Here is a 72,089-nt window from a genome sequence, read left to right on the forward strand (position 1 = left end):
CATTAATATTATCACTAGGTTCATGTTCATTACCAGATTGTGTTTCAACATCAGAGAGAAATATCATTGGGATTCTCAGGTGTGTCTATAACAGGTTCACTAGAATCATGCAAAGTCCTATCATTTTTCTTTTTCTTCCTCTTAGAAGGACTAGGTGCATCAACATTAGTTCTCTCAGAATCTTGCTCAATTCTCTTAGGGTGGCCTTCAGGATACAAAAGTTGCTGAGTCCTTCTACCCGTTCTAGTAGCAACTCTAACAGCATAGTCATTATTCTTATTATTTAATTCATTGAGCAAATCATTCTGAGCTTTAAGTACTTGTTCTACTTGAGTGCTGACCATAGAAGCATGTTTACTAATGAGTTTAAGTTCACCTTTAACTCTAGACATATAATCACTCAAGTGTTCAATCATATAAGCATTGCGTTTTAATTGCCTACCAAAATAAGCATTGAAATCATCTTGCTTAACCATAAAATTATCAAACTCATCTAAGCATTGGCTAGCAAACTTAGTAGGAGGGATTTCAGCTTTATCATATCTATAGAGAGAATTTACCTTTACTACCTGTGTCGGGTTATCAAGACCATGTATTTCTTCAGCAGGCGGCACATTAAGACCATGTATTTCTTTAATAGGAGGTAAATTCTTAACATCTTCAGCTTTAATACCTTTTTCTTTCATAGATTTCTTTGCCTCTTGCATATCTTCAGGGCTGAGAAATAGAACTCCCCTTTTCTTCAGAGTTGGCTTACGAATAGGCTCAGGAATTGGCTCAGGAGTTGACTCAGGAAGTGTCCAATTATTTTCATTAGTCAACATATTATTCAATAGAATTTCAGCTTCATCAGCTGTTCTTTCCCTGAAAACACAACCAGCACAACTATCCAAGGGGTCCTTGGAAGCATCGGTTAGTCCATTATAAAAGATATCAAGTATTTAATTTTTCTTGGGAGGATGATCAGGCAAAGCATTAAGTAATTGGAGAAGCCTCCCCAAGCTTGTGGGAGACTCTCTTCTTCAATTTGCACAAAATTATATATTTCCCTTAAGGTAGCTTGTTTCTTATGAGCGGGGAAATATTTAGCAGAGAAGTAGTAAATCATATCCTGGGGACTACGCACACAAGCAGGATCAAGAGAATTAAACCATATCTTAGCATCACCCTTTAATGAGAACGGAAATAATTTAAGGATATAAAAGTAGCGAGTTCTCTCATCATTAGTGAATAGGGTGGCTATATCATTTAGTTTAGTAAGATGTGCCACAACAGTTTCAGATTCATAGCCATAGAAAGGATCAGATTTAACCAAAGTAATTATATCATGATCGACAGGGAATTCATAATCCTTATCAGTAACAAAGATAGGTGAAGTAGCATAAGCAGGATCATATTTCATTCTAGCATTCAGAGATTTTTGTTTCAGCTTAACTAATAATTTCTTAAGATCACTTCTATCATTGCAAGCAAGAAAATCTCTAGCAGTTTCTTCATCCATAACATAACCTTCAGGAACAACAGACAATTCATATTTAGGGGGAGAACCTTCATCATCACTTTCATCAATATTATGAGTTTCAATAATTTCATTCTCTCTAGCCCTAGCAAGTTGTTCATCAAGAAATTCACCTAGCGGCACAGTATTATCAAGCATAGAAGTAGTTTCATCACAAGTATCATGCATAGCAGAAGTGGCATCATCAATAACATGCGACATGTCAGAATTAATAGCAGAAGCAGTTTTAGGTGTCGCAAGCTTACTCAAAACAGAAGGTGAATCAAGTGCAGAGCTAGATGGCAGTTCCTTAACTTCCCTCATAGTTGAGGGATAAATCTTGGTTTTCTCGTCTTTCAAGTTCTTCATAGTGACCAGCAGATATAAATCCCAAGTGACTCAAAGAATAGAGCTATGCTCCCCGGCAACGGCGCCAGAAAATAGTCTTGATAACCCACAAGTCGTAACATCCCAAATTTTCAATTTGGAATGTTATACATTAGATCATCATTTGCATAGCATATTTATTGCATTTTGGCAAATCCTCGAAAATCCTAAGCAACACAAGGACCCTCGGAGAGAGTTGGGGATTTTTTTCCGATTTTCATATTTGATTTTTATCAAATAATAAAACGAGGATTTTTGGTTTTAGTTATTTCTCTCTCTGAAAAATATTTCGTATTAAAATAAATGAGAGGAGAAAATATGACTTCTCCAAAATAATTGAAATATTAGAGGAAAAATATTAAAATCAAATATTTGATTTTATTCAGATTTTTATTTGCAATTTTTATTGCATTAGAAAAATTTCACGATTTCAAAACTACAAATTTTGGGCCAAGAAAATGTTCACGTCGTCCTAATTATTTTAATTAGACGGCGAAAATTTGTTTTGGCATTTTTGGATTTTTATTTATTTTTCTATGATTTTTTTAGTTCGGCGGAATATTTAAAAAAAATCCCCGCGCCCGACTGGGCCGAGGCCCAGCCGAGCCAGGCCGGCCCATCCCGCGTCGCCGTCTCCCTCCTGGAGACCGGGACGAGCACGCCGCCGCCGCCCGAGTCCGGGACGGCCACGCCTCCCCGGCGCCCCCTTCCCCAAGCCGGAGTAGCCCCCCCCACCTATATATATACCCCGCCCCGCCGCCGCCTCCCTCACCTCGCCCGCCGCCGAACCCCGCCGACGCCGAAGCCTGAGCCCGAAGCCGCCGCCGCCGCCGCCACGAGGAGCTCGCCCCGACGCCGTTCCGCCGCCGCCCGCCGACCCCGTCGCCACCCGCCGCCTCCCCGCACCCCGAAGCCCGCCGGAGTAGCCTCCCCGGAGGTAACCGAAGCCGCCGCCGCCGAGTCCGGTTTTTTTAAACCGATTCGGTTTATTTATTTTTCGGAACCCTAGTTTTTTTAGATCGGTTTATGTTTTTTGGTTTTATTAATTAGTGAACGTTCACCGACCTGTTCGTTTTAACGAACGTGTTCGTCGGATTGTCGCTGTTAACGAACGTCCGTTCGTTTAACTGTTCGTCAGTTTTCCTTTTTCGTCGGATTTTTCCGCGGTTATTCTAGATCGCGATTTCCGATCAGATTTTCGTTTTCGTTTATCTTTTCGCTCGTTTATAGAGTTTCGTCTCAAAATTCTCTTTCCGTTTAACCCACTCAAACAAGTTTTTGCTACTGTAAAATTTGACCTAGATCCAGATTAGTAAACGAAGCTTGTTTCTTTCGCCGCTTGATTTTCGTTGCTTTGTTCGATTTGATTCTTTTTGCAAACCGGAGTTCTTAAGTTGAACTTTCTGGTTAGATCATTATTTGAGTTTTACCTGTGCATTTGATGAGTGCTTATTGTATGCTTGTTTGTTTGCGATAGAGTACCCGGAGTGCGCCGCTTGCTACTTCAAATCTCTAAGTTTCACGGATCATCAGCAAGGCAAGTAACACTTTGATCATATCTTTTACTACCCCGTTTCATTGCATTAGACCAACCCTCAAACATTGCATGGTTAGGATCTAATTAAATTGTGGGTATTGGAAAGTAGTTGAGGTAGTACCTATTGCTCTGTTTATTGTCGAACCCTTGGGAGTTACTTCTACGTTAGCTTATATCGCTATGCTATACTAGTAGACGTGGATTGGGTTTGAGAGGTATTCACGACAGATGTGAGATTGTTAATTAATGGTTTACTTAAGGTGGCAACTAAAACTCACATCTGGGTGGATTGAGGCACCTGGAGAACCCAGTGCTGCCTGTATTTTTGGATATCCCGGAGTACCCGTGTGATCATCCTATGGACCGCCACCCAGGCTCAAAGGGATCATGAGATTATTCATGCTAGAAACTTCCGTGTGCAGCCACAAGCTATTATGGGCTCTAGCATAGTTGATTAAGTTGTGTGAGCTCTTGAAGAGGTAGACTAGCAGATGTAGGGGATGTAGGTGGTACTGTCTACCCGGAGTAGAGAGTTAACGCTTCTGAAAGACTATGTCTCGGTCATCCGTTTCTCAAACACCATGAAGTGCGAGAATCCCAACGGCGGAGATCGAGTCTTGTGGGGAAAAGTGCACAAATCTCTGCAGAGTGTATAAACTAATCATGGTTAGCCGTGTCCCCGGTTATGGACATCTTGAGTATCTAGTACTTGGATTATCATGTGAATCTCACCACCATGTTACTTTAATTAATATTGTTGGGTTAATGATGATACTTAATTGGGATTGAGATGCTGTCAACCATCTCAATGTTTCACAACCACCATGATAGTTAAATAAAATTTATTCCTTTGCAGTAGGGAAAAATTGGCTTTTCGCAAAACTGTAACCATAGAGCCTTCTACCAGCCATATATGCATGTAGTATAGCATTATTATGTTCATTACTCTCTATGTGTTACATTGCCAGCATATTCCATGTGCTGACCCGTTTCGGGCTGCAACGTTTTATGTTGCAGACTTTTCAGACGACGAGTAAGGTGCCTTAGGTCGTGGTCTTATACTCAGTGATGCCGTTGGAGTTGATGGACTCACTTATCTTCCAAGTCTTCCGCTGTTATCGTATTTAGATGGCCTTAAGCCGTATTTATCATACTTATTTCTCTTTTGAGATACTCGATGTAATAAGTGTGTGATTGCTACTCTGTTATAAATCCTCCATGTGTACTGTGCGTGTCAGCATTACTGATCCAGGGATGACACTAAAGCACAGAGCACAGACTGTTTGAGGTCTGGTCGCTACACAAGTATATGGGATCGCAACAGTTTTCGAGGGTAGAGTATTCAACCCAAATTTATTGATTCGACACAAGGGGAGCCAAAGAATATTCTCAAGTATTAGCAGCTGAGTTGTCAATTCAACCACACCTGGAAACTTAATATCTGCAGCAAAGTGTTTAGTAGCAAAGTAATATGATAGTAGTGGTAACGGTAGCAAAAGTAATATTTTTGGGTTTTGTAGTGATTGTAACAGTAGCAACGGTAAAGTAAATAAGCAAACAACAGTATGTGAAAAGCTCGTAGGCATTGGATTGGTGATGGATAATTATGTCGGATGCGGTTCATCATGTAACAGTCATAACATAGGGTGACACAGAACTAGCTCCAATTCATCAACGTAATGTAGGCATGTATTCCGAATATAGTCATACGTGCTTATGGAAAAGAACTTGCATGACATCTTTTGTCCTACCCTCCCGTGGCAGCGGGGTCCTATTGGAAACTAAGGGATATTAAGGCCTCCTTTTAATAGAGTACCGGAACAAAGCATTAACACATAGTGAATACATGAACTCCTCAAACTATGATCATCACCGAGAGTGGTCCCGATTATTGTCACTTCGGGGTTGCCGGATCATAACACATAGTAGGTGACTATAGACTTGCAAGATAGGATCAAGAACTCACATATATTCATGAAAACATAATAGGTTCCGATCTGAAATCATGGCACTCGGGCCCTAGTGACAAGCATTAAGCATAGCAAAGTCATAGCAACATCAATCTCAGAACATAGTGGATACTAGGGATCAAACCCTAACAAAACTAACTCGATTACATGATAGATCTCATCCAACCCATCACCGTCCAGCAAGCCTACAATGGAATTACTCACGCACGGCGGTGAGCATCATGAAATTGGTGATGGAGGATGGTTGATGATGACGACGGTGACGAATTCCCCTCTCCGGAGCCCCGAACGGACTCCAGATCAGCCCTCCCGAGAGAGTTTAGGGCTTGGCGGCGGCTCCGTATCGTAAAACGTGATGAATCCTTCTCTCTGATTTTTTTCTCCCCGAACGTGAATATATGGAGTTGGAGTTGAGGTCGGTGGAGCTCCAGGGGGCCACGAGGCAGGGAGGCGCGCCCCCCACCCTCGTGGACAGGGTGTGGGCCCCCTGGTCTTGATTCTTTCGCCTGTATTTTTATATTTTCCAAAAATAATCTCCGTGGAGTTTCAGGTCATTCCGAGAACGTTTGTTTCTGCACAAAAATAACACCATGGCAATTCTGCTGAAAATAGCGTCAGCCCGGGTTAGTTCCATTCAAATCATGCAAGTTAGAGTCCAAAACAAGGGCAAAAGTGTTTGGAAAAGTAGATACAACGGAGACGAATCAGCAACCAACGCGATAAAGGGGTTGTCAATCCCTTCACGGTCACTTACGAGAGTGAGATCTGATAGAGATGATAAGATAATATTTTTGGTATTTTTATGATAAAGATGCAAAGTAAAATAAACGGTAATAGAAATAGCTAAGTGTTGGAAGATTAATATGATGGAAAATAGACCCGGGGGCCATAGGTTTCACTAGTGGCTTCTCTCAAGATAGCATAAGTATTACGGTGGGTGAACAAATTACTGTCGAGCAATTGATAGAAAAGTGCATAGTTATGAGAATATCTAGGCATGATCATGTATATAGGCATCACGTCCGTGACAAGTAGACCGACTCCTTCCTACATCTACTACTATTACTCCACACATCGACCGCTATCCAGCATGCATCTAGAGTATTAAGTTCATAAGAACGGAGTAACGCATTAAGCAAGATGACATGATGTAGAGGGATAAACTCAAGCAATATGATATAAACCCCATCTTTTTATCCTTGATGGCAACAATACAATACGTGTCGTTTCCCCTACTGTCACTGGAATCGAGCACCGCAAGATTGAACCCAAAGCTAAGCACTTCTCCCATTGCAAGAAAGATCAATCTAGTAGGCCAAACCAAACTGATAATTCGAAGAGACTTGCAAAGATAACCAATCATACATAAAACAATTCAGAGGAGATTCAAATATTGTTCATAGATAAACTTGATCATAAACCCACAATTCATCGGATCTCGACAAACACACCGCAAAAGAAGATTACATCGAATAGATCTCCAAGAGAATCGAGGAGAACTTTGTATTGAGATCCAAAGAGAGAGAAGAAGCCATCTAGCTAATAACTATGGACCCGAAGGTCTGAGGTAAACTACTGACACATCATCGGAGAGGCTATGGTGTTGATGTAGAAGCCCTCCAAGATCAATGCCCCCTCCGGGGGAGCGCCGGAAAAGGCCCCAAGATGGGATCTCACTGGTACAGAAGGTTGCGGCGGTGGAAATAGGGTTTCGTGGTGCTCCTGGATGTTTTTGGGGTACCTAGGTATATATAGGAGGAAGAAGTAGGTCGGCGGAGCCACGAGGGGCCCACGAGGGTGGGGGCGCGCCCAGGGGGCAGGCGCGCCTCCCTGCCTCGTGGCCTCCTCGCTTCTTTCTTGACGTCCACTCCAAGTCCTCTGGATCACGTTTGTTCCAAAAATCACGTTCCCGAAGGTTTCATTCCGTTTGGACTCCGTTTGATATTCTTTTTCTGCGAAACACTGAAATAGGCAAAAAAACAGCAATTTGGGCTGGGCCTCCGGTTAATAGGTTAGTCCCAAAAATAATATAGAAGTGTATGATAAAGCCCATTAAACATCCAAAACAGATAATATAATAGCATGGAACAATCAAAAATTATAGATACATCGGAGACGTATCAAGCATCCCCAAGCTTAATTCCTGCTCGTCCTCGAGTAGGTAAATGATAAAAACAGAATTTTTGATGTGGAATGCTACCTAGCATATTTCTCAATGTAATTTCCTTAACTGTGGCATGAATATTCAGAACCGAAAGATTCAAGATAAAAGTTTAATATTGACATAAAAATAATAATACTTCAAGCATACTAACTAAGCAATTATGTCTTCTCAAAATAATATGGCTAAAGAAAGTTATCCCTACAAAATCATATAGTCTGGCTATGCTCTATCTTCATCACACAAAATATTTAAATCATGCACAACCCCGGTTTCAGCCAAGCAATTGTTTCATACTTTAGTATTCTCAAAAAATTTCAATCTTCACGCAATACATGAGCGTGAGCCATGGACATAGCACTATAGGTGGAATAGAATGGTGGTTGTGGAGAAGACAAAAAGGAGAAGATAGTCTCACATCAACTAGGCGTATCAACGGGCTATGGAGATGCCCAGTAATAGATATCAATGTGAGCGAGTAGGGATTGCCAATCAACAGATGCACTAGAGCTATAATGTATGAAAGCTCAAACTGAAAACTAAGTGGGTGTGCATCCAACTTTCTTGGTCACGAAGACCTAAGGCACTTTGAGGAAGCCTATCATTGGAATATAAAGCCAAGTTCTATAATGAAAAATTCCCACTTGTATATGAAAGTGACAAAATAGGAGACTCTCTATCATGAAGATCATAGTGCTACTTTGAAGCACAAGTGTGGTAAAAGGATAGTAACATTGTCCCTTCTCTCTTTTTCTCTCATTTTTTTTCTTTTTTTTCTTGAGCCTTTTTATTTTTTTCTTTGGCCTCTTTTTTTTAGTCCGGAATCTCATCCCGACTTGTGGGGGAATCATAGTCTCCATCATCCTTTCCTCACATGTGACAATGCTCTAATAATGATGATCATCACACTTTTATTACTTACAACTCAAGAATTACAACTCAATACTTAGAACAAAATATGACTCTATGTGAATGCCTCCGGTGGTGTACCGGGATATGCAATGAATCAAGAGTGACATGTATGAAAAATTATGAATGGTGGCTTTGCCAAAAATACGATGTCAACTACATGATCATGCAAAGCAATATGACAATGATGGAGCGTGTCATAATAAACGAAACGGTGGAAAGTTGCATGGCAATATATCTCGGAATGGCTATGGAAATGCCATAATAGGTAGGTATGGTGGCTTTTTTGAGGAAGGTATATGGTGGATGTATGATACCGGCGAAAGGTGCGCGGTATTAAAGAGGCTAGCAATGGTGGAAGGGAGAGAGTGCGCATAATCCATGGACTCAACATTAGTCATAAAGAACTCACATACTTATTGCAAAAATCTACAAGTCATCAAAACAAAGTACTATACGCATGCTCCTAGGGGAAGGGTTGGTAGGAGTTAACCATCGCGTGATCCCGACCTCCACACATAAGGAAAACAATCAATAAATACATCATGCTCCAACTTCATCACATAACGGTTCACCATACGTGCATGCTACGGGAATCACAAACTCTAACACAAGTATTTCTCAAATTCATAATTACTCAACTAGCATGACTCTAATATTACCATCCTCATATCTCAAAACAATCATCAAGCATCAAACTTCTCATAGTATTCAATGCACGTTATATGATAGTTTTTATTATACCTATCTTGGATGCCTATTACTTTAGGACTAATTTCAACCAAAGCAACATACCATGTTGTTCTAAAAGACTCTCAAAATAATATAAGTGAAGCATGAGAGTTCAATAATTTCTATAAAATAAAACCACCACCGTGCTCTAAAAAATATAAGTGAAGCACTAGAGCAAAAACTATATAACTCAAAAGATATAAGTGAAGCACATAGAGTATTCTAATAAATTCTGAATCATGTGTGTCTCTCTCAAAAGGTGTGTACAGCAAGGATGATTGTGGCAAACTAAAAAGCAAAGACTCAAATCATACAAGACGCTCCAAGCAAAACACATAGGGATAATTAGATTTATGCCCCTAGTTGTGTCCCACTCGGCTGTTTTACCCCTAATTTCCAAAAGTCACTACTTCTGTCCAAGTCACTTCGCTCCTCTTATGCTTTTGCCCTTTGACCGTTTGACCGTCAGTTTGAAAACTTCATAACTAATTCATACTAAATCATAAAAATGCAAATAAGATACCAAAATGTTCGGAAAAACATCACCTATATGTCAGTGTCATTTGCATTCATGAAAAAAGTGTTTGAAAGTGCCCATCCGAGTTTTAGCTCTTATGCTACCACCATGAATAGTAAAATCTAAAAAAATTCAAAAAATCCAAAAAAATGGTGGCAAAGAATGAGAAATGTATTAAGTGCTCGCCATGTTTCGTCAGGGAATGACATTCATGGGTGCCCCGGCAGAAAAAACAATCAGCACTCCAAAATAGATTATTTGTTTGCCACGACTTCCACGAATGTCGTCCCCTGATGAAACTTGGCAAGCACTTAGAACATTTGTCGTTCTTTGCCACCATATTTTTTTGATTTTTTTTAGATTTTACTATTCATGGTGGTATCAAAAGAGCTAAAACTAGGATGTGCACTTTCCAACACTTTTTTCATTAATGCAAATGACACTGACATATAGGTGATGTTTTTTTGAACATTTTGGTATCTTATTTGCATTTTTCTGATTCAGTATGAATTAGTTAAGTTTTCAAACTGGCAGTCAAACGGTCAAAGGGCAAAATCATAAGAGGAGAAAAGTGACTTGGACAGAGCCGGTGACTTTTGGAAATTAAGGGTAAAACAGATGAGTGGGACACAACTAGGGGCATAATTCTAATTATCCCTTCAAGTTTTGGGTAAAGATTTGACGGATTATGGAACAAAGAGTGGCAAGAGCCTAAGCTTGGGGATGCCCATGGCACCCCAAGGTAAAATTCAAGGACAAACAAAAGCCTAAGCTTGGGGATGCCCCGGAAGGCATCCCCTCTTTCGTCTTCGTCTATCGGTAACTTTACTTTTGAAAACTTCACAACACAAAACTCAACAGAAAATCTCATAAGCTCCGTTAGCGAAATAAAACAAACCACCACTTTAAGGTACTGTAATGAACTCATTATTTATTTATATTGGTGTTAAACATACTGTATTCCAACTTCTCTATGGTTTATAAGCTCTTTTACTAGTCATAGATTCATCAAAATAAGCAAACAACACACGAAAAACAGAATCTGTCAAAAACAAAACAGTCTGTAGTAATCTGTATCTAACTCAAACTTCTGGAACGTAAAAAATTCTACCAAATTAGGAATTTCTAAATAACTTGATTATTGATCTACTGCAAAAAGAATCAACTGAAAATCACGTTCCTGTGATTTATGAAAACTAATCTCGTGCGCACAAAGTTTCTGTTTTCTGCAGCAAGATCAAATAACTATCACCGTAGGTTATCCTAACGGTTTTACATGGGACAAACACTAATTAAAACACAAAAACGAATCTAACCAGAGGCTAGATCAAAAACTTATTACTAAACAGAACCAAAAAGCAAAAAACTAAAATAAAATTGGGTTGCCTCCCAACAAGCGCTATCGTTTAACGCCCTTAGCTAGGCATAAAAGCAAGGATAGATCTAGGTATTGCCATCTTTGGTAGGCAAACCATAAGTGGCTCTCATAATGGATTCATAAGGTAATTTAATCTTCTTTCTAGGGAAGTGTTCCATGCCTTTCATTAACGGAAATTGGAATCTAATATTCCCTTCCTTCATATCAATAATTGCACCAATCGTTCTAAGGAAAGGTCTACCAAGAATAATAGGACACGAAGGATTGCAATCTATATCAAGAACAATAAAATCTACGGGCACATAATTCCTATTTGTAACAATAAGAACATCATTAATCCTTCCCATAGGTTTCTTGATAGTGGAATCCGCAAGGTGCAAGTTTAAAGAGCAATCATCAGATTGACGGAAACCTAGCAAATGACACAAAGTTTTTGGAATCGTGGAAACACTAGCACCCAAATCACACAAAGCATAGCATTCATGATCTTTAATTTTAATTTTAATTGTAGGTTCCCACTCATCATAAAGTTTTCTAGGAATAGAAACTTCCAACTCAAGTTTTTCTTCGTAAGATTGCATCAAAGCATCAACGATATGTTTAGTAAAGGCTTTATTTTGACTATAAGCGTGAGGAGAAATTAGCACGGATTGCAACAAGGAAATACAATCTATCAAAGAGCAATTATCATAATTAAATTCCTTGAAATCAAAAATAGTGGGTTCATTGATGTCTAAAGTTTTGACCTCTTCAATCCCACTTTTACCAAATTTTGCATCAAGATCTAAAAACTCTGAATTATTGGGACGCCTTTTAACTAAAGTTGACTCATCTCTAGTCCCATCATTATCAAGATTCATATTGTAAAACAAGGATTTAATAGGGGACACATTAATAACTTTTAGATCTTCGTCTTTATTCTCACAAAAACTACAAGAACGCGCTTTTACAAAGCAATCTTTCTTAACACGCATCATAGCGGTTCTTTCTTTGCACTCATCAATGGAAATTCTCATGGCTTTGATAGACTCATTGATATCATGCTTAGGTGGAATAGATCTAACTTTCAAAGAATCAACATCAAGAGAAATTCTATCATGTTCCTAGCCAATTCATCAACTTTAAGCAATTTTTCTTCAAGCAAAGCATTGAAATTCTTTTGAGAAATCATAAACTCTTTAACACTAGTCTCAAATTCAGAGGGCATCTTATTAGAATTTCCATAGGAATTGTTGTAGGAATTACCATAATTACTAGGGGTATTACTAGGGAACGACCTAGGATTAAAGTTTCCTCTATACGCGTTGTTACCAAAATTATTCCTACCAACAAAATTCACATCCATAGATTCATTATTATTCTAAATCAAAGTAGACAAAGGCATATCATTACGATCTGAAGAAACAGTTTTATTAGCAAACAATTTCATAAGTTCATCCATCTTTCCACTCAAAACATTAATTTCTTCAATCGCATGAACCTTTTTACTAGTAGATCTTTCGGTGTGCCATTGAGAATAATTAACCATAATATTATCTAGGAGTTTAGTAGCTTCTCCTAAAGTGATTTCAATAAAAGTGCCTCCCGCGGCCAAATCTAAAAGATTTCTAGAAGCAAAATTCAATCCGGCATAAATTTTTTGTATAATCATCCACAAATTTAAACCATGAGTAGGGCAATTACGTATCATTAATTTCATCCTCTCCCAAGCTTGTGCAACATGTTCATGATCAAGTTGCTTAAAATTCATAATATAGTTTCTAAGAGAGATGATCTTAGCGGGAGGAAAATACTTAGAGATAAAAGCATCTTTGCACTTGTTCCAAGAATCAATACTATTTTTAGGCAAAGACGAAAAACAAGTTTTAGCACGATCTCTAAGAGAAAACGGAAATAGCTTCAATTTAACAATATCATTGTCCACATCTCTCTTCTTTTGCATATCGCACAAGTCAACAAAGCTATTTAGATGGGTAGCGGCATCTTCACTACGAAGGCCGGCGAATCGATCTTTCATGACAAGATTCAACAAAGCAGCATTAATTTCACAAGATTCAGCATTGGTAAGAGGAGCAATCGGAGCGCTAAGAAAATCATTGTTGTTGGTATTAGAGAAGTCACACAATTTAGTATTATCTTGAGCCATAGTGACAAACAAGCAATCCAACACACAAGCACACGAGAAGAAGGCGAAAAAGAGGCGAACGGAAGAGAGGGCGAATAAAACAGCAAGGGTGAAGTGGGGGAGAGGAAAACGAGAGGCAAATGGCAAATAATGTAATGCGAGGGAGATGAGTTTGTGATGGGTACTTGGTATGTCTTGACTTGTGCGTAGACTCCCCGGCAACGGCGCCAGAAATCCTTCTTGCTACCTCTTAAGCACAGCGTTGGTTTTCCCTTGAAGAGGAAAGGGTGATGCAGCAAAGTAGCGTAAGTATTCCCCTCGGTTTTTGAGAACCAAGGTATCAATCCAGTAGGAGGCCACACGCAAGTCCCACGCACCTACACCAACAAATAAGAACCTCGCAACCAACGCGATAAAGGGGTTGTCAATCCCTTCACGGTCACTTACGAGAGTGAGATCTGATAGAGATGATAAGATAATATTTTTGGTATTTTTATGATAAAGATGCAAAGTAAAATAAACGGTAATAGAAATAGCTAAGTGTTACAAAATATGATGGAAAATAGACCCCGGGGCCATAGGTTTCACTAGTGGCTTCTCTCAAGATAGCATAAGTATTACGGTGGGTGAACAAATTACTGTCGAGCAATTGATAGAAAAGTGCATAGTTATGAGAATATCTAGCATGATCATGTATATAGGCATCACGTCCGTGACAAGTAGACCGACTCCTACCTACATCTACTACTATTACTCCACACATCGACCGCTATCTAGCATGCATCTAGAGTATTAAGTTCATAAGAATGGAGTAACGCATTAAGAAGGATGACATAATGTAGAGGGATAAACTCAAGCAATATGATATAAACCCCATCTTTTTATCCTTGATGGCAACAATACAATACGTGTCGTTTCCCCTACTATCACTGGGATCGAGCACCGCAAGATTGAACCCAAAGCTAAGCACTTCTCCCATTGCAAGAAAGATCAATCTAGTAGGCCAAACCAAACTGATAATTCGAAGAGACTTGCAAAGATAACCAATCATACATAAAAGAATTCAGAGGAGGTTCAAACATTGTTCATAGATAAACTTGATCATAAACCCACAATTCATTGGATCTCGACAAACACACCGCAAAAGAAGATTACATCGAATAGATCTCCAAGAGAATCGAGGAGAACTTTGTATTGAGATCCAAAGAGAGAGAAGAAGCCATCTAGCTAATAACTATGGACCCGAAGGTCTGAGGTAAACTACTGACACATCATCGGAGAGGCTATGGTGTTGATGTAGAAGCCCTCCAAGATCAATACCCCCTCCGGCGGAGCGCCGGAAAAGGCCCCAAGATGGGATCTCACGGGTACAGAAGGTTGCGGCGGTGGAAATAGGGTTTCGTGGTGCTCCTGGATGTTTTCGGGGTACGTAGGTATATATAGGAGGAAGAAGTAGGTCGGCGGAGCCACGAGGGGCCCACGAGGGTGGGGGCGCGCCTCCCTGCCTCGTGGCCTCCTCGCTTCTTTCTTGACGTCCACTCCAGGTCATCTGGATCACGTTTGTTCCAAAAATCACGTTCCCGAAGGTTTCATTCCGTTTGGACTCCGTTTGATATTCTTTTTTTGCGAAACACTGAAATAGGCAAAAATAGCAATTTGGGCTGGGCCTCCGGTTAACAGGCTAGTCCCAAATATAATATAAAAGTGTATGATAAAGCCCATTAAACTTCCAAAACAGATAATATAATAGCATGGAACAATAAAAAATTATAGATACGTCAGAGACGTATCATGCCCACCCAGGTGCCCCCCTCCAGTGGATCTTGGCTCCAGAAATTCTCTTTATTGATATAAAAAATCCTCGTAAAGTTTCGTTCCATTCCGAGAACTTTTATTTCTGCACAAAAACAACACCATGGTAGTTCTGCTGAAAACAGCGTTAGTCCAGGTTAGTTTCATTCAAATCATGCAAATTAGAGTCCAAAACAAGAGGAAAACCATTAGGAAAAGTAGATACGTTGGAGACGTATCACAATCCCCCGAATTCGGAAACGGACCTTCGAGCAAAGAGATCAAAATCTGCGGGTTCGTGAGCAAGAACATGAGAGAGAGAGAGAGCAATCGTGATTTTTTTGGAGGTAGGTGGTGATGTGGGATGAAGAGATAAGTGAGGGGGGCCCCGTGGGGACCACAACCCACCAGGGCGCGCCTGGGGGTCCTGGCACGCCCAGGTGGGTTGTGCCCACCTGGTGCACCTCCCTCTGATATCATTTGCACCAGAAATTCTTAAATATTGAGAAAAAATCGTATTAAATATTCAGAGCTTTCCGAAAACTTTTATTTTTGGGTCATTTTTATTGCATGAGAAATTCAGAAAACAGACAAAACATGGCATTTTATTTTATTCGACTAATAAAAACAGAAAACAAAAGGTAGGGATAGAAGGTAGTGCTCACTAAATTCATCAACTTCATACCTCTCAAAAATGATCCATTAATAAGGTTGATCAAGTCTTATTAACAACCACTTTCGATTAGCATGAAACCGAAGAACTTTCGTAAATCACTAAGTTACCTCAACGGGGATATGAATGTCCCCAACAATAAGCATTTCATATTTCTTTCTAACAGTTGGTAGAGGTAGTTGAAAACTTCCAATAGTGATTGTCGGAGATTTTTCAATAACATTAATACCATTCACTTGGAATTGTTTCTTCGGAAAGTGCACCGTATGCTCATTACCATTGATATGAAAAGTGACCTTGCTTTTATTGCAATCAATAACAGCCCCTACAGTATTCAAGAAAGGTCTACCAAGGATAATCGACATGTTGTCGTCCTCAGGCATCTCAAGTATAACAAAGTCAGTCAAAATAGTAACGTTAGCAACAACAACGGGCACATCCTCACAAATACCGATAGGTATGGCAGTTGATTTGTCAGCCATTTGCAAAGATATTTCAGTAGGTGTGAGTTTATTCAAATCAAGTCTTTTATAAAGAGAAAGGCATAACACTAACACCAGCTCCCAAATCACATAAAGCAGTTCTCACATAATTTGTTTTGATGGAGCAAGGTATAGTTGGTATTCCTGGATCTCCAAGTTTTTTAGGTACCCCATCCTTAAAAGTATAATTAGCAAGCATGGTGGAGATTTCAGATTCTGGTATTTTCTCTTATTGGTGATGATGTCTTTCATGTACTTTGCATAAGTAGGCATTTTCAAGATATCAGTCAAGCGAGTACGCAAAAAGACTGGCCTAATCATCTCAACAAAGCGTTCAAATTCTTCATCATCTTTCTTTTTAGTTGACTTAGGTGGAAAGGGCATAGGTTTTTGAGCCCATGGTTCTCTTTCCTTATCGTTTTTTCTAGCAACAAAGTCTCTTTTATCATATATTTTATTCTTAGGATGTGGGTTATCAAGATCAACTACAGGTTCTATCTCAACATCATTGTCTGGTTCTTTATTATTTGTTTGAGTATCTTCACGAACCTCATCATTATCATTTTCATTATCAGAAGGTTAGTGTTCACTACCAGATTGAGTTTAACATCAAAGATAGAAACTTCATTATATTTATCAGGATGTTTTTCTACTTCAGGTTCACTAGAGGCATGCAAAGTCCTATCATTTTTCTTCTTCTTTTTATTTTTAGAAGGACTATGTGCATCAGTGTTAACCCTTTGTGAGTCTTGTTCAATTCTTTTTGGGTGTCCCTCAGGATAAAGTGGTTCCTGAGTCATCCTACCTCCTTTATTCATTACTCTAACAACATGATCATTGATATTATTATTCATTTCATCTAGCAACCCTCTTTGAGATTTAGCAACTTGCTCTAACTGAGTTTGAACCGTAGAAGCATGCTTCCCCACACCTCTAACATCATTTGAGATTCTAAATAACAAGTCACTCAAGCGATCAATCATATCAGAATTGTATTTCAATTGTTTCATAACATTTGCATTGAAGTGATCTTGCTTTCTAATGTAATTTTCAAACTCATAAAGGCATTTGCTAGGGTGCATATTGTGAGGATTATCATTATCATTGAATTTTATTAGAGAATTTACCTCTACCACCTTAGGTGGTGGTGATGTATCAAGCCCATGTATTTCTTCAATAGGAGGTAAATTTTTGACATCCTCAGCTTTAATATCTTTTTCTCTCATAGATTTCTTTGCCTCTTGCATATCTTCAGGACTGAGATTTAAGATACCCCTCTTCTTCGGAGTGGGTTTAAGCGGTGGTTCAGGAAGAGTCCAATCATCATAATTTTTCAATATGTTATTCAATAATTCTTCAGCTTGCCTAATAGTTCATTCCCTGAAAACAAAACCAGCACAACTATCTAGGAAATCCCTAGAAGCATCACTTAGTCCATTATAGAAGATATCAAGTATTTCATTTTTCTTAAGAGGATGATCAGGCAAAGCATTAAGCAATTGGAGAAGCCTCCCCCAAGCTTGTGGGAGACTCTTGCACAAAGTTAAATATTTCCTGTAAGGCAGCTTGTTTCTTATGACCAGGAAAATATTTTTCAGAGAAGTAATAAATCATATCCTGGGGACTACCCACACAACCAGGATCAAGAGTATTGTACCAAGCTTTAGCATCACCCTTTAATGAGAACGGAAATAATTTGAGAATGTAATAATAGCGAATTTTCTCATCATTAGCAAACAATGTGGTTGTGTCATTCAACTTAGTAAGATGTGCCACAACAGTTTCAGATTCATAACCATGGAAAGGATCAGATTCAACCAAAGTAATTAACTCTAGGTCGACAGAGAATTCATAATCATTATCATCAACAAAGATAGGTGAAGTAGAAAACTTAGGATCACATTTCGTTTTAGCATTCAAAGATTTTTCTTTATACTTGCATAATATTTACTCTAGATCATCTCTATCCTTACAAGCAAGAATATGTCTAGTTGTCTCCTCATTCATAACATAACCTTCCGGTACCTTTGGCAATTCATATCTAGGAGGGCTAGTTCTAATAGGTGTTTCCAGATTTTCAGTCTCAAGCTCTTCATCAGTTCAACAATTTCATCAGTTTGAGCATTCTCAAGAGCTTTAGTTCTAGAAAGTTGTTCATCAAGAAATTCACCTAGTGGCACATTATCATCATGCAAGGTACTAGCATCATCATAAATAACATTCATAGCAGAAGTAGCATCATCAATAACTTGCGACATATCAGGATTAATAGCATGTGGTGGTGTTGCAAGTTTACTTATAACAGAAGGTGAATCTAAAGCGGAGCTGTATGGCGGCTCCTTACCTCCCCTCGTCTTAGAGGGAAAATCTTAGTCTTAGCATCCTTCAGATTCTTCATAGTGATAAATTGATAATAATCCCAAGTGACTCAACAAATATAGCTATGCTCCCCAGCAACGGCACCAGAAAAAGGTCTTGATAACCCACAAGTATAGGGGATCGCAACAGTTTTCGAGGGTCGAGTATTCAACCCAAATTTATAGATTCGACACAAGGGGAGCCAAAGAATATTTGTAAGTGTTAGCAGCTGAGTTCTCAATTCAACCACACCTGGAGATTAATTATCCGCAGCAAAGCGATCAGTAGCAAAGTAGTATGATAGTTTTGATAATAGTAGCAACAGCAACAATAACAGTAACAGTGATAGCAGTGATTTTGTAGCAGCAGTAGTAAGTTAGCAAGAACAATATGTAGGAAAATTGTAGGCATTGGATCCGCGATTTTTTGGATGATATTCATCGTGTGACAGTTACAACCTAGGGCGATACGGCACTAACACTAGTTCATAAATATAATGTAGGCATGTATTCCGTAATAGCCATACGTGCTTATGGAAAGAACTTGCATGACATCTTTTGTCCTACCCTCTCGTGGCAGCGGTGTCCTATTGGAAACTATGGGATATTAAGGCCTCCTTTTAATAGAGAACCGGAACAAAGCATTAACACATGGTGAATACATCAACTCCTCAAACTACGGTCATCACCGGGAAGTGTCCCAACTATTGTCACTCCGCGGTTGCCGGATCATAACTCGTAGTAGGTGACTATAACTTGCAAGATCGGATCTAGAACATAGATATAATGGTGATAACATAGATGGTTCAGATCTGAAATCATGGCACCCGGGCCCAAAGTGACAAGCATTAAGCATGGCAAAGTCATTGCAACATTAATCTCAGAACATAGTGGATATTAGGGATCAAACCCTTACAAAACTAACTCAATTACATGATGAATCTCATCCAACCCCTCACCAACCAGTGAGCCTATGAAGGAATTACCCACTCCCGGTGGGGAGCATCATGGAATTGGCGATGGAGAAGGATTGGTGATGACGAAGATCGAAGATCCCCCTCTTTGGAGCCCCAAACGGAATCTAGATCTGGCCTCCCGATGAAGAACAGGAGGCGGCGGCTCCGCCTCATGGAACGCGATAATTCTTTCTCCCTTATTTTTTTGGAAAAATAGGATTTTACCGCGTCGGTTTGAGGGTCTGCGGGGCCACCAGGTGGGGACAACCCACCTGGGCGCGCCTGGAGGGGATGGCGCGCCCTGGTGGGTTGTGCCCACCCAGGTGCCCCCTCCGGTGGTTCTTGCCTCCAGAAATTATGTTTATTCATATAAAAATTCCTCGCAAAGTTTCATCCCAATCCGAGAACTTTTATTTCTGCACAAAAACAACACCATGGTAGTTCTGCTGAAAACAGCGTCAGTCCGGGTTAGTTTCATTCAAATCATGCAAATTAGAGCCCAAAACAAGAGGAAAAGCGTTACGAAAAGTAGATACGACGAAGACGGATCAGCCGCTTCGTCGTCCTCATTGCCTCGGTTCCCGCAGGAATCAATGCCAACGCGGCCGCGCTGCCATGCCGATCAGCCTCCATTGATGCCTCACGGGCGGCGCAGTGAAGGCGCCGCAACGCGCGTCCCGCCCGCTCCCGCCACGCGTCACGCGGCATGCAGGATCTCACCGCCCCGCTTCGGCTATAAAAGCCGACCTCCCGCCAGTGAACGCCACAACTCGCATTCTCTCGCCTTGTCTCGCCACAAAAACAACCCTCCCCCCTCTTCCCCCGCCGACGAGCAATGGCTGAGCGGTACCCGAGCGACTCCGCGGCGGCGAACGGCTTTAGCCTACGCCATCCCCACGAGGACGAGGCGCGCCTCCTCTACGAGGCCGACTACCCGGCGCCCCCAGACATGCGGGTGCCTGGCTCGTGGAAGTTGAGCGCCGGCGGCGTACCGGTGCCCCCGGTGCCCACCGGGGCTGAACGGCGGGCCGAGATCGCCCGCATTCGCTCGTCGCTGTCGGAGGCGCATCGAAACGAGCCGAGGTACGCCATCGACAGCCACATGCTGTGGACGATGTACTTCGAGCGCCGCCGCGAAGACCAAATCGCCTTCGCCAACGGCATCATCCACCGCGGCCGCCTCAACGCCAACGGGCGGCGCGAGGGGTGGGGTGTGCCCGGCCGCACCCTCGAGGCCGTCCTGGACCACATCGAGACCGGCAACACGCCGCGCCTCGAGTACCCGGTGCATCGGTCCTTCTCTCGCCGCCGTGGCAGCTCCTGGAAGCCACGGCGAATGGAGGCGGTGACCTCCTCATCGTCGAGCTCCGGTTCGCTCTCCTCCGGGTCGCCAGCGCTCCGCCCCGTCAAGCCGGAGCCGCAGGAGACGCCGCTTGGGCGCCGCACCCGTAGCGGCGCCCTTGTCATCAACGAGGGCGCCCCGCGTTCCCTTCGCCTGGTCCGGCCGAAGACCGAGCCTGGGCTGCTCCCCGTGAAGCCGGAGCATGCGGAGATGGCCGCCGCTGACGAGACCGCCCTCAAGCCGGCGAAGGCGGACTATGTCTGCGAGAAGGTGGCGCGCCAGCGCCGGGCCTACGAGGAGATCAGGGCCCGGCGCCGCGGACACGAGGAGGGCGGCGTCGTCGTCCTCAACAGCGACCCTGGCGTGTCCGGGCCGTCCAAACCCCCGCGTGTCGGCGACCCTGGTCAGGGGTGCTGTAGGGACGGCGGTGGCTCCGGCGGGACGCAGGGTGGCGACGACGACGGCGACTATACCCAGTTCTACAGGCTCCTCGGCATGTAGAAGGCGGACGGCAGCCGCGGCATAGTAGGTTTAGCGTAGTTCTAGGCGCACTTTGTATGTTTCTCTATGTTTTTGTACAAATTTCAATGAAAAACCACCGAGTTTGTGCCAGATTCGTATTAGATTGCCAAGTTTGAGTGATTTTGGAGGCGACCTGGGGGCGAGACTGGGAAGCAATCGCCCCCACGCTGAAAGCAAGCGCCGGTTTGGCCCCAGACGGCGCTTTTTCGGTGTCCTGGGGGGCGAACGGCTGGGGATGCTCTTAGAGATGGATTGTGCCGAGGCGGTCACGATGTTACAAGCGGATTCAGTGGACCGGTCAAAGTTCATGACCATAGTATAGGAGATCAGAGACCCATTGCAAGATGATAGGGAGATTGTGAATATGCAGATTAGAACTCAGAATAAAGCTAGTCACTTGTTAGCGGCCTTTGAGCGAAGTACCCCTCACAAGGCATTCTGGTTGCAAGGAGGTACGAGTGATGTTCTCAAATTTTGTAAGAACAATGATCCTCTGTAGTAATACAATCTCCCTTTCCCTCCCAAAAAAGCGGAAATGATAAATCTCAAATGTTCGGGATTACATCACGGCAAATCAAATGTTTTTCATGGCAATTTTAGTTGACGTGAGGATGCAAGTTTAGTTGGCAAACATGATAATTTCCTAGCAAAAACTAACAGATGGCGGATTTGCCATGCTTATGCAGTAAACTTGCCATGGTTAACAAATATAAATGGGCCTGTCTAGGAATCAGTCGACTGAGACTTGACTATGTCTCAATAGAATGATGTCATCAATCTATGATCGTTCTGTTCGATTGCTATTCTGGTGGCAAAATTTCGTGTTTTGACCCTTTTTGCTAACAAATTTAGGATCTGACCCTCGTTTGAAAATATTTCAGGATCTGACCCTTTTGCCTACCACCAGGGGGGCTGGCGGTAGGTTTGCACGTCCTACCGCTATCAGCCCTGGCGGTAGGCCCTTTGACAGCAACTAACGGCCGTCGGCGCGTGCTGACGTGGAAAAGGGCCTACCGCCATGGGCCCTGGCGGTAGGGTTCTGAAGCCTACCGCCAGCTCCTCTGGCGGTAGGGTCCTGGTGTGGTGGATAAGGTGGGGAGGGGCTGGTCTGTGGGCCCCACCACCACTCTCACTACAAAAAAAGACACATCCGTGACATTTTGGGTCGAACGAAAAAAAATCCTGTCATACTTATGACACTTCTATGACGATAATTGTGACAAAACCTGGTATCATCATAGATGTGGTGGGCTCCTACTTCTATGACAAAAAATCATGACAGAAAATGGGCTTTTCATCCTGGGCGGGCCGGAGACGCAGCTGCATGACATTCTTTGGGCCGTCCATGACGGAAAAAACCGTGGTAGAAGCGAGGGCGAGGAAAATACAGGGGTGTTCCCGGTTACGGTGGGTGGTCGGGGTGAGCGATGCGTGTTTCTCTCATACACGCACGCGCGTGGGTGCGAGTTGTTGGGCTCTAACTGAACCCGAGCGAGGCGTTGGGATCTAACTGAACCCGAGCGATTGCACTGCAGGCTACGCGTTACTGAACCCGAGCGATCGATCGATGGTTGTTAACTGAACCCGATCGAGCGATTCCTTCGCTACTGCTGCTAATGAAGCCGATCGATGCTGCCTCTGGATGAATAGTGAGTGTTGCTGGGGGGTTTGGATGAACAGTTCCCGGTGGGGGTGGATGAACAGGACCCCGTGGTGTTGCCTCTGGATGAACAGGACCCCGATCGATCGAGCCGGTTGGGGCTGGATGAACAGGACCCCGTGGAGGGCTGGATGAACAGTAGACGGTGGAGGGCTGGATGAACAGTAGCCCGTGGATGGGTGGTTGAACAGGAGCCCGTGGAGAGGGCTGGTTGAACAGTAACTGGTGGAGTAGCGCGCGGTGGAGGCTGGATGAACAGGAGCCCGTGGATGAACAGTCGCAGGTGGAGGCTGGAGGAGTTCGACGGTGGATGAACAGTAGCCCGTGGAGGCTGGAGGGGGTCGACGGTTGAGATGAACAGTATCCTGTGGAGTCCCGTTTTGCGGTACGCCACACCCTTCCCGATGAACAGGACCCCCGTTTCGACCGTAGCGCTCCAACACAAGTTCGTTTCCTCCGTTTTGCGGTACACCACACCCCTCCCGATCAACAGGACCCCGTTTTGACCATACGAGGTCCAACACAAGTCCGTTTCCTCCATTTTGCGGTACGCCAGACCCCTCCCGATGAACAGGATCCCGTTTCGAACGTGGCCAGTCGAACACAAGGTTGTTTCCTCCGTTCTGCGGTACGCCAGGCCTCGTTTCCATCGCCTGTTCCGTCCAAGCCGGTTGGCTCCCACGCGTTCCGTTGCCTCCCGATGAACACGACGCATTTCGTTGCCTCCCCATGAACACGACGACGATGCAGTTTCTCCGTTCTGACCCAGCCATGTACACGAGCCCTGGCCGTACGTATGCGCGAGTAGGCGTTCGAGACCTCGCCCGTATGTACGTACGTGGCCGTATTTTCTTTCATGCACACTGGCCGATGTACGTACGTGTACATGCTACGTGCGCGCCTCTACTACGACACGTGCGCACCTCTACATCGACCAGTATGTACGTACACGTTCGCGACCAGAATGACAATGCTACGTACGCTTTGACCAGGTGGGTCCCGACTGTCAGGCACTTCCTTGCGTGCGAAGATGTAGCTGGTGGGTCCCAGCAGTCAGGGGGCGAATCGTTTTTTTTGCCCGGACGCACTTCCTTGCGTGCGAAGATGTAGCTGGTGGGTCCCAGCAGTCAGGGGGAAATGTTTTTTTTGCGAAATACGGTGGCCCATCCGATGGGTCCCCGCTGTCAGGTGGAGGAATAATTATTTTGTGCGTAATAAGGAGGCACTTCCTTGCTGCGGCCGTGGACCCAGCTATCAGCCTCTCCACGTACAGTCCACGTCTGATGGAAGCCGTTCCTTGACCATGTTGATCATGCCGTGCCGAGAGCACCAGGGCGGTGGACGATGGCGAGGCCTAGAAAGGGGACGACGCGGAGCCGGGGAAGACGCGGCAGTGGATGCCCACGCGTAGAGGAGTATGAGGGTTCACTGGTTCGCTGCGGTGTGAGGCTGCCGTCGCCGCAGAATAACAGGGGGTGTGGGTGAGTAGAGGGATGGCCTGGCCAGCGGTGGGAGTGGTAGGGGGCGGTGAGGCCTCCGCTACATCGCAGCCGACCATGGGAGGCAGGAGCACGAGGCACGACCGGCGCTGGTTTGGGCGGCTGGAGCAAGAAGACCAGAGGTTGAAGAAGCACTACGGCCGTTGGATGGACATCGTACGGTCACTGGAGCTAGAATCCTGCATATTGACTAAGTTGACAAAGCCCTCCGTCCCCGTCAACTTAGTAGGCCCACAAGTCAGCCTGCCACTATACTGGGTCCCAGCTAGCAGGGGGAGTATTCATTTTTGTGTGTAATAAGGAGGCACTTCCTTGCGTGCGAAGATATAGCTGGTGGGTCCGAGCTGTCAGCGGCGGTAACGTTTTTTTTGCGAAATACAGAGGCCCTTTCGGTGGGTCCCAGATGTCAGGTGGAGGAATCATTATTTTGCACGTAATAAGGAGGCATTTCCTTGTGTGCGGCTGTGGACCCAGCTGTCAGCCTCTCCACGTACAGTCCACTTCAGATGCATGTCGGTCATTGACCACGTTGACCAGGCCGCGCCGAGAGCACCAGGGTGGTGGACGACGGCGAGGCCTAGGAAGGGAACGACACGGAGGTAGGGAAGACTCGGCAGTTGTTTCCCACGCGGAGGGGAGTACGACTGTACGAGGGTTTACTGGTTCATCTGCCGTCGCCGGAGAATAACAACAGGTGTGGGTGAGTAGAAGGATGGCTAGGCCAGCGATGGGAGTACGGTGGGGCGATGAGGCCTGCACGGCAGCACAGCCGACCGCGGAGAGGAGGGAGCAGGCAGTCCCGCCGGCGCCTTGTTTGAGCGGCTGGAGCAGGAAGAGCAGAGATTGAAGAAGCACGACAGCCGTTGGATAGACATCCAACAGTCACTGCTTGTGCGTCAACCTTTTTTTTAGGAAAGCCTCAAATCTGTGGAAAACAGCATACAGCCCATCTGCCATTATTTCTAATAATTTACAGCCCATTTGCTAATTCTTAAGGTTTTTTTGGAGCCCATATTCTTTTTGTTAGCATTACAGCCCATATTGTGGCCACGGTTAAAAAATTGTACGAAATTTTGCATATTTCGGTGCGGTCCGAACTGTTTTTAATCCCGAAATTTCAAGTCACATTCAAACTGATTTTAAAAACAAATGTATATCAATATACAATCCAACAAATTGTCCACGCATAAAATCAATGCAATTTAAAATCTCGTAATGAAAAAAAAGAAATTTGAAACTAATTGCCGGTTTGATGTGTTTTAAAAATGTACAGCCCATTTCTCATTACTGATAGGCCATTTTCTCAGCCAGCCGAATGAAGCTCTCCTCGTCTTGAAAGATTTGTAGCCCAACAGGCCTGACAAAGCGACTTACTTGGCAAATCACAAAAAAACAGGGCTATGGCCGTGGACCCAGCTGCGGCCGTGGACCCAGCTGTCAGCCTCTCCACGTACAGTACTCTTCCAATGGAAGTCGGTCGTTGACCACATTGACCACGCCGTGCCGATAGCGCCAAGGCGGTGGACGACGGCGAGGCCTAGGAAGGGGACGACGCGGAGCCGAGGAAGACGCGACAGTGGATGCCCACGCGGAGAGGAGTACGAGGGTTCACTGGTTCGGCTGCGGTGTGAGGCTGCCGTCTCCGTAGAATAACAGGGGGGTGTGGGTGAGTAGAGGGATGCCCTGGCCAGTGGTGGAAATAGTAGGGGGCAGTGAGGCCTCCGCGGCATCACAGCCGGCCGCGGGAGGCAGGAGCACGCGACACGACCGGCGCTGGTTTGGGCGGCTGGAGCAAGAAGACCAGAGGTTGAAGAAGCACTACGGCCGTTGGATGAACATCGTACGGTAACTGGAGCTAGAATCGTTCATATTGACTAAGTTGACAAAGCCCTCCGTCCCCGTCAACTTGGTAGGCCCACAAGTCAGCCTCCCACTATGCTGGGTTCCAGCTGGCAGGGGGAGTATTCATTTTTTTGTGCGTAATAAGGATGCACTTCCTTGCGTGTGAAGATAGCTGGTGGGTCCGACCTGTCAGCGGGGGGCACGTTTTTTCGCGAAATACAGAGGCCCTTCCAGTGGGTCCCAGATGTCAGGAGGAGGAATCAAAGACTTGAGAAGGCGTACAGAACAAGCTAGTGTACCAGTAAAGAGACGTTGCTGAGTTTTAGAAAAAAGAGAGACGTGCTCCTGTAGTTGGTTCGAATCCAAACCTAGACTATGACTATATATGGTGCTATGCTACTCTGCCAGTAATGAAACTGACATATCCAACGTTCGCTTCTCCTCTTCTCTACTTACTCTGCCTAGCATCAGAAGCTCTGGCCGTAGCAACCATGTCCGCTGGCTGCTCGTCCACCTACTCTTCAGCAGGCAACAACCAAATATGCGCCAAGTCGCCACCCGTACCATCGCCTGTGGGTCTCATCACACCCCCGCCGGCACGCGCACCGCAGCCGGTTGCTCATCGCAACCCGCTGCCGTTGGTGTGGTGCCACTGCTGCAAATCACGCAGAGTCATCCGTCGCGTCAAAACCACAATCCTCAACCCTGGCCGAGTCTTCTACAAATGCCCGAATCATGGGGTAATAATATGTTTAAGTGTTGTTCTGCTTCTTTCAGTTGCTGATTTTTTTAATTGGTTGATGATCTTCCAATTTGATTCGTGCAGAAAAGGGAAGATTCGTGCGATTTGTATTTCTAGGAAGTTGCTGATGTGGGGGAGTCCAACTACGCTGATTATTTGGTTAGCCGAGGAATCCCAATACCAGCAGGTTGGGGTGTTGGACAAGTAACTAAAGGAACGGGAGAAGATGAAGATGCAGAGCAGAAGGTTAAAGATGCAGTTCCTCTGGTCATGGCCAAGCAACAGCTGCTGAACGACCTTGACAGCAATGAGGAGATGAAAGAGCTTGTGAAGATAATGGGCAAAATCATTGTGCTCTCTAGGATGATTGTCTCTTTATTTGCAGTGTATGTAGCACTCGTGATGTATTCAGTGGCTATGACATGAGCATTTTGCTGAAACTAGTAATGAATGAAACCTGTGTAGCAGGCTGGGCGTAGTGTTGTGAACATCTAATGATTTTTATTAACGGAAATCAGGGGGTATCCCCTTTTGCTCATAAATAAATAAATAGCAGAGGCCCTTTTGGTAATAAATAAATAAATTAGCAGAGGCCCTGTCGGGTCAGCTTTGTTCTCATTCGAAGACGTCGAGCAAATTGCAGTCCAATAGCAAACTATGTCATCAAATTCAGGTTTCACAGCCAAATATGAGTACAACTAAACAACAATGTCATCATGTTTTAGTCGTCATACAATCACCAAACACAAATCAGCATACATAACAAGTGATGTTCTCACTGGAAAATACTAAACAACTTGTTCATCGGGTTTCAGTTGTCATAGCAAACACAATTTCACATAGTAGATAAAAAACGTCTTCTGACACGCAAATACGACAAAAAAATGTAATCATCATCCGCAGCAGCAGCATCAACATCTTCGCCATGTGTATCAGTCTGAATCGTAATTCCCCACGGTGTCATCTTCTTCTTCATCCTCAACGTCCTCGAACGTTGGCTTCTTCTTGATCAACCCTTGTATGTCCACAGCACGACAGGCAATCTTTTCGCCGGCGTCATTGACGTGATGGTTCTCAAAGATATTAGGAACATTTGTGTTATCTTGTACATCAGGAGCAGTGTAAGCATCACTTGTTGTGCAACTTCATTAAACGAATTCCTCTGCTCAAACCTTTGCAATACTCTCCAGTCATCGCTACATGCAAATGTGTCTTCCAAGAAAGATATTTGTGTTGCTTGATTTGCCAAAATAAAAGGCTCATTGGTCTGGTACGCCGCCTTGACATTGATGGATTTGAAATAATCATCAGCTCTGGGTTTTGCGATCCTGGAAAACAGGTTATACCAACGACAGCACAACAGAACCACACACCGATGATCCTTGAAACTGGAGATATACTGCAACTGAACAATGTCTGTTATGTTAGCATACATTTCAGTTGTCTCTTTGTCATACGTATCTGTGCTCATGATGGCACTGCTTTGTGTCTTCTTGCCTTCGTCTCGTGCAAGGGTGTTGTAGCGCACATCTCCAACAACGCAAGATTCATAATGTCTTACCCGAGTATCAGGACCCATTGCTAGTGAGTAAAGGGCATCATCAACTGCCTGCCCATCCTCCTGCATCTTCTTAGCCTATGGTTAGAAAATAGAGAAGCTGATCATCTTATGTACTCAATATATTAAAAAAACTGACAGTGCAATTCAAAAGCTTACATGGCCCTTGAACCATTTCGCAAATCCTGCCATCACCAGTTTGTCAATGTTTCTTGGATTTTGCGGCAGTAACTCCTTTTTGTAGATGCTGCACAACATAGTGATCGTGTCAAACATCTAAATATATAAGAATGTGCTGCAAGTTTAGTAGATTACGATGTATAAGCTGCAGTACTTAGCACTTACTTGATATAAGGTAGTATCTCAGGACAGTTATTCAACACATACCAAACCATTTTGTCCAAATCTTTAGGTTTGTCCTCTTGTCGACTCTTCCCTGTAACTCGAACAGAATAATCGAAAACATTGAGCCCGGGATTGTCTTCATCCAGCTCTTCGCTAAGCTGATCAGCTGTTTCAATGTATTTTGAGCAGAACGTCAACGCTTCTGTAGCAATGTAGGCCTCTTCAATGGAACCCTCGGGTCTAGCTCTGTTCCTAACATAGCCCTTGAAAGTGCCTAGCCGCCTTTCAATAGGGTACATCTAGCCATACTGTACTGGACCTCTAAGTAGTGCCTCATCAGGTAGATGAACAGCCAAATGCACCATCACATCAAAGAAGGCTGGAGGATATATCTTCTCAAGGTCGCATAGGATAGTTGGTATCTTGTCTCTAAGACGCTCCAAAGCATCTATCCTGATATTTCTATTGCAAAGTTCCCTGAAGAATTCTCCCAACTCTGCAACTGCTCTGTATAAGTCAGGGTGGCCCAATCCTCTAAGGATAACAGGTAAAACCCTTTGAAGTAGGACATGGCAGTCATGAGTTTTCAACCCTTGTACCTTGTTTCCATCTGCACTGACTCTCCTTTCAGGGTTGGAAGCAAATCCATGTGGGAATCTCACACGTGACAGGACCTCGCAGAATTCTTTTTTTTTACCTTGTCCAAGACGTACACAGCTGGTGCATATCCTGTGGTTTACCTTCATCTTGCACCTGCAAATCCTGTCTGATACCCAGGTGTGTCAAATCAATCCTAGATTTTAAGGTATCTTTCGTCTTGCCTTCAATATTAAGAAGTGTGCCGATAATGCTGTCACATATATTTTTCTCGATGTGCATCACATCAAGATTATGCCGCAGATCCAAATCTTTCCAATACTCCAAGTCCCACAAAGTGGACCTGCAGGTAAATAATAATCTCTCTTCTGCCCTGCCACGCTTCCTTTTCCCGCTACCATTACCAGGATGGTTTCCTGGTGTAATATGCCTCACCTTCTCTAATTCCACTTGCAACTCATCGGCGGTGAGCCTCTTTGGCGCATCACGGTTTTCATGCTTTGCATTGAACACATGTCTTCGGTATTTTCTAGGATGCGGCTTGTCCTTGGCAAGGAAATGGCAGTGTCCAATGTAACAGATCTTGCTAAGTATTGCGTATGACAGCGGATTCCTATCACAGCGAACACATGCATTGTAACCATGTGTCGTTCGCCCTGACATAGTGCCCAAAGCCGGATAATCATGGATGCACCAAATTATAATAGCACGTAGAAAGAAAACAGCTCGTGGGCTGCTATATAAGTCTCGAGTGAGAACACCCCTCCATAGATGTTGAAGTTCGTCCACAAGAGGCTCCATGAACAAATCAAAATCCTTTCCAGGACTTTTTGGACCTAGGATGAGCAAGGCCATCATGTAGTTTGATTCTTTGGTGCAGACATTTGGAGGCATGTTGTAAGGGATAACAAGCACTGGCCACATGCTATATGTGGCGCTCTGGTGGCCAAATGGGTTAAATCCATCTGAAGCTAAGCCAAGTCTAATGTTTCTCGGGTCAACAGCAAACTTTTCGTATTTCTGATTGAAGCTTTTCCACTCACTACCATGTGATGGATGGCTCATTACATTCTGATCTCTGTACTCCTGGTTCATAGAATGCCACAGTACATCCTCTCTTGTTTCAGCATCATGAAACAACCTCTACAATCTTGGTGTAATTGGAAAATGTCTTAGAACATTATGAGGAATCCTCTTCATAGCATCACCATCTTTCCATCTTGATGATTTGCATTTCGGGCATTCACTTAAGTTGGCATAATCCTTCAGGAACAGAACACAAATATTCTTACAAACATGGATCATATCATATCCAATTCCAACTGCACGAAGGAAATTCTTCATTTTACTGTAGTGTGTGGCAGCTCAGACGCATCTGGGAAAGCTTTGCGGAAAGCAGCCAACATCGCATCGAATGATTTGTTGGTCATCTGCTCAGATGTCTTCACCTGAAGAAAGGTGACCATAGCTGAGAATACTGACAACTTATTTCTTGGGGTGACAGCCACGTTGCATTGTTCCAACATGCGGGCCCGCCGTTTATCTTCTGCAGGTGAAAGTTCACGGAATGCACGAGCATTTCGTAGCATTGTTTCAATGTTGGTCAAACTCACTGGCTCCGCCACCACCTCCTCCTCCTCCTCTTCCACCTGAGCATCAGGCAGATCAAGATGGTGATCTGCTGCTTCCACGTAGTCAATAACATTGATGTTCACAGCTTCACCATGATGAACCCACCTAGTATATGTGACCGACATCCCATACAAGTGTAGATGATTTTGCACAGTTGACTGGGGTCTTGTAACTGAATTCATACAACTGCTACACGGGCAGAGCACATCTGATTTCGTACCACCGTACTCAGCTCTGATAAAGTTCATGAAGTTTTCAACCCCCTCAACATATGCAGTGGAGAATCTTCGAGCAGAAGTTATCCAAGTCATGTCCATCTGTTAGACATACAAATTAGTTCTTCTACTAGATATTACAGGAAAAACATATACGCTTTTTTATGAAGTCCAGAAAAAAATACCTAGGTCGATGTCTAAAGCTATGGCAAGATATTTGGACGAGCAGATCTAAGTAACAAAATATATGTAAAGCTAATTCAGCAAACAGATTTGAGTGCTAAATTATGGCAGGCTGTTTCAGTAGTCAATGAGGCCGAGCACACAGCCATCGAACTATTGAAGGCCATCGCAGCAACAAAGATCGAGTATAAAATGGTGTAGAGCTATTTCACCTAACAGATTGGCTACTAGACCATGGCAATCTACGTCACAATAAATATATGGCAGGATATTTTAGCAACTAATCAGCCTTGGCATGCCATCTCAGCTAAGCGGATTGAGTGCAGAACAGGGCAAGGAAGCTTCTTAAGCAGAGCATATTGACTGTAAACTACTTCGGCAAACAGTGAGATTAACAGCGTCTATCAGCTAACATTCAGCGCTACACCGACATGCACGGGGCCTCGGTCTAGAATGCGCGTACCGTGGGAGAAGCTGACCGCCGTGCGTCTCCACACGAACGTTGCCAGCGGTGGCGGCGCTGACCGTCGTGCGCCTCCACAAGAACGTCGCCAGCGGTGGCGGCGCAGCTAGAGGACGGCAGTCTACGAGAGCGTACTGTGGGAGAAAGAGGATCGCCGTGCGTCCCCCTCGACGAACCGCGGCACCGACGTACTGGCGCAGCGGGGAGGGCGGCTTTGGCGGAGCGAATGGAGTGCAGGGGGACGGGGGGATGGGGGTTTGGGGAATATTATTGGCTAGTTGGCCGAAGGGCGGTTGAATCTAGGATTTGGGGGGAATTTTTGGGTGGGGGGGAGGATTTTCGCGCGGTGGGCGGGGGGAGTTTGGCGCATGGTCGGTTTCTCCAAGTGCAGTCCCACGTGTCAGTGAAGAGGCAAGCCGAAGCGCGTTCCATTTGCGTGAGCCGTGTGCAGGACCGAACGTGTGTGGGGTGCAATGCGACCGCGATAGGGGTGATGTGAGTGTACCGCCTTTTTTCCTTTTACTAGGTGCTTTGCCCCCTAAAAAACGTGTTGCTTCACGCGATCCATCGATACTACTACTAATAATCCGGTAATCCCGACTAAAACGGCGCGGCCGGGTCTTTTCCCGCGCGATATGCTGGGAGGTTGGCTTAGTTGGGTTTTTTAGGATGAGTAATGCTACACCTACGTAATCCCAGTTAAGTAATTAACATAATGTGAAACGTGTGAGCTGTTGATTGTAGATTGGGGGGAGGGGCCCACCACCATGAAAATCAGGGGAGGAGAGAGAGAGAGGCAATTTACGTTAACCCTTTCGTAGGTTCCCGTAGATGTAGAAAGATGTGAAATGCGTGAATGTGTAGTGGACATACTATTGGAGTGCCTAAGATAAATTGTGTATGTATAGACCCTATGTGTTTATTTTACTTCGCATGTTAGCTTTGTCTCGGTTCAATAAAAAGCAGAGTTGGTGATGATGGTGTGCTTGTCATCCTGCAATATAGGCCGTCCGATCTATATCTAACGGATAGGAAGGAAACTATGACAATTTACCCACACTCCTCTCCACATTTGCAGATAAGGCCTTCCCTCATTCATCCTTTTCTCCCACAAGATCTTGATCTTCCGTGCAACGCACGGGCATCTTGCTAGTACTCCTACAATATACTATATTATCGTGAAAGTTCATATACACCGGCCGAGATTAATGCAAACACGGCAGATTTTCATTACATTTCGAACTTTCATAGGACAGGAAAATAAAATAAACCCGACCCTAAACCTATTCTACCACGGCGACCAATGTCCTCCATCTGCGATCTCTATGTATGGGGGCGGGGTTCAAGACCCGTGAAGTGAAGGTGCGGTCTCCAGCGAGGAAGAGTAGAACACGGGATACAGACCGGCCAGTTGGCACACCATGCCCTGCCGCCTCCCATGCCCTACTCATCCTCGGAGGAGTCCCCGACCTCGGCGGTGCCGGACATTGGACGGTAGCAAGTAGGATGCGTGGTTGACGGTGCTCCCGTCGTTGGCCGCCAGCGTGGCCACCGCTTGTGCGGTCGCGTCCGCGTCCGGCTACGCCGCTATTGCGTCGCGAGAGGCGACTTGAGCGAGGGCGGCGACCTCGAGCTTCATCCCTGAAGACAAGCTCTCCCGCAGAGCGTTCGCGCTTGCGGTCATGGCGGATGTGGTGCCAGGTAGGAGGACAATGCGCTATGGTGTGGAGGGTAGCTGGGCGTTGCCGCTTTAAGTAGCGCATTCCGGTGAGGCCAAGCGTCCTGGTGCGTCATTAAGTCGCCGGAGTTGGTTCCTCGGGCACCGAGCCTCTTAACGACGGCATACGGACAGACGACATGAATGCGGGCAGCTGGCGCCGGCTGGGAACGCACCGCGCGACGGCGCGAGGGACAAGGGTTTTTGGTGTGCCAGGGTAGTCAGTTGCGGTCATGGCAACATTGGAGATGCCCTTTTGCTCACATGCGATCGACGCATGTCATTGAAAAAGCAAGACGACCCGGCATGGTCTCAGGTCCTGAGGATGCAGTTGGCCGCGCTACACCACTCCGCGAACGCGTCCCGGCGCCTCATGCATCCTCGACGAGCCAGGTGTTGGGGTGTGTTTGGATTGTGGCCAAAGTGCACCTTACCAAAATTTTGGTCATGGACCCAAAGATTGGTCTTTGTTTGGATGGTTCCCATTTTTTGGCATGCCAATGAACTCTAGCCAACTCTAGTTCATTTTTCTTACCAATGTCGGCCAAATCATGGGCAACCCAAACCTCAACCAAATTTTTGGATACCCAATGCTTTGATGGGGCAACCTTGGGCACAAACCAAACATACTGTTGGTCGTGCCACAGCACTAACGCCACCCTCGGCACACTGAAACCGACCGTGTCTAGCGACAATGAGCGTGTCGCTCATCGTCGCCGTGTCCAGAGGCGGTGCTGGAGCTGTGCCACGTTGTTGGCCCCCACGACCCACATGAACGGTTGCCGGTGGTGAGGAGGTCGTGGGCCAGCTCCTCCATTGGACTAGTCTGCGCTACATCGTCCCAACAGGTGTGCCCCACATGTCGGTTTCCCTGTTTTCCCGGCCATATTCGAGCGTTAGTGCTCCGCGTAGCACATTAGGCCTTTCACTATGTAGGCCAAGCGAGACAACTTATTGTTTATTTGAGCCGTTCAAGTATAATCATGTGGCGTTTGCTTATTTCTCATTCCTCTCCAACCCTCTTCTACATTGACCATGTCGCCCTCCGGTCGAGTCCATCCTCCCGCATGCCTCATTTGAACATTCCGCCGAGTATCATTCACATGTGGGCCTAGACCATGCTTGTATTTCCAATGTTTTGTAATTTGTCCGACATGCATACAAACAAACGGTTCGTTTAAAGTTTCACTTTGCCTCCACTATGTGTCGCTTCGCGTCTTAGTTTTGACATCCCATTCGGTTCATGCCCTGACACATGTTGACGAGATCGATTGATGTTCAGAGATCAATTGCGTGTCGTGCAAGGAGATAAAGGTTTGGTCTGTTTCTATGATAGAAATGACCCGCGAGGGGGTCTGTGGGGATCAGAGGGAGTATATTGTATGTTCATAAGCGAAACGAACGTATTGTACCCACCCTAGTCCTCTTTCAATCGATCTCCGGACCCCGAAATGAAATCGAGAGAGAATGAGTGGGGGCATGTGTGATACCTAAGGCGGATTCAAATTTTGAACCGGTGATCATAGCATCCGCAAATCATATATAAAGGGTATTCAATGTTCGTTTCGTTTTTGAACGTACAATATACTCCCTCCTATCCTTTCTAGTTTACATATAAGTTTTATGTGTAGTCAAAGTATCTCTACTTTGATAAAAAAAAGTATCAACATTCAACAACGCCCAATCAATATTGTTAGATTCGTACATACTCCTAGATTTGTACTCGAGATGGTTTCCAATTTGTTTTCAACCACGTGAATGTGCTTGTTCTCGCGCATGCTCTTCCTACTAGGATTTCGCCACGTATAGCCAGTCCAATAGTAACTTTTTTAAGCTCCCTGTCCAATAGTACTAGTGGAGTACTGACAACATCTGTACTAGAGTATGCAGTGCTCATTGTAGTACTCCCTCCTTCCATTTATATAGGGCCTATGTGGAGGAGAGAGATGTGAAAAAGTAAGGGGAGTGAGCTCTCATGCAAGAGCCTAGCTATATACGCATTCCTAGTTAAATACAATAAATATGAAGAAAGAGACGGAGAGGAGATGGAAAAAAAGTACTAATACAATAGCCAACCTTATAAATTTTTTTGCGGGAAATAGCCAACCTTATAGCCCACACTACTGTATGAGTGCATATAATAGATGACATGGCAGTTCCTTATAGCCATCGACTGGCTATATTATTAACCATGCTCTAATGCGTTTTTCAAAACCGCATTCGACTATTGACAAGATTAATAGTACATGAGATGTATAATGTGAAAATTATATCATTGGAAGCTCCTTTCACATACGAATTTGACCGTATGCTTTGTGTAAGTTGCATGTCATATATTATTACTCTAACATTTGGTAAAAGTTAGCCTCGAAAAACGCATTAGGCCCTTTATAGTAAATGGAAGGAGGGAGTAGTAGTGGAAGTGGATCCTCTGACGTAGGTAACCCTGCCTTACCCTCCCTTTCGGTCACTTACTGGCGGACCCCATGCTTGCTAGGCCCCGCATGTCAGTTACTCAATGGGTTTGGCCACGTCAGGGGATCCTCATCCGTAGTATACTCCCTCTGTTTTTTATTTACTCTGCATAAAACGGAGGGAGTGGTAGTATAAGGGGCTGTTTGGTTCTATGCTTTGATCAAACTTACAAAGAAAAGTATCAACATTCAACAATGCCTAATCAATATTCTTAGATTCGTACGTACTCCTAGATTTGTATTCAAACAGAGATGGTTTCCAATTTGTTTTCAAACACGCGAATGTGCTTGTTCTCGCGCATGCTCTTCCTACTAGGATTTCGCCACGTATAGCCAGTCCAATAGTAACTTTGTTTTTAAGCTCCCTGTCCAATAGTACTAGTGGAGTACTGACAAGATCTGCATTAGAGCATGCAGTGCTCATACTACTAGCACTCCCTCCTTCCATTTATATAGGGCCTAATGCATTTTTCAAAACCGCCTTTGACTATTGACAAGATTAATAGTACATGAGATGTATAATGTGAAAATTATATCATTGGAAGCTCTTTTCACATACGAATTTGACTGTATGCTTTGTGTAAGTTGCATGTCATATATTATTACTCTAACATTTGGTTAAAGTTAGCCTTGAAAAATGCATTAGGCCCGGTATAGATGGAATGAGGGAGTACTAGTGGAAGTTGATCCTCTGACGTAGGTATCCCTGCCTTACCTTGCCTTTCGGTCACTGACTGGCGGCCCCCATGCTTGCTAGGCCCCGCATGTCAGTTGCTCAATGGGTTCGGCCATGTCAGGGGTTCCTCATCCGTAGTATACTCCCTCTATTTTTATTTACTCTGCATAAAACGGTGGGAGTAGTATCAATGACGCGGGCAGGGGAGGGGGGATGTCGGTTTGCTCTCAACTGCGGTCCCACAAGCGAGCGAAAAGGCAAGACGAAGCGCGTTCCATTCGGTGAGCGATGTGGAGGGTCCAGCGTGCCGGGCTGCAACGCGAACGCGACAAGAGCGATGTACAGTCAAAACCGATTGACCGGTCGTCACCAGAACCACTATTCACACCAGAACCTTCGCTGCTCGGCCTACGCCAGCCACTACCCTAAAACCACACCTAATCTCCAGCCCCTTCCCCCACCTTTTGATCCCCTAGCCCGCATCAAGCGTCCCCTAGTTCGCCAGAAAGCCATGGTGCGCCGCAAGATCACGTACTACAAGATGCTGACGCAGGAGCGCCGCGCAGAAATCGCGGCGGCGGTCGGCGCCACAGACCTCCGTTCCCAAGCTCGCTTTGCGGCGGGCCAATCCCCGAGTTCTCTAGAGCCAAGCTACGAGGAGGAGGAAGCCTATCCAATGTTCATGGCGGAGGTCACGGCGCAGAAGGCCCCTGATGGGTATGAGACGATGGACGTCGACTTCGTGCCGGCGTCCGAGTCCCCCATGGTGCAGGCGGACCAGCGGTTTAACCTGTCAATACTAAAGGAGGACCGGGAGGCAGAGGCTCAACTCGACGCGGAGTGCGCGCATGCCGCTGCCATCGAGGCTCTCCTGCAGGCGGAACCGGATGTCGTGGATGTGAACCGGGCGGCGGAGGCTCAACTTGAGGCGGAGCGCGCGGATGCCGCTGCCATCGAGGCCCTCTTGCAGGCGGAACCGGACGTCCTGGACTTGAACCGGGCGACAGAGGCTCAACTCGACGCGGAGCGCGCAGATGCCGTTCTCATCGAGGCCCTCCTGCAGGCGGAACCGGACGTCCAGGACTTGAACCGGGCGGCGGAGGCTCGACTCGACGCGGAGCGCGCGGATGCCGCTGCCATCGAGGCCCTCCTGCAGGCGGAACCGGACGTCCTCGACTTGAACCGGGCGGTGCTCTCGTCCGTGCAGAGCGCCCGCACGCTCCGCGTGAATGAGTAGCTGGAGGCCGAGGACAACCACGGTGCGGAGACACACGTCGGCAGCTACGGCTGGTTCGCGCCGGCAGCCAAAGACAACGAGGCTGTCTCGTTCCGGGAGCAGTGATAGTTTTTCTTTATGTTGTTGTTTTTATGGATCTTTTGCTGTGTAAAAACATATATTGTTATGCAAGTCACCTGACTTGGGTCAGTCTACCATTTCAGGCGGTTGGATGAATATCCTACGTCTCCTAACCCTTCTTCCTCACCTCTTCTTCTTCCCCAACAGACCACCGCATGGGTCATACGGATACTCCCAAATATGCGGTTTGATAAACATACTCTATGAAAGAAAATTATGTGTCAGCGGTAGGATGGCTGAGTTTGGTTTGTTCACATGCGACAGCACGTGTCAGTGAGGGTGCGTTCCCTTGGTTGGGTTTGCGGCGTGCAGGAGCGACTGTGTGAGGGTGCGATGCGACCGCGGCGTGCAGGAGCGACCGTGTGAGGGTGCGGTGCGACCGCGACAGCCGTGCGCAAGTGTACCTCCTTTTAATTTTGAAAACTTTAGGCAAGCTTGGCAAAAATGTGTGGCGAAGTATGGCAATGCAAGCCTAGACCCAAACAGGATAAGTACGTACTACGTACTAGGAGTACTAGTGTTAAAAAAGAAAGGCGGGGCTTTCCATCGCGAGATTAATCGATACAAATCCTCGTTTCACGTGTTAATTAATGCGTATTTTTTTCTCCAAAGCCCAAAGAGCTAACCATCTCACTCCTCATCGCTTGATTAATGCAGCGCCATGCAAACCAACCTTCTCACTTCCGCATGCATGCAGGGGATATTAATGTCCTTGGTTGCTAGTACGAGGCAAACCCCATCAATTTTGCCTCGATTAGTGTTAGTGGCCTTTCGCAAATTGTAATTTTGATATACTGGCCTTGTGTACAAAAAAATGGAGGTAGTAACTATATTTGACTTCCTTCCCCATTGTGGTGATGTCGATGATATCTCGAACGTTGTGGTTTGGCGAAGTGCGTTCGACAGAGAACACCGAGTGAGGGAGACCACGGTAAGTCGTTCGCAAGTGCCGCCAGCAAGCCGAGACAACCGCCTTATTTGCATCCAGGAAGTCCGTTGAACCAAAGGACGCGTAAATGTACTAGTACTACTCGCACACAATAGGGTCGTCCGTCCAGCTTAGTGTGGTGATATGGTTTCTCGAAGAAGACGATGGAGAAGCGGAGTCAGCGAAGAGTGAAATGATGGTTGCTTCGTCCGTGCTTTGTGATTTGACGCCTCACTGCTTTGTGATTGGTGATAGAAGGGACAGGGGAGTAGACTCTGTGCTCTATACTATACATGCGTCCAAGCACGGGAGAAAGAGGAGAGACGTTGCATTTTTCTATTCCTTCAATCAATCAATCAATCAGGGAGCTTCAGTTCCATCCTTTTGGCTTTGGCAACACCGTCCACAATGGTTCTCACGATGCCAAAAGCTATTTTCACATTTGGCTACACATTGTGGATGCCCTTAACCGTACCACTTGGTTTTGCTCCTGTGTGCTATCTATACAAAACTCAATTATATTGATCTAAAAATTTATAGAATCAAGATTAGTAAAAAGGAGGTGATTTTGCCGCGCGGATGGCGGGGGAGGTTTCTTATTTTTAGAGGACGTTGTCCTGGCAGTTTGCTAACATGCGGTCCCAGGTGTCAGTGCTTTACCAAGCCGATCCGCGTCCCACATGAGGCAGAACAACGGCAGAAGCAACACGTGGTTAACTTGAAGAAGATGAGGGAGAAGCGGATTCAGCAACGAGTGAAATGATGGTTGCTTCGTCCCTCCAACTTCTTTTTTTAGCATTATTACTTCGTCCCTCCAACTTAACTGCGGGAAAGGTGCAGCTTTATGATTTGACGCCTCATTGCTCATTACTACGTCGGCGCCATGACTGGGTGCTTCACCCCGGCTGCTCTGCACTATATTCCAATATGGCACGTGGACCCGGTAGCTTGATGTCCCACATGTTGGTAAAAGGGACTAGAAGATTTATGAAAGCGAGTGCTCCACTCTTACGACAGAGGAGTACACGACACGACGGCCCAGTGAACTGTCACTTGTACTGTATAGTACTATAATTTTGTTGTTTCGCATGATCCATCGATACAAACCCGATTAAACAGCAAAGGGCGGGATTTTTCCCCCGCGGTATATGATACTGGCCATACATTTCAAAGGCAATTTTAATGTATGCAAACTGAATAATTAAGTAACAATATGATATCTAGTAAAACTAGAAACACATATGATTTATTATGTTAGAGTGTAGTAGTAGTGTTGTATTGCATAGTTGTTAGATGTAACATGCGAGAACGTGTAGAGATGTAGTTTTGGAGGCCTACAGAGAGAAAAGCGTAATACGTTCACCGAACTTCAGAATAAGCTGATTACGGTCACTATATACGTTTTGCGGTGATTATACGGTCACTTGCTCACGGTTCAGCATCAGATTGCACTCTGTTGACCGGCCAAATAGTCTGCGTGGCACCATGTTGACTAGTTAAATTGACCACATTCCTTGTGGGTCCCACCTGTCAGTTCGCATAGGGAAAAGGTCAGATAAACAAAAATTTACGCGGGCGCGACAAGACTCCAACCCATGCGCGGGAATCACCTGGTTGTGTATTGATAACCCACAAGTGTAGGGGATCGCAACAGCTTTCGAGGGTAGAGTATTCAACCCAAATTTATTGATTCGACACAAGGGGAGCCAAATAATATTCTCAAGTATTAGCAGCTGAGTTGTCAATTCAACCACACCTGGAAACTTAATATTTGCAGCAAAGTGTTTAGTAGCAAAGTAGTATGATAGTAGTGGTAACGGTAGCAAAAGTAACGGTAGCAAAAGTAATATTTTTGGGTTTTTGTAGTGATTGTAACAGTAGCAACGGAAAAGTAAATAAGAGAAGAACAATATGTGAAAAGCTCGTAGGCATTGGATCGGTGATGGATAATTATGTCGGATGTGGTTCATCATGTAACAGTCATAACATAGGGTGACACAGAACTAGCTCCAATTCATCAATGTAATGTAGGCATGTATTCCGAATATAGTCATATGTGCTTATGGAAAAGAACTTGCATGACATCTTTTGTCCTACCCTCCGGTGGCAGCGGGGTCCTATTGGAAACTAAGGGATATTAAGGCCTCCTTTTAATAGAGTACCGGAACAAAGCATTAACACATAGTGAATGCATGAACTCCTCAAACTACGGTCATCACCGGGAGTGGTCCCGATTATTGTCACTTCGAGGTTGCCGGATCATAACACATAGTAGGTGACTATAGACTCGCAAGATAGGATCAAGAACTCACATATATTCATGAAAACATAATAGGTTCAGATCTGAAATCATGGCACTCGGGCCCTAGTGACAAGCATTAAGCATAGCAAAGTCATAGCAACATCAATCTCAGAACATAATGGATACTAGGGATCAAACCCTAACAAAACTAACTCGATTACATGATAGATCTCATCCAACCCATCACCGTCCAGCAAGCCTACGATGGAATTACTCACGCATGGCGGTGAGCATCATGAAATTGGTGATGGAGGATGGTTGATGATGACGCCGGCGATGAATCCCCCTCTCCGGAGCCCCGAACGGACTCCAGATCAGCCCTCCCGAGAGAGTTTAGGGCTTGGCAGCGGCTCCGTATCGTAAAACGCGATGAATCCTTCTCTCTGATTTTTTTCTCCCCGAACACGAATATATGGAGTTGGAGTTGAGGTCGGTGGAGCAACAGGGGGCGCACGAGGCAGGGGCGCGCCCAGGGGGAGGCGCGCCCCCCACCCTCGTGGACAGGGTGTGGGCCCCCTGATGTGGATTCTTCTTCCAGTATTTTTTATATTTTCCAAAAATACGTTCCGTGGAGTTTCAGGTCATTCTGAGAACTTTTGTTTCTGCACATAAATAACACCATGGAAAGTCTGCTGAAAACAGCGTCAGTCCGGGTTAGTTCCATTCAAATCATGCAAGTTAGAGTCCAAAACAAGGGCAAAAGTGTTTGGAAAAGTAGATACGACGGAGACGTATCATGTATGTGTCTGTCAGGGCCTGAGGTGTGCGCATGCACGTGTAGGTTGAGCACTTGAGCGTGAGAGTGTGTGTTGGTCGTGTGGTGTACTGGTGTGTGCATGCATGCGTGCGTGTGTGCGTGTGAGTGTTGCGTGCGTGCGTGGCTGCGTGTGTATGTGTGAGTGTTGCGTGCGTGCGTGGGTGCATGTGTTCGTGTGAGTGTTGTGTGCATGCAGTTCGTGTGCATACGTGCGTGTGTGTATAATCATCACACCAGCTCCTGTGTGTTAAAACAGACGGCTCAACATACCAATACAAGGCCACCTTGTCCGCTGTGCCCGCGGTCATGACTTCGAACCACCGTCCAATATTTTCGTGTCGTTTGTTTTCATTCTTACTAGCAAGATGCCCGTGCATTGCACGTAACATCAAGATGCATTTGTATGACTAGTTTATCGTGTGAGAGAAAAGGATGAACGAGGGAAGGCCTTATTTGCAAATGTGGGGAGGTGTGTGGGTACCTTTTTGCAAAATTGTCATAGTTTCTTTCCTACCCGTCAGATATAAATCGGACGGCCTATATTGCAGGATGGCAGGCACACCATCATCACCAACTCTGTTTTTTATAAGAGTGTATTTTATATTTTATAAGAGTGTAGATGTAGAGTAGATACAAGCCGACAAGTGGGCCCGATGGTAGTGAGATCATATGATGCAACACTAGAGGTGCCACGTGGAGCGTTTAACTAGACAACTAGTCATGTCTTGAGCAAATACAGAGTTGTACGGTGAGCCCGTGACTGTATAATAACCACAAAACATAAATGGTGACCGTAATGAGTGGATTCTGAAGTCCAATGTACGTATCGTGCTTTCGCTTCAAATACAATGATCGTCACTGTATATATCGCGAGAGAAAGATGAAACATGCGTGAATGTGCTGGGGGCTCACATTTAGAGGACCTGGAGATAGTTTGTGTGCGTACGTGAAAGGGGCGTAGAGGGGGGTATGCGATGGAGAGGGAGATGCTGATCGTTTCTCTTTATTATGACTAACTTTATATATAGTATAAAAATATACAAATTCACAGTGCAGAATAAATATCATTGTGGGCACCATGCAATGCAAATTAGCGTTCATACTCCTCCATATAACTTTGTAATGTTGTATATATGTAGAAATTCTAAAATAATTTTTTGGCCACACTTTATTCAAAAGGAATGTTGTATGCTAAATAAACATGAAGAGAGGGCTTTTTAGATCAATGGGGTACGTGATGTAACATGTGTGAATGTGTAGTTGATGCATTTGGCAGGTCCTAGAGAGGTATGTGTGTGTATTACGTATTCGAGAGAGGCATGGATAGAGGGGCCGGCGGGGGGCGTGTGAGAGATAGCACGAGAAATGAGAGTGGTCTAGAGAGAGAGAGACGAATATGACGTCATGGCGAGAGATTCCCTTGAGTGTGTATATGCAAGGGGGAGTGGATAGAGGCACCATGAGAATATATTTTTTGTGTGTGGTGTCTCTGTTGCTATGTGTGGGTGTGAGAAGATAACGAGGCGTGGGGGCAGAGGGTGTGTCACCGCGTGAGGTCCGATGGGTCGAGGTGAGGCCCTTCGTTCGGTTCCGTGCTGCGCCACATTGGTCGGCCTGTGACGCATTTAGGGAGACCCATGGATGACTAGTCGTACAAGACAAAGATAGCATAATTGTGAAGGACTCTGTGTCCACTGAAAAAGCCGGCTAGGATTTGTAACCCTGGGTTCTCGGACTAAGGTAACCCCTTTATCTCTGATATTACTATTCATCCTACCTAACTTTAAGGGGCATCCTACAGAATGCTCTGCTAGAATCATACTCGTCGATTAGGAAGAGAGGTGTGAGACAATGCGTGAGAGACATGCCTAAAGATAATGTGCGTACAGGAGACACGTAGGCAGGTCTATGTATATAGAAAGGGTCGATGGGGATTGTGCGTGTGTATGCTTGCGAGAGGAAGAGTGCTTGTGATAAAGGTTAGTGAAAACAGTCATAAATGGTTACGAGAGGGAGGGAGGGTTATATCGAGAGCATGTGTGCGAGAAAGACACCTCGGGAGAGAGTGTGTGAGCATGTCTGAGAGACCGCCGATGGAGAGTGAAACTACACGTAAAAGACTAATGTACACATTGATTAAAGATATAATCCAAATATTAGGATGGGATCATGATATTTGCAATTCGCGTAAGGAACGGTCGTTGATCAATCAGACATCTAGATTCTATCGAATTTGAGCATGTCTACATTATTATTCGACACAATTGATCCACATAGTTAGTATTTTGAACTCCACACAATGCATCGCTTTAGCAATCGAATATAAACGTGAGTATAGTTCATGTTGTCTGTGTAAAGTACATTATACATACGAAAGTTACACAATGAACATTATAAATATCTACCTATGAACTAGCATACATTTGAATTCAACTTAAGGTGGTTTTAAAAAACTGAATTCAACATGAAGTCCATTCAATTATTTGAATTTGATATCATGGCATTTGTAAATCATACCTAAATTATGGGGGCACCAATCTTTGCTCTGATTTTGTACATAATAGCATATGTAGTCGTGTACAAAATAGATTCAAATTTAGCTCCTCCATTCCAAAATAATCGTAGTTATAGGATTTTTAAGTGTAAAAATTTCAAAAAGAAGCGGATAATTTAATGAGGTTTTCAAACATACAAGGTCAAATTTAATGTTGTCTATTTAGGTCAATCCTCAAAGTTCAAGAGTACTCTAAACGTGAATGCTTGTGTTTCAAAATTTTGAACGAAGTGCCAAAAGAGCCTCTACTTGCCCGAAACCGCGTGAAACCAATGTTTGGTAGTACAAGGAAATTACTTTTATAATAACTCCGACCCGTGAAACCTACCGGCCCGACGTCCAAAGGTCTAAATCGGGGTAGGTTTGTAGCTTCATCTAGACGCCACGCAACCGCCTCCGAAACACATTCATACACAAAGGCCGCCTAAGCACACATGCGCGCGGCCGAAATCGCTCCCGCCCACTATTTGGGACACCTGGGATTACCATCCTACCCCCGACCCGCAGTAGGTCCGAAATTTAAGAGGGGGGCAAAGTTTGTACTTTCCCCAAATTTCAAACAAGCGCGTCCCATCTTCTGTTCAAAAAAGCCAAAAACAAGCGCGTCCCAGACCGAAACATGGTTCTCCTCCCCCCCCCCCCCCCCCCCCGCCCACCCGTCCGATTCCCCATTCGTTCTCCGTGGGCGCAAAAACTACCTCTCCACCAGCTGCGAAACCCCGGCGTCCTCCGTCCGCCACCCCATCCCACCCATCAACCGCCGCCCTCCTCCATCACACCGGAGCCGATACCCCGACGTCGTCGTCCACCGCAACCTCAACCGCAACGCCCTCCATGGCTAGTAGTTGAAGCCGAGGCCGAGCCGTCCGTACCCGAGCCAGTTCAACCACGCCGTCCTGCGCCTCACCGCTGCCGCTCCAACTTTGCCACCCTCCACCGCACCGGAGCTGTTCCTGCTACGCCGTCCTTCGCCGCCTCGGATCTGCTTCCCCTCCGCCGATATACGGCCACGGCAACACGGTCAACAATTTGGCCATGGGTTTGTCCAAGAATCCACGGTTCTCCAAAACATCGTTTCCCCCGGGAGAAAAAAGAAGATCGCCGCGACATATGGAGGAGACCACACTAGCAACCGATAAGGGTACTCCTCTTCCCTTATTCGTGCAAATCTTACGTGTCTGCTTGCACGGTATTCATCCCACAGAAGACACTAGTTGACCGCTTCTTCTTGATACTAGATGTTCCTAGTAACTCGCGATGCTAGAGGTCCTCATATACTATTTCACCTTAGCTAGAGGTCCGTCGCCCCCCTGAATTTCAATTCCTGGTCAGTTGATTCCCAATTAACGGAAGCATTCCCCGGCGTAACAGGCGCTAGTCCGCCTATTACGCCGGGGAAGCAGCGCCTCGGTGTTTATCTTAGGGGCGTGTGGGGCCTAGAGCTACTGGCGCCCGATCTGGAGGTCGGCCAGGATTAAAGGGATGGCCTGGGGCACTGCCAAGCACGGCGGTGGTGGTGGGGAGGGCGGGGCGGCGGAGGCAGGGGTCTGGGCCGGTGGTCGCTGGCGGTTCGAGAAAGATCGTCAACAGTGACTGGCGGGAGGTAGACGAAGGCCATCTGCCCGTTCCTTATAGATCGGACGGTTCATTAAAAAATCGACTGACCTATTTATTTTCAGTCGACTGTTATCTTGATATGACCACATGTGGTGGTGTGCTGGAGGAGTACCTGCATTTCCTGTGCTCATATATTACAAAATCATACGGAGTAGAATCTAATTTTGTTTGCCATGCAATGTTGTAGAGCTATCATATGTCTCCTGTCATTTATTTTTCAGCCACCTGCTATCTGCTACTTTTACAGTGCACTAGTTCTGCACACACTTCACCCATACTCTCACTATTGTGTTTTTATGCAAGGGTATTTCAGAGTCTGCCTCGAGAGAAGCAGAAAAGAAAAGAGAGAAGTTGCTCCAGCTTTCTGCGCGGGTAAACACGGCACGTTACAGCGCTATAAAGGGTGCAGTGTCAGCAGATGGAGACGGTAAACGTAGCTCTGGAGTTGATGACCTCGCTCGCAATGAACCACCATCCTAGGTGCTTGCTTTAACTTCGCGGTGTCAGATGTTGTTGCATGTTCCATATGGTGTCTAGCTTGTATTCGAAAGGCCGAAGTCAGTCTTTATTAAGATAAGGAAAGATATCTTCTACATGAACCACCATCCCGTGAGCACCAGAAGACAAATAGCTAGTCAGCGCACTGGCCGAGCCAGTGACAAGCCCAGCAAAGACAGGCATCACCTGGAAGCCAACTAAAAAGCCGCGATGGTGGTGAAGCAGCCCGCCTCCCACCAGGCTCTTAGGTCCTAGATGATCATGCTCACCACTCTAGCCGGATGTCTAGCTTGTATTGCTTCCAATTTGGTTAAATTGCATCTGCTTAGCTTACGCATTATACCTTTGAATATGACATGCCTTTCTGTTTTTGGTACATACTAGTACATCTGTGTATTAACCATGTTCTTACATCAAACTAATGTTCTTGTGTATCCCTCATCAATCACTTATGATGAGGCAGTCAGGCAAGTGGACTACTCCTCATTTAAAGAATGCAGCGCCAGCCTCCCGACATGATTCTCAAGAAATAGCAAGGCTAGATGAAGATAGTGAACGTAGCTCTGTAGTTGATTACCGCATTTCCCCTACACTAGCATCGCAGGTGCTTGCTCTAACTTGGCAGCGTGATATGTGGTTGCATGTTGCATATGGTGTCTAGATTGTAATTCTTCCAATCTGGTTAAACTGCATGTGCTATTCTGCTTAGCGTATACATTATACCTGTTAATGTGACATGCCTTCCTGTATTTAGTACATAGTACATCTGTCTATTAAGCATGTTCTTACATAAAACTATTGTTTTTTTGTATCCCGCATCAATCAATATGACGAGACACCTTTAGTATATGCAGTGCGATATTAGTTGCATCTTTCATATGATTTATAGCATGCGCTGCTTCTAATTTGTTGAAATTCCATTTATGATGGGACGCTTTTAACTTGGCAGAGTCATATTGGTTGCATCTTTCATGTGGTGTCTAGCTTGCATTGCTTCTTATTTGTTGGAATGGTTTCTGCTTAGTTTACACAAACAGTTGTGAACATGCCATGCCGTCCTGTTTTCCGTACATATTCCATCCTGGTATCATGTGTTTGCCTTACATCAAAGTAGTGATTGTCAGTATCATGCATGAATGAGTTCTGAAGAGAGAATTTGATTGCTTTTTATTGTCGGTTTTACTTGACAATTCAAAATAATAAAGCGGAAGGAAGTTAGCAAGGCAGCGGATAAAGGTGCTCCTTCCAAACGGAGGGCCTCTACAGTTTCTACTCCTCCATCCCCCCAAGATGATTTCCAAGACAACACATGCAGACACTCAACGTAGTTGTGTTTATGATGAGCACGTCTCCCCTAGTGCACCATCACTGGTGCTCCCTCTAACTTGGCACTGTTATATGTGGTTGCATGTTATGTGTGATGTCTAGCTTGTATTGCTTCTAATTTTGTTGAGTTCCATCTGCTTACATTATACTTGAATAAGACACGTGTTCCTGTTTCTAGAACATACAATATTTGTCTATCACACCATGTTCTTACATCAAATTACTACTGTTGTGTAACCTGCAACAATCACTTATCATAAGACACGTTTGACTTCGGAGTGTGATATAGGTTACATCTCGCATTCTTTTCTAGCTTGTACTACTAATTTGTTGAAATGGCACTTATGACGAGACAGTTTTAACTTGGTAGAGTGATATTCGTTGCATCTTTCATATGGTGTCTAGCTTTCATTGCTTCTAATTTGTTGAAATGCCTTCTCCTTAGTTTACACATCATAAGCTGTGAATATGCAATGCTGTGAATATGCAATGGCACTAATGACGAGAGACCTTTAACTTGATAGTGTGATGTTGTTTGCATCTTGCTTATGATTTATTTCTTGTACTGCTTCACATTTGTTTAAACGGTATGATGAGACACTGTTAACTTGGCAGAGCGATATTTGTAGCATCTTTCATATGGTGTCTACCTTCCATTGCATTGCTTCTAATTTAGTGAAATGTCTTCTGCTTAGTTTACACATCATAGTTCTGGTTATCTCATGCCGTCCTGTTTTTCTTACATATTACATCCTCCTATCATGTGGTTGTCTAACATCAAAGTTCAGCTCGTCTGTATCACGCATCAATTTATTCTGAAGAACTAAATTGTTATTCGTTTTTCTTGTCGGCTTGACTTAACATGGCACAGAGAAAGAGGAAGCAAGACAGAACGACAGGGAAAGGGAAGCGGAAGAATCCTGTAGAATCTGCTGGTACTGATGGTGCAATAGAAGGTCAAAGTCCAGCGGAAAATTGTACCGACAGGGTATCCCGTGCTACACGAGCTGCAGAACAAGCCAAACAGAAACAAATAGCTACCACCAAACAAGCAGAGACAACCCTAGTTGTTGCAACACCTTCCACAGTACCACCAGCTGCACGATTTACTCGTTGGTCAACTCAGCTAGCAGCACATTCCCAAGCTCCCTTGCCACCTGACACTACTTCTGAAGCACTCTTGACACAAGATGAGTTGGCAAGATCAGATGAACTTTGTGAGCTTCAACAGCAAGAAGGTAGTTGCTGGAGTCAAGTTACAGTTGCATGCTTCTTTATATGTAGTCTCACAGTGTGATGTACACTAACACTTCCTATGTTTGTTGTTGGACTAGCACCTAGGCGCAAGAGGAAACAAACATCAGGGATAATGCTCGATAGGTTAACTAAATCTAGAGGAGGAAGAATGGAGATCCGTTTTGAGGCAGGTTTAAAAAGGCCACGTGATGCTACAGAGTCAGCCAAGTTAGTATCAGAGGAAGCGGTTGCTGTTAGGTGTCATGTACGTATCCTCCCAGCATGGATTCAGTACAGGAATGACAAAGACGAAACCCAGTTCAACACCTTCCTCGACCATTTATCTGTAAGTATGGTTATGTATGGAAACTAGTAATATCGTCTTGCTCTGTCCAATACTTTCTAGGTTGCTGATAATGAGACTCCCATAATTTTCAACAGATCAGGTTCAAGTTGGATAGCCAAGATGATGCAACCAGACAAGCTTGCACCCATGTTTTCAAGTCTGCTCTGCGACAGTATCGGTATAACTTGAGGAAAACTCACTTTGAAGGTAAGGCTAACAGTGAACTTGCCCAAACATCTCCAGTGGAAAATATATCTGATGAAGACTCGAGAGGCCTCGTTAAACACTGGTCCGATCCGAAGTATCAGGTACATTATATATATGTGATCAGATCACATGTTGAAGTCCTATTTACGGATGTGCCACACAAATCTATCTTCTTGTAGGTGAACTGTTCAAAGAACAAGGCCAACCGTACGAAAGTGAAATTCCAACAGACGACGGGATCTCGTAGCTATATTGCACACTGCGAGACTCTTGTAATTAGCTGCTGTTTCACTCTTTTCGCTGTATGATACGTCTCCGTCGTATCTATAATTTTTTATTGTTCCATGCCAATATGATACAACTTTCATATACTTTTTGGCAACTTTTAATACTATTTTTGGGACTAACATATTGATCCAGTGCCCAGTGCCAGTTCCTGTTTGTTGCATGTTTTTGTTTCACAGAAAATCCATATCAAACGGAGTCCAAACGGGATAAAAACAGACGGAGAATTATTTTGGAATATTTGTGATTTTTGGGAAGTAAAATCAATGCGAGACGGTGCCCGAGGGGGCCACGAGGCAGGGGGCGCGCCCCAGGGGGCAGGCGCGCCCTGGACCCTCGTGGGCACCCCGTAAGGCGGTTGACGCTCTTCTTTTGCTGCAAGAAAGCTAATTTTATGAGAAAAATCTAGGCGAAAGATTCACCCCAATCAGAGTTACGGATCTCCGGATATAAAAGAAACGGTGAAAGGGAACGCAGAAACAGAGAGAGACAGAGAGACAGATCCAATCTCGGAGGGGCTCTCGCCCCTCCCATGCCATGGAGGCGAAGGACCAGAGGGGAAACCCTTCTCCCATCTAGGGAGAAGGTCAAGGAAGAAGAAGAAGGAGGGGGGCTCTCTCCCCCTCGCTTCTGGTGGCGCCGGAGTGCCACCGGGGCCATCATCATCACCGCAATCTTCACCAACAACTTCACCGCCATCATCACCAACTCTTCCCCCCTCTATGCAGCGGTGTAACCTCTCTCTTGCCCGCTGTAATCTCTACTTAAACATGGTGCTCAACGCTATATATTATTTCCCAATGATGTATGGCTATCCTATGATGTTTGAGTAGATCTGTTTTGTCCTATGGCTATTTGATGATCAAGATTGGTTTGAGTTGCATGTTTTATTATTGGTGTTGTCCTATGGTGCTCTCCATGTTGCGCAAGCATGAGGGATCCCCGCTGTAGGGTTTGCAATATGTTTATGATTTGCTTATGGTGGGTGGCGTGAGTGACAGAAGCTACAATTGATCCCCTATACTTGATACTTTAATGCTATGGTTGGGTTTTACCTTAATGATCTTTAGTAGTTGCGGATGCTTGCTAGAGTTCCAATCATAAGTGCATATGATCCAAGTAGAGAAAGTATGTTAGCTTATGCCTCTCCCTCAAATAAAATTGCAATAATGATTACCGGTCTAGTTATCGATTGCCTAGGGACAAATAACTTTCTCGTGACAAAAAGCTCTTTACTAAAACTAACTTAGTTGTGTCTTCATCTAAACAGCCCCTACTTTCTATTTACGCGCTCTTTATTATCTTGAAAACCTATCCGAAAACACCTACAAAGTACTTCTAGTTTCATACTTGTTCTAGGTAAAGCGAACGTCAAGCGTGTGTAGAGTTGTATCGGTGGTCGATAGAACTTGAGGGAATATTTGTTCTACCTTTAGCTCCTCGTTGGGTTCGACACTCTTACTTATCGAAAGAGGCTACAATTGATCCCCTATACTTGTGGGTTATCAAGACCTTTTTCTGGCGCCGTTGCCGGGGAGCAATAGCGTGGGGTGAATATTCTCGTGTGTGCTTGTTTGCTTTATCACTAAGTAATTTTTATTTGTTGTTCTTAGTTGTTCTCCATCATTAGTTATGGATATGGTACACGAAATACCAAAAAAATTAGGTGTACTTGCTGCTCATGGAGATGGGGAACCTCCTAAAACCCTCGATGCTTATTATGTGAGAAATATTATGTACTACTTTAATAATCCTGAGAAAACCCCATTCAACTATGTTATGGGAGTAACGTTGGATCAACGTGAATACTTTAGGGATTATCGCTTGACACAAAAAGGGAAACTATTATGGGATCAAATTAATATGTTGTATTGGTATGCTAGGCAACTATGCTTGAGATATGATTATACTTGTTGCTTTAGGACGAAGTCTCCACACCTTCCCTTTTCATGCAAATTTAATGATAATGAAACCTTGGCTTCTTATGCTAGAGGTATATATGATTACTATGATGTGGAACGAATAGAAGAATTTGTTGCTTTTATGGGTGCTTATGAAACTGAATCTATGTTTAAAGAGTTTGAAGATTTTGATGATTCGGTTTATAGACCTGAAAATTTAGCTATCCTTAAATATTGTTATGAGAATTATGAATACAATTACGATATTAATGCTCTTATTGAGGAAGTCTCCGCTGTCCAAGAAGAGACTAATATTTTGCAGGAATCTATGGAAGAAGAAGTTGATGAAACTGTGAGCTCATTGGATGAAAAAGATGAGGAGGAGAGCAAAGAACAAAAGGAGGAAGAGCGGATTGATCACCCGTGCCCACCTTCTAATGAGAGTAACTCTTCAACTCATACATTGTTTAATTCCCCTTCGTGCTTACCGAAGGATGATTGCTATGATGACTGTTATGATCCCGTTGATTCTCTTGAAAGATCCCTTTTTGATGATGCTTGCTATGCTTGTGGCCAAGATGCCAATATGAATTATGATTACGGAGATGAACTTGCTATAGTTCCATATGTTAAACATGAAATTGTTGCTATTGCACCCACACATGATAGTCCTACTATCTTTTTGAGTTCTCCAAACTACACTATATCGGAGAAGTTTGTGCTTATTAAGGATTATATTGATGGGTTGCGTTTCACTACCACACATGATGATTTTGATAGATATAATATGCATGTGCTTGCTGCTCCTACTTACAATTATTATGAGAGAGGAACTATATCTCCACCTCTCTATGTTTCCAATATGATAAAATTGCAAGAAACTGCTTATGCTATGTATTGGCCTTTACTTGATGTTCATGAATTGTTCTTGTATGACATGCCGATGCATAGGAAGAGAGTTAGACTTCATCATTGCTTGATATATGTTACTTTGTGCTCACTACTAAATTACAAATCATTGTTAATTAAAATTGGCTTTGATATACCTTGGGATCCGGGTGGATCCATTACTTGAGCACTATATGCCTACCTTAATGGCTTTAAAGAAAGCGCTGCCAGGGAGACAACCCGGAAGTTTTCGAGAGTCATTTATTTCTGTTGAGTGCTTTTATATAGTTTAAAAAACAAAAAAAATAAAGAGGGGAACCCAAAACTTTTCAAAAAGGAAAGTGAAAGTGAGATAGACGAGCATTGTGAAAGTGGGGGACGTCCTTAAACTTGTTCAGGCCCATGGGAACTTTGTGAATCTTAATTGCAGAAACTTTTCAACAAAAATAATTATCCCCTTGTACAATTCCATTGTATTATAAAAATAATGTGCCAAGGTTTTGCCTTTAGGATGTTTACAATGCTTGTTGGTTTGTGCGGTGCAGGACAGAAACTTTGGCTGTAGTGCGCGATTTTTAATTTTTTGCTGGAACGTAAAATGGTTCTGATTCTTTTTGCACTGTATTTCTATGCAAATTTTTTTATTTTCCTAATTTTGTAAGAATTGTTCAAGTATCATAAGTATGGTGAATGTTCAGATTGTTACAGACTGTTCTGTTTTAGACAGATTCTGTTTTTGATGCATAGTTTGCTTGTTTTGATGAAACTATCAATTTATATCAGTGGATTAAGCCATGGAAAAGTTATTACAGTAGAAACAATTCAAAAACAAAATATGAATTGGTTTGCAACAGTAATTAGAGTAGTGATTTGCTTTATTATACTAACGGATCTTACCGAGTTTTCTGTTGAAGTTTTGTGTGGATGAAGTGTTCGATGATCGAGGAGGTCTCGATGTGAGAAGAAGGAAGAGAGGCAAGAGCTCAAGCTTGGGGATGCCCAAGGCACCCCAAGTAAATATTCAAGGAGACTCAAGCGTCTAATCTTGGGGATGCCCCGGAAGGCATCCCCTCTTTCTTCAACAAGTATCGGTATGTTTTCGAATTCGTTTCATTCATGCGATATGTGTAAATCTTGGAGCGTCTTTTGCACTTAGTTTTCACTTTTCTTTTATGCACCATGCTGGTATGAGATAGTCCTTGGTTGATTTATATAATGCTCATTGCACTTCACTTATATCTTTTGAGTATGGCTTTATAGAATGCTTCATGTGCTTCACTTATATCATTTGAAGTTTGGATTGCCTGTTTCTCTTCACATAGACAACCGCCATTTGTAGAATGCTCTTTTGCTTCACTTATATTTGTTAGAGCGTGGGCATATCTTTTGTAGAAAGAATTAAACTCTCTTGCTTCACTTATATCTTTTTAGAGAGATGACAGGAATTGGTCATTCACATGGTTGGTCATAAAATCCTACATAAACTTGTAGATCGCTGAATATGATATGTTTGATTCCTTGCAATAGTTTTGCGATATAAAGGTGGTGATATTAAAGTGTGCTAGTGGGTAGTTGTGGATTAGTAGAAATACTTGTGTTGAGGTTTGTGATTCTCGTAGCATGCACGTATGGTGAACCGTTATGTAACGAAGTTGGAGCATGAGGTATTTATTGATTGTCTTCCCTTGTGTGGAGGTCGGGGGCGCGCGATGGTTAACTCCTACCAACCTCCCCCCTAGGGGCATGTGTAGTAGTACTTTGCCTCGAGGGCTAATAATTTTTTGCAATAAGTATGTGAGTTCTTTATGACTAATGTTGAGTCCATGGATTATACGCACTCTCACCCTTCCACCATTGCTAGCCTCTCTAGTACCGCGCAACTTTTGCCGGTGCATTACACCCACCATATACCTTCCTCAAAACATCCACCATACCTACCTATTATGGCATTTCCATAGCCATTCCGATATATATTGCCATGCAACTTCCATCATCATCATATACATGACTTGAGCATCATTGTCATATTGCTTTGCATGATCGTAAGATAGCTAGCATGATGTTTTCATGGCTTGTCCGTTTTTTGATGTCATTGCTACGCTAGATCATTGCACATCCCGGTACACCGCCGGAGGCATTCATATAGAGTCATATCTTTGTTCTAGTATCGAGTTGTAATATTGAGTTGTAAGTAAATAGAAGTGTGATGATCATCATTATTAGAGCATTGCCCCAGTGAGGAAAGGATGATGGAGACTATGATTCCCCCACAAGTCGGGATGAGACTCCGGACATAAAAAAAAGAGAAATGAAAAAAATGGAAAAAAATGGAAAAAAATTAAAAAAATGAGAGAAAAGAGAGAAGGGGCAATGCTACTATCCTTTTACCGCACTTGTGCTTCAAAGTAGCACCATGTTCTTCATATAGAGAGTCTCTTGAGTTATCACTTTCATATACTAGTGGGAATTTTCAATATAGAACTTGGCTTGTATATTCCGATGATGGGCTTCCTCAAATGCCCGAGGTCTTCATGAGCAAGCAAGTTGGATGCACACCCACTTAGTTTTCAGTTGGAGCTTTCATACACTTATAGCTCTAGTGCATCCGTTGCATTGCAATCCCTACTCACTCACATTCATATCTATTGATGGGCATCTCCATAGCCCGTTGATACGCCTAGTTGATGTGAGACTATCTTCCTCCTTTTTGTCTTCTCCACAACCACCATATTCTATTCCACCTATAGTGCTATATCCATGGCTCACGCTCATGTATTGCGTGAGGGTTGAAAAAGCTGAAGCGCGTTAAAAAGTATGAAACAATTGCTTGGCTGAAACCGGGGTTGTGCATGATTTGAATATTTTGTGATATGAAGATGGAGCATAGCCAGACTATATGATTTTGTAGGGATAACTTTCTTTGGCCATGTTATTTTGAAAAGACATGATTGCTTTATTAGTATGCTTGAAGTATTATTGTTTTTATGTCAAATGATAGACTATTGCCTTGAATCACTCGTCTCTTAATATGCATGCCATGATTAGATACATGATCAAGATAATGCTAGGTAGCATTCCACATCAAAAATTATCTTTTTTATCATTTACCTACTCGAGGACGAGCAGGAATTAAGCTTGGGGATGCTCATACGTCTCCGTCGTATCTATAATTTTTGATTGTTCCATGCCAATATGATACAACTTTCATATACTTTTTGGCAACTTTTTATACTATTTTTGGGACTAACATATTGATCCAGTGCCCAGTGCCAGTTCCTGTTTGTTGCATGTTTTTGTTTCGCAGAAAATCTATATCAAACGGAGTCCAAACGGGATAAAAACGGACGGAGAATTATTTTGGAATATTTGTGATTTTTGGGAAGTAAAATCAATGCGAGACGGTGCCCGAGGGGGCCACGAGGCAGGGGGCGCGCCCCAGGGGGCAGGCGCGCCCTAGACCCTCGTGGGCACCCCGTAAGGCGGTTGACGCTCTTCTTTTGCCGCAAGAAAGCTAATTTCATGAGAAAAATCTAGGCGAAAGATTCACCCCAATTGAAGTTACGGATCTCCGGATATAAAAGAAACGGTGAAAGGGAACGCAGAAACAGAGAGAGACAGAGAGATAGATCCAATCTCGGAGGGGCTCTCGCCCTCCCATGCCATGGAGGCCAAGGACCAGAGGGGAAAGCCTTCTCCCATCTAGGGAGAAGGTCAAGGAAGAAGAAGAAGTAGGGGGGCTCTCTCCCCCTCGCTTCCGGTGGCGCCGGAGTGCCACCGGGGCCATCATCATCACCGCAATCTTCACCAACAACTTCACCGCCATCATCACCAACTCTTCCCCCCTCTATGCAGCGGTGTAACCTCTCTCTTACCCGTTGTAATCTCTACCTAAACATGGTGCTCAACGCTATATATTATTTCCCAATGATGTATGGCTATCCTATGATGTTTGAGTAGATCTGTTTTGTCCTAATGGCTATTTGATGATCAAGATTGGTTTGAGTTGCATGTTTTATTATTCGTGTTGTCCTATGGTGCTCTCCGTGCCGCGCAAGCGTGTGTAGCGACCCGACCCGAATGGATCAAGTCTCTGTGCTTAAGTGTCATCCCTGGATGGGTATGCTGACACACACAGTACTCGAGGATTTATAACAGAGGTAAATCACATGTATAAAGTAACGTAAATACTATTACCTCAATCCAAATAACGGAAGTAACAAGGTTGTGGATTCCCATCAACACCAACGGCAAAGTTGAGTGTAGAAATCGTAACCCTAACGAATCACTTACTCGTCGTAAGATATCCTGCAACATGAAACGTTGCAGCCCGACAACGGATCAGCACATGGAATATGCTGGCAAATTCACACCATAGGGAAATGATGAACAAAGGCTATCACTACATGCATATATGGCTGGTGGAAAAGCTCTATGGTTATAATGTTTTTGCGAAAAGCCAATTTTTCCCTACTGCAAAGGAATAAATTTTATTTAACTACCATTGTGGTTGTGAAACATTGAGATGGTTGACAGCATCTCAATCCCAATTAAGAACGTGATTAAACCCAAATCAAATTTAAATTAAGTAACATGATGAGATCAACGGGATAATCCAAGAACTAGATACTCGAGATGTCCATAACCGGGGACACGGCTAATCATGATTAGTTTGTACACTCTGCAGAGGTTAGCGCACTTTTCCCCACAAGACTCGATCTCCTCCGTTGGATTTCTCGCACTACATGGTGTTTGAGAAACGGATGATCGAGACATAGTCTTTCAGAAGCATTTACTCTCTATTCCAGGCAGACCGTTACACCTACAACCCCCCTACATCTGCTAGTCCACCTCTTCAAGAGCTCACACAACTTACTCAACTATGCCAGAGCCCATAATGGCTTGTGGCTGCACACGGAAGTTTCTAGCATGAATAATCTTATGATCCCTTTGAGTCTCGGTGGCGGTCCATAGGATGATCAAACGGTTACTCCGGGATATCCAAAAATACAGGCAACACTGGGTTCTCCAGGTGCCTCAATCCACCCAGATGTTTATTTAAGTAGCCACCTTAAGTTGAACCATTAATTAACAATCTCACATCTGTCATGGAAATTCACTCAAACCCAATCCACGTCTACGAGCATAGCATAGCAATATAAGCAAACGTGAAGTAACTCCCAAAGGTTTGATTGTAAACAGGGCAATAGGTACTACCTCATCAACTACTTCCCAATACCCACATGTTATCAATCCTACTCATGCAATGTTTGAGGGTTGAATCTAATGCATAAAAACTGGGTATGAAAGGGATATGATCAAAGTGTGAACTTGCCTGCAATGTTGATGAAGATGATTCGCACTCAAAACTCTTGATAGATCTACTCGTCACACTCCGTCAATCTATCGTAAGCAAGCAATAGTAACCACACATAAGCAATCACTCAAAAGATCAGAAAGAACGAGGAAAACAATTCGGAAAAACTTCAAAACCAAGCAAATAACTCTTGCAACATAAAACAATTTCTAACAGTACCAAAATTTTGTGAATTTGGCCTTATCAGAAAGTTTAGGTCAAGAGCTTCGAATTGCAAAAAGAATCAACTCAAACGGAGTTATAAAACTCAAGTTACGATCAAATGAAGTTTGAATACAAATCTATTTGAATTCAAATTTTAAAACTTTCAAAAACATGTTTAAGCTATTTTACTGGATAGAGGGGATCATAACGAAGAAGTGGGCGTTGGTTTTGTTGGATTTGGACAAACGAGTAAAAAGTTGTGAGTGTTTGAAATCCAGGGGCTAAATTGTAAATAAAACATCTACAAAGAAGTCCTTGAATAAAATGAACAGGAAAAAAAGAACTAAATAACGAACGTTCGTTACCGAACGCTAACGAACGAAAACGTTCATCGAAACTATCTAAACAGAAAACGTTCGCTGTATAACTAATCTTAAAAAAACAGATCTAGGTTTTCTGTAGAAAACCGATCTAGGGTTTTTGAAAAGAAAAACTAAGAAAAAACCAAAGCGGTTTATTACCGGTTCGGAATTTCGACGAAAACCAACGGTTTTTCGGCGGCGGACCGGGTCGGCGGTGGCGGGGTTCGTCGGCGTCGGAGAAGGGCGGCGGGCAGCTCGGGCTCGACCGGAGCGACGGCTCTGGTGGCCCGCGGCGAGGGCGGAGTGGACGGGGAGGGGCGGCGCTGAGCGGCGGACCCGTTGGCGGTGGTGGCGGCGGCCGAGCGCGCTGGTGGAGCGCGGGGCGAGGCAGCGGATCTCGCCGGCGGCGGCGGCTATGCGGCTCGAGGCGGCGGCGAGAAGAGAGGAGAGAGAGGGGGGCCGGGGCTCTGGCTTTATAGGAGGGCGGGGCGGCTCCGAGGCATGGAGGAGGGGCAACGGAGAGGCGGCGCGAGGAGTCCGAGGCGGGGACGGCGGCCATGGCGGCGCGGCGGAGTCCCGCCCGAGAGGTCGGGGCGCGCGGCCGTCGGGCTGGGCCGTGGCCTGGCTGGTTGGCTGGCCGGCCCAGCTCGGCGGAAAGGAAATTTTTTTTAACAGAGAGAAAAGGAAAAGAAACCAAATATAAAATAAAATATTATATAAGCATATAATATATCAAAATTTTCAGAAAAAGATTTCCAACAAGTGGACATTTTTGTGAAGTCAAATAAAATCCTCACATATTTACATAAAGCAAAGAGTGCTACTGCCTTAATAAAATCCAATAAAAATCATTTTAAAAAAATACCAAAACTAATTCAAATTTATTTCTCTCCAATTTTCTGTTGTAGGGAATCATGTTACCCTATTTTCCATATATTTTTATTTTGGAGAAAAATAATTTGAATAAAACCCAAATACTCCAAATTGAAAATAATTTCCAAAAGGACTTTAAATTATCCTTTTATACTTCCAACTCATATTTCATATGTTTTGAAGAAGTCATTTTATCTTCTCTCATGAAAATCATTGAGTTGCTTGAAGTTTCTGAATTGGAAATATTTTCAAATGATATTCAAATATTTTCAACACCCCTTTTCATTTAAATAAATGGAAGAAGTCATGTCATCTTCTCTCGAGGGTTTTGTGATGAAAGAATTTGAATTCATGGAGATCATAAAAGCAAAATGAAAGTTTGGGAAAGTCCTTTTATTCCCTCTCATTTAACTTTCAAAAGATTTCGAATTCACTCACTTTCAGTCAATCAATCGAACAATCAATCCAATCTATCTGTTTATTATAACATTCCAAAATTTAGAATTTTGGGATGTTACAGCGTGAGGGATCCCCGCTGTAGGGTTTGCAATATGTTTATGATTTGCTTATGGTGGGTGGCGTGAGTGACAGAAGCACAGACCCGAGTAAGTAGGTTGTTTGCGTATGGGATAAAGAGGACTTGATACTTTAATGCTATGGTTGGGTTTTACCTTAATGATCTTTAGTAGTTGCGGATGCTTGCTAGAGTTCCAATCATAAGTGCATATGATCCAAGTAGAGAAAGTATGTTAGCTTATGCCTCTCCCTCAAATAAAATTGCAATAATGATTACCGGTCTAGTTATCGATTGCCTAGGGACAAATAACTTTCTTGTGACAAAAAGCTCTTTACTAAAACTAACTTAGTTGTGTCTTCATCTAAACAGCCCCTACTTTCTATTTACGCACTCTTTATTATCTTGCAAACCTATCCGAAAACACCTACAAAGTACTTCTAGTTTCATACTTGTTCTAGGTAAAGCAAACGTCAAGCGTGCGTAGAGTTGCATCGGTGGTCGATAGAACTTGAGGGAATATTTGTTCTACCTTTAGCTCCTCGTTGGGTTCGACACTCTTACTTATCGAAAGAGGCTACAATTGATCCCCTATACTTGTGGGTTATCAATGTACCATATTATCAGATCTATATTGACTTGTTCTAAATGCAGAGGAAAGCCCGCAAGGACCAAAAAGTACCTGAACCAAATGTTGTGGAAATCTTCAAGGACTGTCACACCAGCCAGAAGAAGGGCATGACTACACCAGTCAAAGCCGCTGTTGTAAGTCCTTCATCCTCATGCCTTTTAACTACTACTTACTCTGACTTGTGCCTTGAACTGCATGGTTTGCAGCCAATGTCTATTACTCTTTTCAATTTTATACACAATTGTCTTAGCGTATCATTGCACCTTACAAGGTTTAAAAGAGAGGAGTGATGTTCCTTTGATCTTGACCTGTAATCTAGTTCCGTGCTGGACTTGCCCACACAACGTTACAATTGCTTGTTTGTCTGTTCTCAGTTGTTTTGTGATATGAATGATGTCATACTATGCTTACCGTATTATAAACTTTGTCTCTTTATCCTTAGCCCGCAATACAATGTGAAGAAATAGACAATACATTAGCGATGGTACATGGTCATATGTTTGGAACCTGGTTTTATTATGTACTTTGCAATAAAATACAACTAATATTTTACATGGGTTCACCAGAATAAGTTCTGTATATAGACCAAAGCTATTTTGTTTGGTTTTGCTGCCTCCTTAATATATTCTGTTCTGGTACTACTAATGTAAAACCTCAACTTTTCAGCGAGCTATGGAAAAAATCGTGGAACCGCCACCTTCTGAAGGTGGCGAGGCAACTATAACCGCAATGTCAGCTCTTGCTGCAGTGGGTCAGGACATGTCCACTAACAGTGCCAAAAGCACGTTCCTGCGTAATACTGGGTTGGTTGTTAAGGCAATCTCGTCCAAACTGCCTCATGATCAAGATATGCAAGCTCAAAACAATGGTGTATCTGCGCTCCAGACACAAGTCCATTCCCTAACAGAGACCCTTTGTGAAACAAGGAGAGACATTGTTCGATGTTGTCAAGATATGCATGGTTTTAAAACCAGACTATCAGACATTTGCTATGTTGTTCAGGAGCCTAGGAGAACTGAAGGCGAAGGTTATGGTGCTCCATTGGACAATACAGCATGAAAACGTAACAGTCAGGTCAAATGAACTGAGCTTTTGAACTTCTGGTGGTGCATTTATCTGCTAGACTGTTAACTTTTATGCCAACCTTCCTTTTGTTTTATAGTTGTAATTTGTTTTGGTGCGATACAAAATTTGTTCTTAACGTGCAGCCACCGGCTGAAGAAAACAGCAAGCCATTTTTGTATAGTGTAGGGTGTTCCCTATATTTACACTGGTGGCGAACTTTGATGCCAAGTGGATGTAATATGTGTAATAGCCGTGATAGCCTAGCGTAAGTTGCTTGCTTATTTATTTCCTTATTGTCTTGTTTATTTGTTTTCTTGTAGTTAGTGCAGTTCTTTTTCCGTGGTTTGCTAGTGGCCGCAATAACCTATTTTTTAAAACTAGGCCACATTAACCATGGGCTACATATTTACTGTAGTTAACATGGGCCTCCTACGGGCCGTAGAAACAATGGGCCTTCTAAGGGCCGTAGAAACAATGGGCCTTCTATGGGGCGTAGAAACAATAGGCCTTATACGGGTCGTAGACACAATGGGCCTTCTACGGGCCATATCATCAATGGGCCTTCTACCGGCTGTATGATCGGTTGGCCAAACATGGGCCAATAACAGACCACATTATGGCCGTAAATGGGCTAGAGTTGAAATCGTCTGTTCATGGGCCGACCATAACGGGTCATCGTTAATCGACCGTATTTGATGACGCTATGAAAACGGCCCAACGTATTAACGGGCCACAAACGGGCCGACTATAACCACGGGCTGAATTTGGCCCACAAGCAGAAAATGACGGTAACGGGCTGTAAGTAAATGAATGCTGGAAATGAGCCCAAGAATAAATGGGCCCTGAGAAGGCCAAAAGATAACATGGGCTGGAAACGGCCCAACTGAATAATGGGCCGTTCATGGGTATAAAGTGATACACTGTTCATTACGGGCAAGTTTTACCATGGGCCGTTAAGGGGCCGAGGGTTACTAAGGGCCTCATATGGGCCGAAAGACGTCATGGGCCATACATGGGCTGGAAGTTAAAACGGGCTGGAATTATATTGGACGGCCCAGATGGTGCTACTGGGCCTAATTCGGATAGGACGTAAACGGGCCCTGGGTTAGCGGGCTGTAAATGGGCTTTATGCGAACAGGCCGTTAACAGGCTTGCCGTGGGCCGGCCCGCCACCTTTTGACCAAGTCAAACGGGCCGGCCTTTTCACAGGAATGGGCCTCTGTTGGGCCGTGCCACGTGTCGACGTATCATAGGCGCTTTGGGTCCAATGAGTGGATGACATCTGTCCCAACGATGAGCCGACACGTGTTTCCTCCAGCTAATGATGATTTTACACGTGGAAAATCCCTATTGGTCATGGCTGTTAACAGGTTATCGGATCCAAAACCGGACCCGGTAGCTTAACGGCGTTCCGTTACGGTGGATGCCACGTGTTGGTCACCCTTGACGAAAGCACTTCTTTGACGCACGATTTATCGTCATGGAAGTGGACACTTCCGTGATGATAATTTTGGTAATGTCATGGAACACTTCTACGACAGCACAGGTATGACTATCTTCATTCTGTCATAAATTTGTCATGGATGTACATGCATGACAGAAAACGTGACCTACTGTGACAAACACGTATCATCGGGAAGTGTATTTTTTTTGTAGTGTCTTCTTCCCCGTGCTCAGCTCCTCTCCCCCCTCTGTCCCCCTCATAAACCCCCCTAGATCCCCTCCATTTGCTTGAGATTTCACCGGTGGATCCGGAGCATTTTCATCACCCAAGGTACCTCCCCCATTCCCCCTCCTTTTGATTGGTTGAGATCTTTGTTTTGTGTTGATTTGGTCAATTTATTGCAAACCCTAGTTGTTGATCTTGTTGTGTGCATTTATGATGCATTTATGGCTAGGGTTATGGTTATGTTTGGGGTTAGGGTTAGGGTTATGGTGGTTATGTTGGGGGTTAGGGTTATAGTGGTTATGTTGGGGTTATGGTTAGGGTTAGGGTTAATGGTTAGGTTAACTTGAGTATGAATAGTAGTTATTTGTCCAATTTGTGCAAAATTTAGTTTATTTGTCCATTTGAGTTGGTTGGATTATATTGTTGCCAATTTGTTAGATGCATAAGCTCGTAAATGTTCATTATTTGGACAAGACGACATTTATGCTTGGAAATGACGATGAAGGGGAAGAGGCTATGGTTTTTGACACAAGTCCAAGCTTTGATGATCTTGTAGTTAAAGTGAGAAGCGTCTTACACTGGAATGACCCAAATGTCGAGGTTAAGCTTATTGGGAGGTATGACGTTGGATTGGGAGCAAAGCCCCGATTAAAGAGTATGCCCATCACCTCCCAATTGCATTGGAATGTGTACAAGGACAAAGTAGACGCATCACAAGACAAGTCTATTGAGATCTTTTCCACAAAGGTTGATCCTCCTCCTCCCTTGCAAATTGATCTCAACCGCAATGCATCCTCCCCAATACATGATGATAGTGCCGAGGTGTATGTCCCCAATTGTTCTAGCCAACCACCAAGTAGCCAACCCAATGAACATCATATCAATACTAGCGCCATAGTACTCCATCATGATGCTATTCCTCATGTTGAAGAAGATGCTATTCCTCATGTTGAAGAAGATGCTAGTGGTCATGTTGATGATGATGCTATTGTTGCTCAAGAGGATGCTTACTCGGAGAATGAAGAGATCCATTACAATCCAATTGGTAACTTGGATTCATTGTGCGGCAACAAGACATGGACCGTACCCTCCCTTATAACCGTATGTGTGGGTATAACTCGGATGACGAGGGTCCAGAGGAAGAATTGGATAAGGATGGGTTGACTGCGCAAGAAAATGAAATCTACAAGAAGGTGACCGGCAAGGAGATAGGGCCGCCGTTGTTTAGGGATGTGAGTCTTGCGGACAATGCCGTTGTTGACGGTGGGCTGAGATTCGGGTTGTCTGAGCCAACACCGTGCCCCAAATTTAGTGATCCTTGGCCAGAAAATGAGGATGAGAATGCTCATTTGAAGAAAGGCATCAAGTTTGGTTCTTTGGTAGAGTTCAAGTGACTATGCCATTAGGAACCATAGGCCGTTTGTTGTTGGTCATTCAAATCAAAAAGTTCGGTACACGGTCAAATGTGACCAAGAAGGTTGCAAATGGAAGGTCCGCCGTAGAAAAATCAAAGAAACCGGGCAATGGGTGTTGAAGAGTCATGTTGGCACTCACACGTGCGTACCCCCGGACAAGGCCGACCGAAGCAAAGGACACCGTCAACTCACGTTTGAGTATCTAGGATACAAATTGTTGAATCAAATAGCACATGATCCAACCGTGAAGATCAAGTTTCTCATGACTTCGATTGAGGAACTTTTTGGATACCCGGTCAAGTATGGGAAGGCATGGATGGCGAAGGCAAACGCTATTAGGATGTTGCATGGTGATTATGAGGCCGCATATAACATTCTGCCCAAGATGTTGGCAACCATTGCTCATCGAAACCCGGGAATGCGCCATCGGGTGGAGTCAATTGACGGAGTGTTTCGTCGTGCCTTCTGGAGCTTCGGACAATGCATTGAGGCATTCACGTATTGTCGCTCGGTCTTGTCTATAGATGGTACATTCTTGACCGGCAAATACAAGGGCACATTGATGGTGGCGATGGCCCACTCTTCAAATGATAACGTGTTGCCGGTGGCATTTGCCTTGGTGCCTTCGGAGCACGATGATAATTGGGAGTGGTTCATGGGGCATGTGAGAACCAAGGTGATAGGAAAGCGAGAGGTATGCATTATATCGGATCGCCATCATGGGATTCTCAAAGCAATAGACGTTGATATTCCCGTACTTCCAAAGCTTCAACACCGTTGGTGCATGAGACACTTTGTTGCAAACTTTTACCGGGCATGCAAGAGCAAGGAGTTTTGCAAAGACCTTACCCTTGTTTGCGTTGCATTCAATACCGACACATTCAAAAGCCGATATGATAAACTCCTCAAGGCTTTGGAGAAGAACAAACGGGGGAAAGAATTCTTGCTTAGGCATTTTCCGGATAAAGAAAAGTGGTCACGCGCTTACGATGAAGGAGGTATGCGATATGGGGACATGACAAGTAACATGGTGGAATGCTTCAACAATGTGTTGAAGGGTGTCCGTTCCTTGCCGGTGACCGCGATACTCAATTACACTTTCATCAAGCTCAACGAGTACTTCCTAAAGCATTCTGAAAGCACGGCCAAGTGGATTGGCGAAAAGATGGACTATCCATTCAAGGTTCAGGATTGGTTGTTGCATCAAGCGCGCAAGTCTTCCAAACAACAAGTGATCAAATATAATGAAAAAGAAATGATCTATCAAATCGATGAGCCGGGTGGGACAACAAGGGACGACAGATCTTGTGGTGGAGTTGCTTACGAGGTGCACCTCAAAACCCGTTGGTGCCAGTGTGAGAGGCCACACAAGTATCATTGGCCTTGCTCGCATTTGATGACCACAACACGGGCGAGAAACTTGCTCGTATCCGATGGCACAACGGTGCGGTTGCACGAGTTCACATTAGAACGAACAAGATTGACGTGGGCGCCTCGGTTTAATCCTTTCCTTGATGCCTCACAGTGGCCTGAGTATCGTGGCCCAGACATTGTGCCAGATCCCGCACTCATGGTGCCTATGAGGGGGAGAAGAAGAAAGAAGAGTTTCAGGAGTGACATGGATGATCTAGCTGGATACACCGGAATGAAGCAATTTGGTAGTGGTCATTTCATGGAGGCACCAGACACCAACAATTGTGGAGAATGCAACGAAACAGGACACAACGTTAGGAGATGCACGAAGAAACCTAAAACCAACACGGGCACTAGTCAAACACGTGAAGGGAGGACTAGCCTTGGAGGGGGCCGTGGCCATGGAGGAAGGACTAGCCTTGGAGTGGGCCGTGGCCGTGGAGGAAGGACTAGCCTTGGAGGGGGGCGTGGCCGTGGAGGAAGGACTAGCCTTGGAGGGGGCCGTGGCCGTGGATCTGGTGGTTCTAGGACACGTCGGGTTGATAGGGGAAGGCCTATCGACGTGTTGCGCAATTCGGATGGCTGAAATAATGTGAATGGTACTACTTTATTTGCCTCTTTACATGTCAATGTGTTCATATTTTGCCTCTTTACATGTCAATGTGTTCATATTTTGACTTAACATCTTTATTTGTTGTAGGCATGGCTTCATCCGGTTCCATGATGAGGCCACTGTGTGCTAACCAAGAAGACATGCCACACAAGTGGAAGGACGCATCTTTGGACAAGGTGAAGGAGAAAGATGTGAAGATTCCGCCATGTTGGTGTGGAGATGTTTGCAAGGTGAAGGAGTCCATCGACCGAAAGAAGTCATGGACGGAAGGAAGGAGATATTTTGTTTGCCCCAATTATGCTTACGATCGTGCGCTTCCAACTAACGCCTATGACCTTCCACCGGTATGCTAGAGAAGTAACATGTTACTCTAAAATGTGTGTCAACACTAATATCCGTTTTATGTGTAGTCACCGCCTCCTCTATGCAAGTACTTCACCTGGATAGATCATGAAGTGCCAAAAGATGTCCAAAAGGACCAATATGAAGATTGTCTTAGGCGCCAGCGGCTGTTCGAAGAAAGGTTTCAAAGAGGCTTGGAGGAAGAGCGCCGTTAGAAAGAGAGGATGGAGCGGAAGCAACGCGAGGAGGGGAGGGCACGCCAAGCGAAGCTTTCTCGTGAGGAGGAGAGGGCAAGAAAGCTTGCAAAAGCTCGCAAGGCACAAGAGGAGGATGAGGCACGTGACAAGAAGGGGAAATGGCCCCGTACGACTCAGTAAAGCCTTCGCTTCGGTGGACTCGTCATGTAACCGGATGAAGCCATGCCAAATTTATCATGAACTATGTAGTACTAAGGCAAGAAGCCATGTGTCGTGAACTTGTCGTGAATGAATTTGCCATTTGTATTAAATTTGGTGTGGAGATGTTTGCAAGTGTCGTGAGAACTTCAGTTTGTCAGCATATTCTGTGATTTGTCATGATTCTTATTTAAAAATTGTTGTGCTGAGAAGAGGGATAGAACAGAGGATAGCTCTGTTTCTAAGCTGCCCCCTACCGCCACAGACCCTGGCGGTAGGTTTCTGGACCCTACCGCCGTAGGATGTGGCGGTAGGGGGGATACTTGCTGTGACGAAGAAAATAAACACCCTGGCGGTAGGATTAACCCTACCGCCACAGCCTCTGGCGGTAGGTTGCAGGATCCTACCGCCAGGGACCATGGCGGTAGGGGGGTAAACTTTCTGTGACCAAAAAAATGCCTACCGCCAGGGTGCTCATTTTTTTGTCACAGAAAGTTTACCCCCCCCCTACCGCCATGGTCCCTGGCGGTAGGATCCTGCAACCTACCGCCAGAGGCTGTGGCGGTAGGATTTGAACCCTCTCCTCTCCTCTGTTCTGCCCCTTCTGTCGAATGTTATAATAATATACCCACTTCTATCAAATATTAGAACGATTATCTCGCAAGCACATACATAACTCAACTCAAAATAGTTCATTACATCCAGGAATAACACATGTTCAAACTAATTAAAACATGACCTGGTTCGGATGACATCGGTTGAAACTAATAGCTCAAGCTCAACGGCACATTTTCTAAATAGGTAACATATTTCTCATACTTATCAGACGTTCAATTTGATCGTCACGCGCTTGATTATGCTTCAGTTGAAAGTCGGTGGATCCTGCCCAATGACCCAACACACCATTCGTTTCACGGAACCAGCCCCATGTAGCACGGTGGGCGGGATTCTCTGACACGCCTTGTTTGATTGCCCATCCTATGACCTGGCCGGGTTTCCTCAAGTCCATCTCACGGAATTCTTCTTTGCTTGCAGTGAACGCAATCTCAATTGCCAAAGCGTGTCTGCAAGCATATTCCCGGTCTTCCAGCTCATCAAGCATCCTCTCTTTCTCCTTCACAAGCTTTCGGAAAGCTTTTTTATCCTTAGCATCAGAAGGTTCCTCGATAACGTGATACTTGCTGAAATCCTTCATGGCCTCATTTGCCTCATCGCAACTCTTCAACCATGCTTCACATTCCCTCTTCAAGCGACGCTGTCGCTCCGACATGACCTTCTCACACGCTATGTTCATAGTCATGGATCGAATGTCCATCCTACATGAATATACGGGTTTAGAATGACATAGACCAAAACACAAAATAAATTCAGTGGAGTACAACACTTGGTTACTTCATATGACATACAACACCAAGTTCTTAATGAATTCAAATGTTAAGGGTACAAGTCATATAGTTCAAATGACGACCAAGCAAAGGGTACATGTCATTACGGTCCAAATGACAAAGATTACATAGCCTCATGCAATTCTATGTGGCGTGCGGTCCCGGGTTGCAACAAATAACATCATTTCTTTCTTTGACCCATGCCCAACGAGAAGCCCGCTTCTCGTCCGACGAGAATGGTTGGCGAACTAACCAATCAATGACCTGGCCATGATTTCCCATGTCTATCTCAGCATATTCTTCCCTTGTCGCACACAATGCAATTTGCATTGCAAGATCACGCCTACAATTTTTTTCCGCCGTCTTGAGCTTGGTGATCTGCCTCTGCTTTTTTTGATAAAATTTTCGGAACGGTCTTTAGTGAAATAATGATGTGAAAAGGCCCTACACTCCGCATTCAACGCATCAATGGCTTCCATCCACAAGTTCATCTTTTCCTCAATCAATTCGCGTTCACGGTTCGCCGCCGCCTCAGCGGAACCTTCAAAGAAAACGAACGGTGCCATCCTACATTTCAAAAATTTGCTACTAAAGTAACTTAGGTTTAATTGCTTTTTTAAACCTAACCCAACCCCAATTATGTACACTAAGACTAGCACTAGATCTAGGTACACAAACTATTCTACAAGCAATTCTAAGCACATCATACATAAGGATATCACAAACATAAACCTAAATGGATCATAGTAATTTATTTGACCACACCAAAATGATGAACTAGGGTTTGCAACCAAATGAGCAAATGGAAACTAAACAAAGATATCAACCAATCAAAATGAGAGGAAATGAGAGAGCTACCTTGGGTAATGAAAATGGTAAGAATCCACCGGAGAAATCTCAAACAAATCAGAGAGATTTGGGAGGCTCTTGTGCTTCAAAGAGAGAGGGGGGAGACTTGAGCTCGGTGGAGAGGTGAAGTGGCCTGAATGAGTGGTTGAGGAGGGGGTATCCAGCCCCTCCCCACCTTATCCACCACACAGGACCCTACCGCCAGAGGAGCTGGCGGTAGGCTTCAGAACCCTACCGCCAGGGCCCATGGCGGTAGGCCCTTTTCCACGTCAGCACGCGCCAACGGCCGTTAGTCGTCGTCAAAGGGCCTACCACCAGGGCTGATGGCAGTAGGACGTGCAAACCTACCGCCAGCCCCCCGGCGATAGGCAAAAGGGTCGGATCCCGAAATATTTTCAAACGGGGGTCAGATCCTGAATTTGTTAGCAAAAAGGGTCAAAACACAAAATTTCGCCTATTCTGGTCGCTGGTTTGTGATGTTTGTTTGCCGGGCTTGCTTGTGGGCTCGGTTGTCCTTTGCCTATTGTTTTCTGTGGTGGGCTTGACTGATTTGGGCTGGCTTGCGTTGATTTTTGTATCTCCTTTTCTTTTTGTTTTTGCATAAATATTTAAAGGGAAAGAAAAGAATAACAAGAACAATAAAAGGCCTAACTATGGAAAAGGGAACATGCCCCCCCCCCACATGACCAAGAAAGAGAAACGGTAGCGTTACACACAAACCAGTGAAAATGAAATTACAGAACGCTAGAAGTGACACACAGGCTTAAAAAACCAAAATAACTATAAGTGATAGAACGCTAGAAGTGGTAGAAAGGATATTGCTGGAGAAAATAAAATGAGAAAGGGGTGAATGACGGTCTTGTTTTCTGCAAACCAGTATAAGTGGTATAACACTCGAATGTAAACCAGTACGCCACGAGTGCTAAAACAAAAAAAACACAACAAAATAAAATAGTTAGAAAGGGGTAAATGACAAAAACTCAGAAATGATGAAACGGTTTTCAGTTCTTTGTGCCTGGAATGACTATGATCATTTAATAAAAAGAAAAGGAAGCTAAAAAATTCAAGAAAAAATCAACTGAGGATGACCTTTTCAACTTAATAAAAAAAGATATAATAGAATTACTTTAGTCGCATTTATACGCAAGTGGGCCTATGGGCGGCGCAGAACAAGGACAAACACTCGCCCGCTTCCCACGGTTGCGAATCGAGAATAGACATGTAAAAAAACTTCGACGTGAGTTTCTTTGCACAAAAAATCCTACGATGAAAAAAATTCCCATAGGGGATCTCGCCTTAGGATGTTTCTTCACGTAGTGGAGAATAAACATAAAAATGATTAAAAAATTGAAAACACCTCTGTTCGGACCCCCCCCCTCCCCAATTGCAAGCGCCACATGCTGCACAAGCTTTTAGTTGTTGCAAAAAAACAATACAATGAAAAAACATCCCCACACCCCACGGGATCTCGTCTTACGTGTTGATTTGCAGCAGAAAAAACAAAAAAGCTAAAATCAAAATGCCTCAGCCGCTCCTCCCTCCTACACCCCCACCGGCTTTAGACAACAAGAACACACACACTCACTCCCCTTCCCCCCCCCCCTCTATCTAGTTGTGGCTGACCAACACGGCGCTACAAAAAGTAACTGCCCCCACATGACACGACAAAAACAAGAAAAAAAAGAGTGGGCTAAAAAGCAAACAAAATGGGGGAAAAGAAGACAATTTAAAGTGTGTGTCCCATGTTGAACACATGGAGTTGCAGTCAAGGGCGACACTTGCAGTGTCATGCCTAGTGGCAGACATGCAACTGACCTACATGCCTCCTCATCTAGTTGTAGTTGTGTTGTACCCCTTTGCAATGATAGGCGGGGTATACCACATGCAGTTGCAACTCTAGTGG

The sequence above is a fragment of the Aegilops tauschii genome, chromosome 5, assembly GCF_002575655.3.
Source record: "Aegilops tauschii subsp. strangulata cultivar AL8/78 chromosome 5, Aet v6.0, whole genome shotgun sequence".
NCBI lineage: Eukaryota > Viridiplantae > Streptophyta > Magnoliopsida > Poales > Poaceae > Aegilops > Aegilops tauschii.